Source organism: Thermobia domestica, chromosome 4 (assembly GCF_964235325.1).
Source record: "Thermobia domestica chromosome 4, izTheDome1.hap1.1, whole genome shotgun sequence".
NCBI classification, from domain to species: domain Eukaryota; kingdom Metazoa; phylum Arthropoda; class Insecta; order Zygentoma; family Lepismatidae; genus Thermobia; species Thermobia domestica.
The window spans coordinates 259,300,478-259,372,566 of NC_137457.1; the positions used below are offsets into that span (position 1 = coordinate 259,300,478).

At 35.6% G+C, this 72,089-nt stretch overlaps 1 protein-coding gene across 1 annotated transcript; it reads right to left on the reverse strand.

The window, feature by feature from the left end:
• Positions 1 to 8,613: 8,613 nt before the first annotated feature.
• LOC145684023 (sialate O-acetylesterase-like) lies at positions 8,614 to 60,379 on the reverse strand. The gene is made up of 13 exons (XM_081755839.1): positions 60,298 to 60,379; positions 58,893 to 58,959; positions 56,230 to 56,373; positions 50,604 to 50,671; positions 48,464 to 48,556; positions 45,560 to 45,698; positions 42,496 to 42,685; positions 39,873 to 39,967; positions 35,030 to 35,157; positions 19,668 to 19,825; positions 13,863 to 13,959; positions 10,611 to 10,694; positions 8,614 to 9,004 (listed from the first exon to the last, which is right to left on the reverse strand). The coding sequence occupies exons 2-13, from the start codon at positions 58,957 to 58,959 to the stop codon at positions 8,804 to 8,806; spliced, it is 1,464 nt and encodes a 487-aa protein (XP_081611965.1). The 5' UTR covers positions 60,298 to 60,379; the 3' UTR covers positions 8,614 to 8,803.
• Positions 60,380 to 72,089: the final 11,710 nt, after the last annotated feature.

Genomic DNA, 72,089 nt, shown 5'->3' on the forward strand with positions numbered 1-72,089 from the left:
GGCCCCCAATATTTAAAGGTGGAGTCCTCATCGCCCCCAATACAATCTCGTTGAGGAAGAATTAGCAAAGAGGAGCAGGAATTTCTGCCGTAAATTTCGTCTTGCCTTTAATTCAATATTAGGAACAGCCTTCTTATTCGCTAGAAAGAGGTTTTCAAAACGGTATTTAATAGAGCACTGAAGCTTCAACCAACACTATGGCAACACTGATATGACAACTGAAGATCAATGTGGTGCAGCAAAATTCCCAGAATTTGAACTTGAATTTCTTTTAATGCCTTTAGACAAAGGGGGCCTTTATCCGAGATCGGAGGAAAGGGGGCCTTTATCAAGCAGTTGATAGAAAACGGCAGAATATGATTATATATTTACTCATTGTTTGCCCCCCCCCAATATTTTCTTCAAGTCGGCGCCTATGACTCTTTGTAAGCAATTACCATTGAGACAGAAAAAGGAAACAAAATCCCAAAAATCCGCTCACCGCTCCTTACTCAGTAATGAATGTTAGTACATAACAATGATACAAGTTACAATTAAATTTTACAAATTAAGGTTTGTGAATAACTTTTTCCATTCATTGCTCAATAGTTCCTGGACTCCCATTCCAATTCATGACTTCACCTTGTTCTTTTTTCAATAAATTTGTCCTTCTTTCATTTTCTTATTAACGTCCTTTGTTCATGGCCTAACATATTGAGTTTATACCAGTTAATGTCATGACCCGTGTCCCTTACGTGTTGTAAAATGGCATATTTTTCTGTTTTTTTAATTTCTATAATGATTGCGTGCAGGGATCCAATCAGCGTTCAGAGCTATCGTAAAGTTTTTGTATATAATGGCATGAAAATCTCTCTTGTAATATAATGTGTCTGATCAAGCCGAAGGCTTAGTTGGTTGACAAAAAAAAGTCATTCCTCAGTGACACCCCATTCTCAATAATGAACATATATTGGGTTGAGGCATAATTCCGTAGCGTTCCGATTTGACCTGGTAACACTGCATTGCTGTTCTTTTGTTTACCATTTTTACAGTCACTGTTTACTTTCGAGTGTTGTCTTGTCGAATACGAATTGTCAGCGAGATTCTTACAAATGATTGCTATTTCTTCGCTGTTGAAGATGGAGTGTCAGGTCGAGGAACAAGGACATTTCCTTCATGTTCTGTTGTACGAGCTTAACCGAGGTTTAAGCGCAGCAAATGCGGCTAGAAACATCTGTGGAGCGTACTTAACTAATGTCTTTCGTGAAAACACAACAAGGAAATGGCTTTCTCGTTTTAAAGCAAGTCAGTTTGACTTGCATGATGGAAGAAGCACAGGAAGACCATCCGATTTTGCTTAGGAACGTTTAAACAGTTTGATCAGCGAAAATCCATGCCAGATAACCAGAGAATTGGATAGTATGATGGAATGTGACCAAGGAACCATCGTTCGACATTTATATTCCATGGGAAAGATCCAGAAGATGGGCTCATGGACACGACGCGTATCTAAGGGAACGAAACAAAAATGACCCTTTGACAATTTGTGCTTCTTTGGTGTCTCGTCATCAAGTTTCCATTGTACAACATCAATGGTTCCCCTCACACATTGTTACTGATGATGGTAAATAGTGTCTATATGTGAATATCCGTAAGAGGAAGGAATGGATTAGTCTCAAGAAAAAAAGCAAAATATGCTGTTCATCCTAAGAAGATTATGTTATGCATATGGTGGGACACAAAAGGAGTACTGTACCATGAATTCCTTCCTAGAAATGAAACCATCACATTAGAAGTTTATTGCCAACAATTGAGACGACTTGCGGCCGCAATTGAGGGAAAACGGCCTGGACAACGATACATTCTTCTGCATCATGATAATGCACACTCTCGTGTTGTTAACATGACAAAAGCAGTTATCCAGGAGTTCGGATGGGAGATTGTCCCCCATTTCTTCTATTCACCGGACCTTGCCCATTCAGAATTTCACCTTTTTCGTTCCATTTCCAATCAAATTCAAGGACACAATTTCGAAGATGAAACTGCTCTCCAAACTTGATTGAAGACTTCCTTAAACTCAAACCCAACCCTTTCTACAGACAGGGGATCCAAAAACTACCCCAACTTTCGGAGGAAGTTATTGACAACGACGGAGATTACAATGTTGGATAACTGTTTGTTTGGGTTGGTCGAGCTTTTAACTGAATTTTAACTGAATTTTACTGAATTTAACTGAATTTCATAAATAAACCACTAAACAAACTTAACAAACCTATATTTAAAATGTTACAGAATTATGCATCAATCTAATAGTACAAATGAAAGAATACTTTGAGATATATAAAACATTTCACATAAACTTTTCTAAGGGCAATTGCAACTACGGGTTGTTTGTAAAATATCAACATTTGAGTGAACACTAGAAAAACAATCGTTTACCATAATGGGACAGAAATAGTGCTAGTAACAAAAGCAGTAATATTCTTTACCGTTGACATTAAATAAAATATAATTTTACCTGTATTAGTCCGATAGTTTCTAGCATTTGAATTTTAACTTTACCTTATATATTGACTCATAAAATACAGGCTATTAGTTTAATTATTTTTGTTGTAGATATATGCAGATTTTTATAAATTTAATGGGAAATACCCGAAGTTGGAAGCACGTCAGATGTATGGGTTGACAACAGTCAAGCGACGGCCGTCGCTCCAAGTTCTTGGTAGTGCTGTATTAGAGCAAATTCCAAACTACGTGAGGAGTAGTAGAACGGCATTGTACGTTGAGCTGAGAAGACAATAATAGTGTACACTGGGCGGGACTATCTCATTTCTGGAGAGGACAAATTGTTCGCGCTTGATTATGTGCTGTGAGCCTGACGAAAGTGGCAAGTGTTGTGGGTGTTTTCCTGAGAGCACAGTGTCCAAGGTGATAAAGTCCTACAAATCTCATGGGGAAAAAACATCAACGAAGAAAATACAGTGGTAGGCAGATAACCCTCAGTTACGGGTTCCGCCGTACATTAAAGCCGATTGTGACTCAAAACCATCGTGCGATTCCGGTTCAACTGACGGAGAAACTTAACCAGCCCTTCCTACGCCATGTGTCGACAATCACAGTCCGCTACGAGTTCGTCACATGGATATACGAGATCGATTTAGGATTTAGATTTTTGGGCTTTCGGCATCTAAGGCCATTTAGCCGGTTACGTTTTGAGGGATGACCTCCCTCGGCGAGCACACAATCCGAGGAAAGAGAAGGAAGAAAGGATTGGGGAAGGAAGGAAGCGGCCTGGGGTCTATAAGTTAGGTACCACCTCGGCTTTTTCCTGGTGTGAATGAGGAAAACCTCATTCAGGGTGGCTGGCCTGAAAAAGCGTTTTACACTTTTTCGACCGAGTGCCCCCACCGAGAATCGAACTCGTTACATATACGAGATCGAGTTGCCCGAACGAAGCGTTATGGAGACCATAACGTATTAGCACGATATCAGTACTGCCGTGAACAGCACTGTGTGGTATAACAGGATGAGTCATAATTTACATTTGAAACCACGGGCCGTGTTTATGTGTTACAAACACTAAAGGAAGAGTTTGATCCATAGTGTCTCCGCCCAACCATGAAAGATGGCGGCTTCTTTATGACGTTGTGGCGCCTTCTTTATGTCGTTGTTTATAGTTGCTCCTGTGCGTTGCTGCTCTTGTCACCTCCTGTGATTATGTTACAATTTTAGGAGACCACGTGAATTCTATAGTCTAGATGTTATTTCTAGGCATTGACGCTATTCCAGGATAATAATGCACCCATTCACACAACTGCATTTATTGCGGCTTGGTTTGAGTAACATCAGAATGAAGCTGAATACCTTCTCTGACCTGTCTAATCAGAGGACCTGAGCGTAATTGCATATCTTATGTCCTTTTTCGAGACACGATTCCGCTGGAGATTTCCAGCCCCATCTCTCACGGAACTGCGTAGTGTTTTGCACGCGGAACGGTGTTATGTTCTACTTGCTACCATTTGTAGTGTATTTTACTTGCACTAAAAATACGTATTTTCTCATTCTTGTGTTCAGTTGGTTAAATGTTGTATTATTGGTTTTCTGTTCTGGTACCATTGAATAGTATATGACGTCATATCTTGCTCCGTAATTTGAATTTTCTCTCCGTTTGTTAGATTGACTTCAAATCTGATGCGTGTTAGACGGAGTTTCTTTTATCTTCTGTAATATTGTGCTTTAAAAAAATCAGTGGGCAACAAGGAAATTGATTGATGACGGAGAAGTTCAGTCCGTTCAGTGATTTAATTGTGCTTATATTATTTATTTATTTTCTTTCTTCGAGTCTTTCCTTTTTGAAATATATCCTATTTTGTTCTTTAGAAATCTTCCTGTCAGCTCTCGCTCGCAAGTTGACCAATTGATGGCATTTCTTCTACACGTAAAAGTAGAGTAAATATATCAGAAAATTCAATTACATTGCTAATTTGATATATGATTATGTCAATACTATTACATATTTAGAGTTTTTTTTGAGAAATCTCAATAACGTATTTAATACAATCTGAAGGTTTTACATATTACAGTAAAATTACTCTCTAAAATACTGCTTTCAAAGTCAATCAATAGTACAATCAGAAAATTCGTCGTGTAGGTGCACAGCTGTTTGGGATATCTTAAAATAGCTTGAAGTTATTCCCACATGGAGAAAACGCTTGACAGAAAACGGTATTATAAAGCAGCTTATCCACCATTTTAACACAAACAGTTGTTTCACTCATCCGGCAGATCATTTCATCAGTTTTTACCAGTATATAATCCAATTGAACAGCGGTCTGAACTAAACTGTCTGTAACGTATTGGTTATGGAGAACATAATTATCAAATATTATACATTATTGTGATAAACTTTGCAACAATACTTTCAAACTTTCGCCTAATTTAGACTAATTGGTTCATGAGGATAGAAATTTACAATTAACGATTGATCTTGTTCCGTTTAAACTTTACTCATATATCTCTTTATATATTTTTGTTTATTTGATAAAACATATCTATTTAATAAAATGTTCGTTGTTTTATTTTTTTAAGAAAAGGATAATATTTTGATTTGTACAGGCTCTAGTTCATACAATATTTGCCTAAGGGAGGTATCCAATCAATTAACGTATCTTTTGTGTATGTATCGTACATGCTGCTGTTATAATGAGGAGAAGTATTGCTGGATGTTAATTGCCTTTATTAGTAAGACCGTCTCTTCCTTGACTTTTCGGTGGGCGTTTATGATACACTATACATAGATATTCAAGACCTTATGATTCCATTACAAGTCATATATCAGAGATGTTTTGAGAGCGAAAAGTGGTTTAATACCATATTAATCTGATAAATTGTTTCCATTAAATTGATACGTATCTGTAAATGTTACTCTTTGTTTATTATTTAGGTATTTAATACAGTACGTATGTAGGCATTTAAATATAGAATGAAATATCTAACGAAAAATACACTGTGTACTCACCTTTGCCAGAAGGTAATAGTCTCGTCAATTGGACAATGTCACGTTTTTATAGCCTTCTATCGCACATACACACACAAAGGAGAACTTTGAGATTTTAAAAAATACGTATTTCTTTTACTTAAAAATGGTGTTATTTGATAAGTATAGCAGATAAAAAAAAACAGACCTTTCCACGAAAGGCACTATAATAATGAACCACAAACTTATTTCTCGATTATACACTATCCTTCCTGTCTTTTTAGTATTACCCTTTATGCCTATATTTCGTTTCAATCACAAGTGACATCAGATGGGGACTAAGTAGTATTTTTCATGACAACTCCTTTCAACATTATCGATTTGGAATAATTATTACTCTGTCGCAGCTGACGACAGATATGTTATTGCTCTGTTGAAGAAAAAACACGAAACTGTGTCATTTTAGGTAATTATGACGACATTGACATCCCGTGACATTTATAAATAGTTACAGTAAACTATTTGTAAATTGAGTACTTCTGTTCCGTCAGAAAATTGTCATCTTATGCAACGGCTATCATACGGAACAATTGAAACTAACATAGCGAGCTTCTTTCATTCTACTCAGCTGGCATTTGTCTGCCTGTTCGTCCGTCTGTGGGACAACCAGTGGCGCATTCACAATTTTGTTTCGGGGGGGGGCTTTGCCTGAAAATGTGAAAATTCTGTAAGATATTTCATATACTTTACTATAGTAAGTAAAATTTCGGGGAGGGCTTAAGCCCGGAATCCCCCCTAAATACGCCAGTGGCGCACAACTATTTTTTTCTCTCTGATCTCATTTAAATAAAAATTAGTAGTTAGTTCTCTGAAAATTTGGATATAACCCTATTGTTTGGGATTGAAATTCATCAACAATAAATTAGCAAAAAGGTGCAAGAATCCATTCCACTACACAAGTTTGCATATGCACGAGGAACTTTGAAGTCATAACCAGAATTTCTTTCTTTCCGTTACATAAAGAAGACAATATGTGAACCAATTACTGTTCTTTTTCAATGTACTACTCATATACACGAACACACTTATCCCATCAGTGTAGGAGTACCCGTATTTCCGTTGCATAAAATTCTTAGGGACGATTTTTCAGCCATTTCAGCACATACGTACGTTTTGATTTCGTCATTGATGTCGAATTTTTGTCATTCCAAGTACTCCTTGAGGGAACCAAAAAGATGGAAGTCACAAGGCGATAGATCAGGGCTATACGGGGGATGGTCTAGGATCTCCCAACTAAGTTTGGTGATAACAGTGACCGTTGTCGTGGCAGTATGAGAACGGGAGTTGTCATGCAGGATGATGACGCGATCCTTCACTGTCTGTGGGCGTTACTTTCTCAAAGCCTTTTTGACTTTAGTCCGAAGGAAGATTCTGTAGTACGCCGCATTGATTGTGGCACCGCATACCAGGAAATCTGTATGTATCACCCTGTCTTTGTCCAAGAACACCATCAGCATCACTTTGCCAGTGGACTCTCCTACCTTGAATTTTCTTTTAGCGGCCGCGAATCTGGATACCTCCACTCCATGCTGGAGTGCTTTAACTCCGGAGTGTAATGATGTTCATCGCAAGTGAGTTTCTTTCCAAGGAAGCTCTCATCTCTGAAATCGCTGCAGATACTGAGACAAGACGTTTTTCTAGACTGCTTCAGATAGACAGGGTAAATATATAAAGGAGTTTCGGTTGGTAAATCAGACAGACAGGGAAAATATATAAAGGGGTTTTGGTTGGTAAACCAGACAGACGGGGTAAATATATAAAGGTGTATTGTTTGGTAAACCTAACTCTTTAAAAAGGAAATTCATAATCATAGTCATTCACATTTTCCTGTGAGTTAGAGGTTGAGATGTGACGTTAATTGCAGGCAAACTACCTCTTCCTACTCATATCTGTTCGCCTCTGAAGGTTATCAAAAAACGAAGACGAACTCACTCACGACTGACTTCAAAATAGCCAGAAATCTCGGAACAGTAACTTGAGAATGGGTTTGATGGTACTTCGTTTTAATTTTCTGAAAGAGTAAGAACGCGTACGTTGGAATAATCCACCTCTCTTTAAGAAAGAGAATGAATACGATATATTGTCCTTTCCTAAGAATGATGAACATTTGGTTAGTGTAATCCTGTATGGGACAGAAGTGTTTTTCCAATAATAATAATAATAATAATAATAATAATAATAATAATAATAATAATAATAATAATAATAATAATAATAATAATAATAGTAGTAGTAGTAGTAGTAAAGAATTATTCTTGGGCAATATCGCGCGTAACTTATATCAAAAAGTTATTTGAGCAGTAATGACTTATTCTCTTAGACATTTCATTACAAATTACCTATAAGAATGTTTTCTTTCTCCAGATCGATGTAGATAACCTCATGCGTCTGTTAACATTTAACCCGTGTTCTCTTGTGCATTGCACCTCATTCCATCCTTCATCTCCATCATCAACTAACTACAGAATCGTATCTTAAAATACATATCGTTTCTATATTTCCTTATTTCATAATAAGCTTCTTTTCATAATGCTATATTTCCTTCTTATTATGTATGCTATTTCCATCACTTTGTCAGTATTGAAACCCTTACTTTTCCGTTTCATTATTATTATTATTATTGTTATTTTGTAATTGCTAACAACTAACGAATGTATGTCTTTCATTCATGGAATGTCTTCCTCAGTGTAACAATATATGTGAACTGTAAACGTTCCTTCTCCAAGCCAAATGTTAAGGAACTCAATGTTCCTTAAGTCCAGCAATTCAACGAATAAAGATGTAATAAATCACTTAGACCACCTTCCGACCTTTAAACCTCAGTCTCCTCACAGCACTTCCCTAAAACAGGGCGTAACCCTGTAAAAAGTAGCTAGCTTTGGCTAGTATTGTAAAAAAAAAAAAAAAGAAAAAGATCGATGTGATATATTGACATATAAATGTATGTCTCATCTGTAGGTCATTCTTTTTCCGTAAAATGCTGAATGATATTATAATATGTTTAAGGAATGCATAAAGTCACTTCTTTACTAACTCATAGAATGGAGTATTAATTAGAAATGAAAGAGGAAAATTTTATTTGATACCTGTACTTTTTATTAGCAGGTAGAGGGATCCTTTATTAACAAGTACAAAGTAGCAACACTCTGAAAACAAAAATAAACATCTCAACATGTAAGTGGTTATTCACCATCATTTGCATAAGTGAAAGTAGAGAGAGTACATGACTGAATTGCGGTTTGTAACATTCACTTAGTGACGAACAGAGTTATCTACGTATTCAGAGCTCTAGAAATTCCAAACCCAAGTCGGTGCTGGCAGGTTGTACTGATCAGTAGAATAAATGGCGCATTGTTTATAGTCACAGGGTGTCTCTCTCCATTCGTAGAATAGTCTATTGGCGGTGGGACAGGAAGAGATGTCTACAGTGACAGAGTTCGTTGTCGAGTATAATATAGGTACCTCGACATATTGGTAGTTACAGTATACCTAAAAATCAAAGAAAGTACAATCAAGATATAATTATACACGACAAATGATCCAAATTTGATGATTATATATTAATTAATTAATATATATTAATTAATATAAATATATTAATTTAACGAAAGAAATTTATAGCATAAAAACGCAGCGAAGTGAGGGTTCAATCAGTACAAATTTTTGAAACAGTCAAGGAAAGAAAAAAGTATATGTATTTATGTACTTGTTGAAAATTTAACAAAATGCTGCTCACTTCTAATATCTAATAAACTCTATGGGGTAAGTACAAGCTAAGAGAGCGATACATACATTGATACATCGGACAAGGAGATGAGATAGCACGAATTGTGGGGTGCATGGTGGGTCAGTAATTGCCGATCTGGTGCAGTCGAGTGGTCTGAAGTGTTAGATGGATGATCGTAAGGTGAAACCTATTTGGGGTTTGAATCCCTCTGAGGAGTATTGTTTTTTTTAAACTATCCTCAATGTTTCTTTGTTCATATTGCTGTCCAGTCTGGTAGTCATGAAGAATAGCAGAAAGATAAAATAAGAATTTGAACAGAAGTACTAGAGCGTTTACCACTGGTATGAGAGATCCTCGGTTCGATCCTAAGCCATATGAGTTTATAGTAGACAACATTAATTTCTCCATGCTCTCATTCCATCAATTCTTCCATTATGATTTACGTTCATTACTCATTCGTCTAAGAACATAAGCATGAGGTATTAAACATTTCAATTCATTTATTCCTTGTGGTTGGTACATACACGTAAAGAGATAATATTGAGTGTATCAAATCTAGACTGCAAGGGAGAAACAGTATTTAAAAAAACACAGGTTTTCAGGTGGCATTTTTTTATTTTACCAAGCGTAATTATGAATTATTTATACTAACAGTACCAAGACGCGATTATTCAACTCACGTTTAGAATTGAGACTTACACCAAGTTAACTGGAGGTAGAGCATGATACAAAGATCTCCAATTTTGACTTATTTCATTTTAGCCAATTTCTGACATATTGTTTCTCACACTCAGTCTAGATATACTAATAATGAAAGTAATCTTACAGGAAATTTCTTTAAGAGTAGATTAGTAATGGACTTAAGTTAATGGGTTTCCGGGAGTCATCATTTTCATGGAGATCAGATAATTTTTCGCAAATGCAATGTAGCTTACTTTCTGTTCTCTTGTACTTCTAAACGGTTTGCTTCTGTCCGGTTAGCATTTTGACTGGCTAGTGGTATTTTAATTCCACGCTTTCAGACAAAGAAGTAAGCGTTTGCATATATATACTTTTTGTTGTTGTCAAATCTGAGTTGGTAGAAGACACACACCAGAGGTATTGGAAGTACCTTGCATATCACTATTAGGCAACAGTAAAACAAGTAATCATCATATATTTCTCTTGCTGTTCTTTGCCAGAAGATCGAAGAACTAATCTGATTATACTTTTTAGGTAACCTTGCAACGATTCTTGCAATCTATATCTTTATACATGCATATTGTTCCATATGAATAATCAACAATCAATCATGAACAATCAATAATCAACAGTCAATACTTTTACGATGTTAAATTAAAATATATATATAAGACCAACGCCACTTACCATAAATCCATTATGGTTCAGAACTTTGATGTTGGAGTCGTAAGTTAATACCACAGAATTACCATTTCTTTGAACGCTTATTGTCTGAAAAAAGAAAAAATCAATATAATTTCCAATTCTATTCAAGAAATAAAGCCAAATAATGATTAGACTAGCATAGAAAGAAACGAGCCTCAAATTTTATTGTAATAATTTTTCTTACTATCGTTGAAGTTGCAATCTGCTTGCCTGAGATTTAACTCGAAACAGAGATGAAACTCATAAAAAGCGGCAACATATTGTTTATAAATATTAGGATAAAAAGTAAGCATTCTATGTTGAGCACAAATAGATGTTTCTAATGTTATGATTTTTCAACCTAAGTCAACCATACAATAATTTAGCAGTATTTAGTAATTCAATGTTTATTCCTCAAAAAACAGAATCGTGTTCTAGGAAGTTGTACTAGGTTTTGAGGCTAAAGTTTACAGGTTCTCAGATATTTTCTTCCATTCTGACTACATAACATGCCCACCTGAGCCTCCTAGATTTGATGATCCTAACAAAGTTTGGTAAATGATATAAATTACGTAGTTCTTCTTTATGAAGTTTCCACCATTCCCCACTCCCGTTCCTCTTGGGTCCGAATATTCGTCTCAGGATATTATTATCAAATATTTTCGACCAGTTATCATTTTCCATATAATATTTTGTAATTTTTTAATATATTCTACCCAAGTCCTTTGTCATATGGACTTTGTAAGCATTATTCCCTTGCTGCGTGTCAGATTCAGTCAAATTCTTGCATGATTCAAACACATAATTATAGCTTATGTTTCTCTTATCTGAAGCTTAAATTTAGATCGCTTTAGTTTGTATGCAAATAGGTTAATCATCAACTTGTCTAGCTCTTGATAATAATTCAAGGACTCACTTTACAGTTAAAATCGAAATGAAGACTTAATGTGCATATAGAATGGAAATGACAATTTTTTATAAATGAAAATTACAGTATCACCGTAATACCAATATATGTACCAAGCCAGACAACATAAATGAAGTGCAGTATCCTGAGATGTTTATTGTCTTATTATGTCTTCATTGATAATAAAATATGTATCTGTTAAGTGTCTCAATGTGTATTATGATGTAAGAGACCCAAGCATTAAAGTGAGCATTTGATGAGTTGGAGGCTGGAGTTGTAAGGAATTTATCTTTCATAAAGTTTTATAGTATGTTGGTGTTCTTCTTATGTGTATTACAGTCTAGAACAATTTAAGTAAACGATGCTAGCGTAAGTTGCTGACTTATAATCTTTCTTTTAAAAAAATCATTAATGAATTAAAACGATGCAACTTAGGTACAAAGACCAATTTCTGGAGGAGGAAAACAGAATGGAATGTAGTATTTGTCAGGTTTGAAAAATTATTTCTATTAGTACAAAATGTTTAAGCAACTGCAGTAATTTCTAGAGACTAATGAGGATAGGTTATGTTGTTCGTGGCGTACCTTGCTTCAGTTGGTTTGTTCGAGCAAGTAAACCATTTATGAGCAATATTATGTAGACACTTGGTTCAAGAATAGGATTGGAATTTTGAAGTGAAAGGAAAAAGAATGTTCACAGTGATATGTGCATGTGGACTTAAAGTTATAATTGAAAACGGAAAATCGAAGAACCTTTGGTGTAAACTCCATAATACTTTTAAGAAAGAACGTACGTGAATTTAACAAGATGATGAACATTTATGAATACAACTCAGTTGGAAATCTCAGTTGGACTGGAAATTACTACTACCAAGATGGAGTTCAAACATGGAAAAAACATGGATTACACCCAACTTTGCATTCTTTGCAATGCGTTCCACAAAACGAACTACAAAGGAGATAAGACAAATGAGCTAACTTACAAATCAAGAACTGCAAATTTTGTAGTTAATGTCACAACGATAATGTTGCATATTGTTTATTTCGATTGTGATCAGGTACAGCTGTGCTCAAGCCCTATCTATAGAAGAAGAAGAAGAAGTCATTTAGTAGGTTGATACCAAGGATCTTATTAAATAGAGGATCTGCAATTACAACAAAATCTTGATGCCATACGTCACAGTTTCGTCACCCCTACTCAGCCCACTCCGCCCAATAGGATCGCAATGTTTTGAGCCAACAATCATGGCGGAAACGAAGCCAATCAGACGATGGCAGAAACGAGAGTAACCAATCAGACTTGCCGATGCTCGGTTGCGTTTTGGCTTCACCGATTTAATAGAATGAAGATACATATGTGCAGATCCTCTATTTATAACATCCTTGGTTGATATAGATATTTTGTTTGTGCGTTGCTGTGATGGTGATGTTAGTGGCTGTCAAGTAGATGTTTACAAAATATAATTGTGAGTGTCGTCATACTGTATTTGTTAGACGCATAATTTTGAACGGTGCAATATTTACGTTATTATCGTAAGATACAAAGTTTTGTGCATTCTAAACTGGTTTATGTTTATTGAAGTTATCTTTAATTTACATAATAACTAAAAAAATATATACGAACTGTGGGCAATATATAAGTAAGGTAACGATATAGTGTCCGCATGAATTCTGTAACAAATTTCAGTTCTTATTACTGAGTAATCAATCCTGTTTGTTACTTTTAAAATGATCGAAACAGTTAATCACCCTACAACTTACGTGAACATATAGAAACCTTGTATATCGTACTATACTTGTATACTTGTAGCTGGCGTTGATAACTTTTTTGTTGCAATACATCTGGCACTCCAGCGAATACATTGAAAACATTACACATTTTAAGTTAAATTTGTTGAGTTGGCGTTTTCAATATAAAAACATGTCATTGAATTTGATATAAAAGGAACAAAAATATTCATATTTTAAAGAATTTACGCTGTCTTCGTCAATAGTTTAGAAATAACCCATTTATCTTTATTTTCTTGAAGTCATCAAATATTTTCTTCTTGTATTGCTAATTTTAGTGTGCCTTAACCTAGTCTACATTTAGATATTCGCTTAACTCAAGCCACAATTTCAAAAATATATACAGTAAAAACTATATAAGTTCAATTTATGTTATTCCTCCTCAGTGTTTTTGTTAGGATAGTTCACTGCTATGTAGCTGCGAAATCAAATTAATATAAATGCATCTTTCAGGTATCGATATTATATTTTTTAATGTGACAGCGAAAATTCGATAGACATATTTACCTAGGTACATCCTTCTACACAATAGATTTTCCTGTAATTTCTAGGAAAACTTACCTGCGGGCCATGCGTAGGATAGTTTTGTCCATATACTACTTTCAAAGCAGCCCAACTGAGTCGATCAGCAATGGTTTGCTTATCACGTGGGTGAAGTCTATGAATAAAAATTTAAAAAAAGTATTAAACACACTTCCGAATGCTGCAAATAAAATTGACAATTTTGAGAGGGACTCTTGGTATTAACAGCTATGTACAGAGTTTGTATAAAGAAGGTAATGAGACTAAATTCGAGGAAAATAATGTATTGAAGATATCGTTATGAATCATTAAAGTTTTTTTTTCAAAATAGAACCCTTAGCATGAACAGACTTCTTTCAACAAATTTTATACGCGTGAAAGGCTCCCTAGAAGTTCTTTCCCAAAATGTCCTTTAAGTTGTGCGTCGAAGCCGCTTTGACATTTGCTACGGTCCTTTGGTGGTGTCCTCTGAATGTTGTCTTCCTTTGGGATGACAGAAAATATTACACTGGGGCCAGATCGAGGCCGTAAGGACTGGGAAACTTTGCGATGTTGTTTAAGGCCAGATAGTCACTAACCACGAAGCAGATGTGGATTGTGCATTGTCATGATGCAGCTTCTAATTGGCGGCAATGTCTGAGCTCACTCGGTTGACTCTTATTTTCAAATTTTTCAGCACTTCCACCCAGAAGGTACCCATGACGGTCACTCCCTCAGGTACAAATTCCTGGTGGATCATACCCTTAGGGCCAAAGAAGACAATGTACATCGTTTTGGCCTTCGACCTGCTCGTTCGATACATTTTTTTGAAGAAGGGTTGCTGCTATGTATCATTCGGCACTTTAGCATTTTGCCTCTGAGTCGTACTCAAATATCCACGTTTCGTAATCAAACACCCAGCTATCACATTGTTAAAAGAACTCAGGGTCTGTTTCAACGTGCTGCAAAAAAATCTTTGCAAATACGCCGACGGTTTAGACTGATCATTTGTGAAAACTTTCCGGTCGAGCCTGGCACAGATTTTTCTCATTTATAAATCGTCGGTAATGATTGTGTATACAGTATCACTTCCTATTCGGTCTGCGATCATTCGAAAACTGAACTGCCGGGATGAGTCAACACATTACGCACACATTGTGCATTGTCCTCGGTTCTGCTCATGGACGGGAGTCCTGCATGGGGTTAACGTTCCTCACTCTCTCGACCAGGGGTGCCCATCCCCCCAAAGCTGATGGCGCACTCCCCCCAATAATATCTTCCCTCCTCAAAACTCAAGTCCTCTAAAAACAATTGCCCAGTGTAGCAGTAGTTTTTATAGTACTAGTAATTGTTATTTTTGATGTTTTTATTTCCTGTAGTAGTATTATAGAATGCTTGTAGTAGTAGTAGGGGCAGTAGTAACTATAAAAATGGCATTACTTTTATTAGTAGTCTTGGTAGTGTACAATACTAAATATGTTCTATAAGGATATTGAAGGGTATAAAAACTTCTACACACTGTGTATGGAACAGGTATTCTTTTTTTACAATTAGTAGTATTATTTTTTTCTTTACAAAATATTGACATAATTCCCTTGTACGTGAAAAGTAAGACGCAAGTTTCAAGTTATTGAGTTTGATACCAAAAGAAAATATTATCCTCGAAATTAGCCTACAAAAAGAAGTGATATCCAACAAAAACATTCCTGTAAAAGAGCCAAGTACGACTGGCTTTAAAAAGAATTGAAATCACAAAAATAGGCGTCAAGTTCTGGTGGACAACAGTTACAAATATTCACTGGCTCACTTCAAACTTACATTTGAAACTTGGCTGTTGTCTGTATGGTTACCACTAGCTCACAATTATGTCAAACTACTTTATAGTTTTCAACAGACAACATAGGCAAGTTTCAAATCTAAATTTGAAAGTGATTCCTTGAGTGTTTGTAACTGTTGTTCACCAGAACTTGGCGCTCATTTTTGTGATTTCTCTTCTTTTTAATTAAGTGGAAAATGCAATCGTACAAACAGAAAACTATACAAAATATTATCATTAATTCATTTATTATACATCATGTAGCAATTGAACAGCATTACTTATTAAGTGTCGTACATAGTATAAATAAGAAATAAATAAATGCTCCCAGCAGAAAATGGGTAAATTACCTACAGAAAGCGATAAACCGACCAGCCCATCCTTTCATATAGCAACTTGCGCGGTACTTCATTCATAGAGTTTCTAAGCAGGGGGTAGGGGGATTCATTCTCGAGATTTAAAAAAAAATCGCATCGTGTTCCAATGTTATTCTGACGACAGCAAAATTACTTATTCGACATTAGAGTAAAATTCTTCCCCATTTTTTTTTATTCCCCCCAATTTTTTTCTCGATGGCATAACTTTCGCCACTCATCCTTCCTGTGGGCGGCCCTGCTCTCTTAAAACAAACCAATCTTTCCTTTCATACGGCTACTTGCGCGGTACTTCTACGCGCAGGGGGTACGGGGGTCCACCCCGGAAAATTTTTGAAAATTAGCTTCAAGATCGTGTTTTAATGCTATTCCGACAGTAAAATTGCTAGTTCGAAAGTAGAGTAAAATCCCCCCCAAAATTTTTCTCAATGGCGCAGCTTGCGCCATACATCCCCCCTGTGGGCGGCCCTGCTCTCGACCATCTATGAAGAGTGCACTATCTCAAACCAACACCTTTAATACTTTCAGACACTTTCTTAATCATGGCCAACGTCTCCATAGTTGACTTTACGAGTACAACACAGAATTTAACTGTGTAGCGCTGTTCGATAGAATGTTTAATATTTAAACTTCGACCGAGCCTATAGACAGGAGTTCATTTAAGCCACGACACGAACCACACGGAAGGTCGTAGGCGACTGACGCTAGATGCGTTTTGAAACTTACTTCCCCTTCTTCTAATAAGCCTGGAGCTAGCGCGCTGCAACGCACAGTCGTGCTCAGAAAACAATTGGTCTCATTACTTTTTGTACATCCCCTGTATTTGTACGTGTTGTAAATAAACATCCAATTTTTGTAAAGAGTTAACTGAGAGTTGTGGATTTTTGGAAAGAGACACTAGCACATTATGAGTACTTCATTTGAAACTTAAGTTCTGACAGCATTGGTTAACATAGTAAAGGAATGATGTTGAATGATTTTCGTTCCATTTACTCGCTATAATGATGTTTCTACTATTGTTAAACTTTCGAAATTGTAGAAAAGTAAATCTGTGAAATCGAATAAACATATGTTATTGTGAGAGAAGCTCTGGATAAGCTTAAATTTCAAAGTTCAGTTTCCAAGCAGCTTTTCCACTTTCTACCGCTAAGAGTCAGCAGCAAACAGTTAAGGAAAATGGTGCTGACTGGAGGATCGACCTCTCTTTAGTTGGCCAACTCGTTTCCTCCAACTTGACCCTTCATGTGATTTCGTCATATGGGGTTTTGTAAAAACAATCAGGCTTACGTTCTACCACTTCCAACAACATTGGATGACTTGCGTGCCCGCATCACAGCAGCCATTTTGCTGATATTTGACTACAACATGGTACAAAAGGTTCGCCAGGAAGATAGACAATTGACTGATGTGTACTTTGTTACGCAAGGTGCTCATATAGAACACTTATAATATATTTCAAGAAAAACTTTAAAGGCCTTATGCAGAGTCGTTCTGACGCGAGATTAGTGCCATACTAAAGAGTTCGACTAACATTTGTTTCCTGCAGTAGTCAGGCCTTCAGTATGACGCTAATCATTCGTCAAAACGACTCTGCATAAGGCCCTAAGACTTTACCTTTCTTAGCATATGTCTCACAATAACATTATGTTTATTAAATTTCACAGAATGCACTTCTCAAATAGGACCCATCATTTGACTTGCTCTGTATAATTTGATATACACATATCTTATCTTTGGAGAAGATTAGAGATAAATAAATAAATAAAGTAAGGAGAATTAATGTTAGTTTTGGGTGGTAGCTACCTTATTAACCATATTGAGTACTATCATTTTTCTGGTGTAACGATGAAAAGCTTAATAAACTGAAGGGTATAACTATTTCTTTATAAGTTTCAAGGGAGAAACGATGGCTCAATGGTAGAACGCTTACCTCTAACGTGGGGTTCCTGGTCCGATTCCCTGCCAAGTTAGTTTGTAGTGGACAATATACTATTCGTAGGATTTCCCAAAGTAATCCCGTTTCCTCCAACATTCTCATTCCACTAACTCATCATCATTTACTTTCTTTAATCATTGTTTCCCTTAGCCTAAAGTGCATAATCGTGTGACGTTAAACTGAAAGATTTTCATTTCAGTATTCATTTCAGCTTACAAAGGGGCGTACTTATTGCATAGCATCAATTTTTAGATTTAAAAGAAACCCATCAGGAAGTTGCGTTCGGAAAGAGGGATTGCCGCCGTCGGCACCCGTCCGCAGCGGCACGACGATCTACTTGTTCAAAGTTGCCGACTTTTTGCCGAGGCGGCAAGCGGTCAAAAATCGTAAAATAAAATGCCCTTTGCCGACTGTTGCCGACCGTCATAGTCGGCAAAACAGTCGGAAAGGCCTGTTTCCGACACTCTGCCGACACCTTATGCGGGCCTCTTTTCGACGGTGGCGCCGGCGCATTTAATGCTCATTTCCGGCTGTTTGCCGACTGCTCGGCAAGGCAACTTTTCGTCGCGGTCGAAAATCGCGCGGTGTCCGTCGCCGGCAATCCGACCGCGGCATCTGGTTGGCATGAACAAATTGTCCGACTGTAGGCGGCAGGATTCTGATGGGGAAAAAATTTTATACGTTTTTCCCTCGAAAATTTCGAAACGAAGAAAATACACTTAACCATATCATTATGTCCAACCCAAGATCCGACATTTATCGGATAATATATGTTCAATTTTTGGATATCTTTTCTCTTACTAACTATGAATTCATAAATAATTATTAATTTCAAATTGGAATATATTGTAATATTTTCCATTTTATAGGCTTTGCTTTCAGGAGACATAAATTTGATTTAAACAACTCATTGAGCAAAACAGTACGTTTATTGTGAAAATTCGTATTCACATTAAGAGTCTTTATCCCGGCGAAATTAAAATACCGCTAATTTTACAGTAATTATGTGATATCTTCAAATAGATAAAAGATAATTGAAATGTGGAACAAAAGCGCCCTAGACAATATTATTTTGCATGAGGTACCGTTATCACGACTCACTTTCGATTTCGAGCCATTTTGAAAATCGGCATTTATTTTCGCGTTTCTAAATAGCTGAAAACGGAAAGCCACTAGGTGACTTGTGATAACGGTACCTCACGCAAAATAATATTATCTAGGGCGCTCTTGTTCTATATTTCAATTATCTTTTATCTATTTGAAGATATCACATGATTACTGTAAAATTAGCGGTATTTTAATTTCGCAGGGATGAAGACTTAATAATTTCATGTGAATATTAACGTGTACACGTTAATAATTTCTACAATAAAGTTATTGTTTTGCTCTCTAGTACTTTAAATAAGATTTGAATTATCTTATTATTTTTTAGCTCCTAACAAATTCTTATTGATTCAAAGATTTCACTGAATACAGTAATCTTCATATTGAACAATAAAACATAAATTTTATCGCTAATTTTAATAGTTTAAGGAAAGGAAGCTCTGTATATTCTCAGAAAATTGTATATAAGAAAAATTAGTATATTAGGTAAGCATCTTCCATTAGCTTGCAGGTAAAAGAAAGATGTGACTTCCCTCAAAAACCACCACCGATTACACTCAAGTTCGTGAACTTCCCAATCACTGAAGTACTGATGCCAAATGAACATATGAAAACATAACTAAAAATAAACTTACGGTGTGTTCGGAGAGGTTTCGTCAGGCAAATCAAATGCGGCAGCCATAAAGGCTTCTGGCATCTTTGCATTGGGAGCATATCCATAATCTGCTGTTTGGTGCCACCGCTGGTAGGGCCAACCATCCCAGCTTGCTGGATTATGTTGATATGGCGCTAGCTGTAAATAATAATAATTTACAAATAACCAAACTTCAATCACTTTTTTCTAAAAAAAATATCAGAGTTATTCGGAAGAATATTTCACACTTTTTGTTAAAATTCCAAATGGTGCCTTTACACTATTCCTACAAATTTGAATTGTGTAACAAATGCAAGTGGGCATGTGGACAGAAATGCATAGTTTCGGAACTAGGGTTGTTCAAAGGCGTGAGAACACTGGAGTGGGCGGTCCCTAACACTTCCAACATTCTGCAGGCGCACTTCCGTGTTCACTGCTGCGTCAAGGCTTACTTTTTTCACCTGCTTTGCATCCACCTTTAATTTCAAGTATATTTGAGAATTCTATTGGGATCACAGCTGGCAATTATGGTCTGTGGAAATGCTCTTGTATACTCAATTACCGATTGCTGAAATATGCATTTTTGGATAGCATATGTGACTTCTTTTATATTTATATGGCCTGCTCCTCCAGGTTTCCTCGTGTATGAAATAACACGTGTTGCAATTTATCTTTTCCACGTTTATGCATTTCCCAACAGCTCCATACAAAACATTTCTTCATATTTTGATGTGAGAAATCATCTTTTACAGTTTGTGAGTATAAATGTTAGCACCTCATTGTATATAATATAAAGATTGCGGAAAAATAACACTACTAAACTCCAGAAAGTGAAATTTAAAAAAAAATGCTCTAATAAACATGCGTCAAGAAACGTCTCCTTTCAGAATTATTAACTGCTAAAACTATGAAAAATATAGTGCGCATTTCGATCATGTAAGTGAACAGCTAAGGGTACACCGTAGTCTAATGATAAAAGCGTTGGATTCATGTCCGCGTGGTCCCGAATTCGATTTCCTGCCGGTGCTTCCCCAATTTTCGGCATTCACCCAGTGTCGTGAAGCAAACTGGGAAGTCACGTGAATAAATGACATGACGGCTACTAGGTCTAGAAAGCTCCCGATACGCTGGTTAGCTATAGTTAGGATTAGCTATAGGGCGACGCTGAACAAGTGACTGGACGTAGTTCCACCAGTCGCTAACAGATGGCTTGCAGCGGCTCAGAAGACCCACAGATCGGGCCGTAAATCCGAGGGGTTTGGTTTTTAAGTGAACAGCTACATGAATACGTTTGGAAGTTGTTATCTTATGCTCCCTACAATCCGGATATGAGTCCACCAGACTTCGACCTATCCCTAGGTTGCATAGGCGGCGCCAGGATTTTGGTAATGTGGGTGCAGGCTAGGATGGGAAAACACATCCTAACATAGTTGCCAGAACGCTCTGCACTATTGAGCCTTAAGATCGCAAAAATAATCCCTAAGTTTTACTTTTAAAAAAAGTATGATAGCAAGTAACTTATGAGAGACTTCAGGAGTCCCTCAAATATATCCAAACATAGGAAACAAGAAATATACAAAATAGAAAGGATTATTGTAGGAAATCTGAAAATCGAAGTTAATGTGGGTGCAGCTGAACCCACTGTGGCGCCACCTATGGGAAACAACCTATGCGTGAACGTCGTATTCCATCTCTAGAAGAGCTTTCTGCAGCCGTTACTTAAACCATTCGATAGCTAAACAAGAACGACAACTTAAATGGAATATTGAAGCTTCTTGGACTTCGAGACTCGGTCAATGAGAAGCAGGCAAACTGCATTGAAAGCCTTAAAAAAAAAAAAAAAAAAAAAAAAAACTAAGTACATAAACCTTTAAGAAAACAAAACTTATTGTGCATTATTTCTGGAATGATCCTCGTAAATAACTTTCTCATTTTAAGAAACATACTGAAACTCTATCTGGGGTGAGAGGAGTACAGTTTACATTGTATAAATTGTATTCTTTTTCTGAATTGAATGAGGAATAAAATAATATTTAAACCATGGTGGTAACAGGCTCAACCAAGCCTAAAAGAATTCCTCGTTGGTTACACAGTTCTTAACCGGAAGATCACTACAAATTAAAATACAGGACGCTTTATTATTTTCATCCAGTGATCCAAATGTCGAGCTGCTGAACATAAACTTACTTTCTTAGATAACTGCAAGAAGTCAGTTATAATTCTTTCATCATTTGTCAGATGAAAATCCTGTACGAGTCTGGTTTTTGCTTTCTATGAGAAGGACTTCAACACGAGCGTTTTTTCTTGTCATATTGTGGCATGAATTGGGAGTCCAGACAGCAACAAACATTCATTTCATTCCCAGTTTCTAGTAAATTCACGAACCCAATTCTGGACAACGTTGTCAGTGAGTGCACAGTGCTCACCAAAATTCTTCAATGTAACGACTAATTTTAACAGTTTTTCATCACACGCAGACAAATATTTTATATCATGGCAATTTTGTTCCTCCACAATCAAATTCATCATACGAGGATCGTTCAATAAGTTCTTAGAAAATTTGAAAGATGACACTCCTAGTACGTACCGAGAAAGGCTTGCTTTTTGTAAGCGTCATTCCTCACTAGACTCTTGTTGAAGTTTCAGCTTTATCCGTCACGTGGTTTCATTGTCATAGTCGATTGAAGCTACAAATCGTGTTTATTTAGAAAAATAGAGAGAAATGTGTTTCGTGCTGTTAATAAATACTTATATTTAAAAGGTTTATTTAACACATTAAGAGACCAAAGCCGAGTTGGATAAGTTCATGACCCATCTGCTCCATTGTTTGCGACTGTTTACAGTTTGGTAAATGAGTTTAAACGTGGTCGTACATCCACAAATGATGAGTATCATTTGGGACGTCCAGTAGAAGTGACTTCCTTCGAAATGATTGACGACCCAAATGTACGACAAATTGGGTTTGAAAAAATCGGCAATATGGATGCTGCCTTTGCTCTCAGTGAAGAACAAACGCAATCGTGTGATCGATTCGAAAGCTGGTTTGGCACTTTCTCATCGCAATCCCGACTAGTTTCTGCGTCGATACATAGCAGTGGACTAGACATGGATACACTGCTACACTCAAGAAACAAAGTAACAATCGAAACAATGGGATTTTAAAGCCGATGTAGCTCTAAAGAAGGCGAAGACGATGAAATCGGCCGATAAGGTGATGGCTATATTTCTTTTTCTACTTACGTGGAATCATCTACATCGATTACTAGGAAAAAGAAACAAACGATAAATAGAGAGTATTATGCATCGTTATTGCACCGGTTGAAAGAAGAAATCAAGAAACACGTCCTCATGTGGCAAACAAAAAGTATCTCTTCCATCAAGACAAGTTTCGATGGCGAAAATTATGGCATTAAAATTGGTATCCATCATATTCACCAAATTCCGTCTCCTGTGACTTTGTTTTATTCCTAAACTTGAGAAAATGGCTCGGCGGAAAACGATTAACGTTGAACGAAGCATATTTTTTTTCCTAGAACCTTCCGAAATCCTACTTTTTGAATAACTTAAAAGAGTTGGAGAAACGTTGGGAAAAATGGTCGAGCTAAAAGAAGATTATGTTAAGAAAATTAAAAAATCTATCCAAAACGATTCGTTTTTTTAAAAAATCTAAGAACTTATTGAGCAACCCTCGTATTAGGTCAAAAGTCAAAAGAGGTTTACTTTTCAGTTAAACACATAGTTATTAACTTCAAATTTGAACCATTTATACGTTAGTGTCTAAAGTTAATTTATAATAATTATATGTAGTTACACTCATGTTCAAACTAGAGCAAAATGACACCTGAATTTGGTATGCACTTTTATACAAGACATTTACGATTATTTTCTTCAAATCCAACATGATATGTCTAAACTATTTTTTAACCATTTTGTTTATACTCATACAATATAACATGTTATTAAACATTTGAAGCAGTTAGAGGACAAAGATGGTATGTAACAAATTGTACATTTCGGGAAAATTGACGTTCATAACTTTGTCCCTTAACATACTCTCTTCATCGTTTCTAAATCTCTGTATTCAGACGAGGACTGACTAAATAATGTGATACGTAGTATGACTAACATCTAACACATGCATGAACTGCGAGAATGCAACGTTTCAAAAAATGTAACGTAACACCTTTATCCTATAAGTGTTTCATTTTTACGGACGTTCTATTTAACTTGCGACATTATACGCTGTCTTTTAACATCGATATGACTATTATTGTTTCATTCAAATTGTCGATCAACTTTGGGTTTTCCATTATATATTTTTCTTATTAGCAGTATTTAAAAAATTCTTTTTCAGGGATTGAAACTGCAAAGAACACATGGCTGATATTTCTTCCTATGTTTAGCATTATTCATACTGGCCAGTATTTAGAACATCGGGCGAATGGTTATCAAAATCACAGAAACAATGTTTAAGTCTTGCAAATATATCAGGCCCTACATACAAACTCTGTCAAAAAATGTACACACAATTTAATAGACATATCTACGTATTATTTGCGAAGTTCAATTGCATTATCATTACTATATATAATGGTATTTCTACAATAGATGCCGTTATTCTCATAACTGTGATATATGAGATATAACATATGATAGAGAAATAAAATGACCGATGCAGACTGGACAACTGAGGAGCGGAAGTCCAATTTAAGGTGATATTTCAAGCAACGTCAGTGGAGGGATGAGTTTGAAGCAGAACCTCCTAAATTCTTGACAATTGCACGACTTTGTCACGAGTTTGAGACGCATGCGTCTACCATTTTTAGTGTACACAAGGTAAGATCCTAAACATTGTGTAGGACATGGAGTGAACTGCCCTAAACATTAAAATGGGTAAGGTGGAGGGAAAGATTATGTTAATTTTAATAATTAAAGTTAGTTAATATGCAATAATCTAAATGAATCTGGTAATGTCGGTAGAGCATAAATAACAAATTATTATTTAATTAAAGAAAAATGGGAACATTTAAATTTTGAAAGAAGGATACTCCGAATTAACTGGTGATAAATCTCATTATTCTAAACAAAATGAAGTGCTTTTCTCAGGGTGTTTCCTTGGTTTTAACTTCATTGAAGCAAATACCAATAATGTCACATATAACTATCATAGGCTGACAGACAGAAGCTATAATTCGCTGATTATCTGCTCCTCTGGCAATGCTGTAAAGAAAAGAACATAAAACAAATAATCCAACACATACCTGTGATGTCTCCCAAGGTGTAGGTAGAAGAGAAATTCCATATGTTTTCAGATGACAAACTTTTAATAATAATAATAAAAAAATCACAATCACCAATGAACACTGAATGAGTAGATAATACGTATCCGAGTAATATTAATTAGATTTGTGATAATTATCAGTTTGTGCACACGCGTTAATGTTCCTTCCAATTCGGCGCTGATCCCGTTCTTCCGTTTACGGGACTGTCTTGTTACTCCATCACCGATGGTATCGCCTCTTCCGTTCCGGCAATACTTGCTGGAGCTCTTCTTATGTCCATGTGGATGATCCCAAAACACCTTAGTATGTCATCCCTACTATGTACAAGTCCTTCTCGTAGAGAATGACTAGGTGTACTTCGAGAAATTTGAATCGTGTCTCGATTTCACTGTATTTACAACTATCTGAACGATGTATAAGTATTTCAGTTGCACCGTCTGTAGCTCATGTCTACCACGATCTGATTAGATTTTTAGCATAAAATTAACTTCATGCACACGAATCTAACACTGTTTATATACATGCAATCTGACACGACGCATTATTTACAATGGAAGTCTTTCACGTAGCACAGTTCTGAAAGAATATGATGGACCTTCACTAGCTTCAAGGAAGTCTGTTGATATATATAATTTGTATAAAACTATATAGCCAGTATCAGCATTTTTCAACTATCAGTTGAAACAAAAAAAAAAAATCACTCGAGTAACTATTACGAGTACAATTCAAAACAAGTTCATCTCCGATCCGGAGAATCACTTTTACTATATACTGGAATATTCTATCTACTCTCTTGTAAAGAGAGTCAACTTTCACGAACTGAACTCTAAACGAAATTTCATCCGCACGGTCAACGAACTAAACACCAACTAACTCTCTTCCGCCCTTTTCGTATATATAAAACTATCCATTTCTTTATTTCCCTGAGACTCGCTTCTAAGTACCCTTCTTTCTTATGAAGGGGATGGTGCGGAAGGGTGAAAGCATCTTGGTGCCATCAAGTCTAGTGACTACACCTTGTCCTATTCTTTTGCAAATAAATAATTTACTTTTGATTAATGTTCTGTTTTAACATTGTAATCTAATATGGTAAACTTGTACCCTCAAATTGATGCCTATCATACTGAGTTTCCTTACTTCGATCTATGTTAAATTTTAATTTGAACATGCTAACTATTTACAGGGGTAACTTTTAGCAGACATGTTTACAGGGCGCATAGTGGTCTGAGAGTCACTGACCTCTGGTGGCGGAACATCCAAACCACTCTCAAAACACTACTCAGCCTGTGTCCGTGCAGCTGTGAAATTTTTACAAATAACAACACAAATAATTAGATTTAGAACTGATATCACTTAAAATACATCTTTCTTATTGATTTGAAGCATATATATGTGATTGTCATTGCATGTCATATCAATATTTATACAAAAAACACTCTTTTCTTGTTTTCTACTGCTTGAGAGGAATCACCTGGCTGCTGCTGTTACATACCATGTTCCCCCCTTCACAACATCACGTGAGGATACAAATAAAACCAAAATAAGCTTTGTATTTATGTTTTTTAAATAAACTGAGACACGGAAAGGCAAGGCTAAGGAATACTAGAATATTCTACTCATTCAAGAATGCATAATAACTTAAGAAGAAGATGACTGTTTTCTTTAGTTTATTTACAAGGGGTGAAGGTCGGTGGAGGGAATGTCCTTAGCTCCAGCATTTTGAAAATACAAGGAAGTTGAATGAAAAATTATAGGCTCGTTTTTACTTGAGATGTCTTGGACGCGCTATCAGCAGATATCATAAAATCTGACCAGAAACTTCGTGGTTCACACCTATTGTTACTGATATTTTTGCACGGAGGTATGAAAAATTATATTGCTTTTGCCACAAAGAAACTCTAGTCTGGGTGTCGTCAGTAGAGACTCAGATGACATCGTTGTCAACTTGAAAATTTATTCTTATTTTCATTTTCTTCGTTGTTTCTCATGAAGAAATAAGAAAAAGCTTTCCTTTTCCACCAGATGCCAATGTCTTTCGGGTGGCAATACTGCTGCACAAACATCTGCGCTCACTCGACTTGAGTGCAGAAAGCTTTTTTTTTTTTTTTTTTTTTTAACTAGATTCTGCTTCTTCTGCGTTGTAGATATTTCCTCTGTATTTCATTATTTCGATGCAAGAATATTATTGAATCTAAACAAACAAATATATTCGCATATCTAATTACAATACTACATAATTTTGAACAGTCATCTCCTTATGTTAATAAAAAAATAGGATATAAATTGAAAAATAAATCGAAAAACTTAATACACCACTAATCCTTTGATATGCAAAACATATAATATGATATACTAATTTAAATATTGATATGCAAATAACCTAGCTATGTGTGCCTTACACATATTTCCCCCTCCTTGGTGTGTTCAATGTAATCGGGAGGTACATTGAACATTCCAAGCATTACATAATTATAACAAGAACACTGAAATTTACATTTATATAAAATAATCAAAGTATAGATAAACTAAATAATATCCTGCCACAGCATAACTAATCGAATAAACTAAATATACAGAATAAACAAACAAACCACAAGCAGGTATGTTCCTGTTGCTGTACACGGCCTAGTGAGTTACCACCAGGAGCCTGTGATTTCGTTTTTTTTTTCTTTTCGTGAACTGCCGCTGTGAGGGCTCCCTTTCCACATATTTTTTTCAGCAGGTAGCAGTTTCCCTTTATTTTAAATTCTCTAGTAACGGGATCACCCAGAGTCTACGTTCTTTTGTACGTGAACAGGTAGAAAAGGTATCTTTGAATATTCTGAGCCTGATGTAGTATCGATTGCTCTGATAGGCTCTTATACGAAAAATCTCAAAATAATTTTGGTTGTGTTCATATGCTCAAAAAAAAAAATATTCAATAAAGTCGATGGTGGTACAGTTGCCTACGGATACATGCTCTCTTTTCTTGGTGTTTTTTTTTTCGGTCAATTCTACACTGTGCTCATGATTCCGTCTAAGTCCTGGCTTTAAATCAAACGCTCCTCTATGATGATTAGGAACGGCTGTTAAATTCTCTTTTTCATCCTTACTTAAATCCGTATACCTTCCTACGTGTTCTTCAATTTGTGGTGTAGCTTTAGTCCGAACCTTCATCCATTCTTGAGGAGAGTATATAACATTGGCGAGTTCAGTGGTCGTCGGATACAATCCGTCATCCAGACGCATACGAGGAGTAGTCATCTCCTTACTATGACATTCTCTCTCTACTAAGTAATCCAACTGAACTGTAGTTGTGGGTCCCGCACTAGACACACACATATCATTCATTACACTACTATTTTTACCCCTCCTACAACTGATATCGTCCTCAAACTGCCACGACAGCTGTCTTAATATTAATTCATTTTCAGAAATTTTAATATCTCGGAAGGAAACTTCAATCTTGTAAGGAGAATTTAGTTGTAACACGCTCTGATTATAATCCAACACTGCTCTACTTTCAGCGAAAAACTGTGAGCCTAGGATTAACGGTCGATTTAGTCCTTTTACTATGATTGCAACAGTATAGAATGGTTTTCCATTGAAAATTAGCACTAACATGCATTGTCCGATAACGGTGGCAACCGATTTACCAAAAGCAGAGCTTATTTTTATGTTATTAACTTTAAGGAAAGCAGGAGCAGGTCTATAATCTTTGAATTCCTCCCACGAATCATAGCTTAAGGCGCGATTAGAGGCTCTGCTATCAAGTAGCCCATATACGCACTTATCAAACAAAACTACCTCTACTTCAGGAAGTACAATGATGTTATTGCTGGGCATTGTATCAGCACTTCTGTCTAACACATCTGTAAATATCGCGTTCGTCAGGTCAAATTTTTTTCTTTATCTAATTTAATCTCTTTCCCATTCCTTAACAACAAACTAATTTCTCTAGGACGAACGTCTGTACTGTTATTTATAGACAAATTCTCCTTTTCCATTATTTGTTTACACTTTAAACATTCCTGTGATTCTCCGTTAATTTCTCTAATTTCAAATTCCTTTATATTTGTTTCACAACTACTATTGTGTTCAGAGCAATCTTTTGTTTAAAAATTACGCACACTTTCCGGGTTTAGATTCGCAAACTCAGACAGAATATTCAAAGTACACCCCCTCTTAAAGTCTTCCCGTCTATGTGGGAGATATTTTCACTGTCTTGTATTGTGATTTGAATTCTCGGGACGTGGGTTGTTTTGTCTCATTCTTGTGGGTTGCTCTCTCGGCAAGAGTGAATTGTTTTGGTCATAAGCTTCCAGCACGTTGACCTGCTGATTGTAACTGTAACCCTCATGCTGGCTACCTCGATTGTTTCTTCCTCTACGAGCCCCCCTCTGTCCTCCAAAGTGTCCGCGAGAATCCACGCTCTCTCTTCCCGGATTATTCTCAGAACTGTTCTCCCTATTTCCATGGTTGTCAAATCTACCATTATTCTGGTTTCTGTTTCTTAGTTGATATGGGGCTCTGTTTCGTTGACCCCGTTTCCTATACTTCCTAGGGCTATACGGCCTATCTCTTTGAGATGACGTGGACGGTTGAGGAGTCTCGTTCTCATTTTCCAATGACATCATATTTATCCCCCTTCTGACATTATTGCTACTATTCCCACTATTGGCAGAATTTTGATATGTAAGCTGCAGTTCATTAACGAGAGACAAAAACTCATCAATAGTACGTGGTCTTGCACTAATTACTGATCTGTAAATCCATGCCGGTAATTGTCTCGGAAGTATACGAAGCAGTACCTGATTTTCTAACGGTGGTGTTAAAATACTATTCTTATGTAAGAGATCTAAAAGATACTCCATGGGCTGTTTGTTCGAACGTGCTTCGAATCTTGATGTTAAGATACTTGCGCGCAGATTTGCAAGTTTCTCCTCACTTAAATACGTGGCTCTAAAATGCGACACAAACTCTGAGTACGTTCTACATTTCCTAGCCGTAACTTGATACCAATTTAATGATGCATTTCTAAAGCATTTTCCTACAAACGCTAACCTCCTTTCCATTGGGACACCTGTCAGTTCAAAGAAATTTTCAAGTTCAACAAGAAAATTGTGCGTCTCAACTTCATTCTGAAGCCCAGTAAAGGTCGGCAATGTGAGATCACGCGGTATGAAACCAAATGTTGTAGTAAGCTGGCATGGTTGCATGGAACTATGAGATTGAGAACGAGAATGAAGATCATTCTCGTCTCGTGGTGGGGAATTTGAGACTTGACGGGAATTATCGGGATGAACATCCGGAGAACATACATTGCGTTCAGAGACCTGTACTGGTATGCTCACCTCAGCTGATCGGTCTCTTACTGTGTCTCGCAATGTTGCCAACTCCTTTTCTAGCTTGGAGCATACAGTATTTACGTTGTCTTGCATCTCCAAGATACTATCCCTACATTCGCTTCTAACCTCTTCTATTTGAGTCTCTTGTCCTATCTCCCCTCTAACTCTAATTAATTGTTCTTTCCATACTACTTCTGCCTGTCTCAGGTTTTGTTCCAGATTAACCATACTAGTTTCTACATGATCGAGACGAGACGCGACCTCGGTAACGCTACCTTTCACATTCTCAACATGCTCGCTTACATCGGTTAGGTTATTGCTTACTTCTGCCACACACGATCTTAAATTTGTAACATCCTGATCCACTTTCTGAATTTCAGCACCCAGACTATCTGTGATTACATCCAACTTATTTTTAGTACTATTCTCTAATTGCTGCACTCTCTCGTCCGCTTCTCTAAGAGATGCCTGTAATTCCTGACACGCGATATTGATTCTTTCATTTAATATTTCAGAAGTTGAATCCAGCCTAGTGCCTAATTCTATAATGCTGGCATTCAGCTCTTGTCGTACACTATTTGCTATCTCTCGCTCTGCTACTTCTAGCCTATTAACTAATTCTCTATGAGCTTTCTCTTGTCTATCTGCAATCTCTTTCTGAACAGTATTCTGCTTTTCTAATAGTTCCCTCTTAAATTCATCCTGTTTCCTGTCCTGTTCCTGTTGCTTCTCCAATAATTCTCGCATCATCGCTAATAATGGATTCATACTCGCATCAATTACGGTAGTAGTGGTACCCGAAGAAGTACTGGGAGTTACTACTAAACTATTATCTGTCTTGTTTTGTTCATTACTATTTCGTGAAGTTTCTACGCGTTCTACACCATCCCTAACTACTTCTTCATAATTAGCGTTATCTGAAATACCTCCGACCTGATTTTCAACTTCCTCTTCAATATCTTCTAACTGATTCATTTTGAAATGTAAAAACTCTTCCTCCATTTTCTTCCTACTTCGACCTCTCGTTAATACCATCAAATAAGCTATGAATTCTAAGTATATATCTATCAATACAATAGGCAAATTTAATTCTCCCCCTCAATCTTTAAATACTCTAGGCACACAAATTATAGCCAGACTTTAAATAAACATAAGAAATGCACACACTAAATACTAAACACATAATTAAATCCTTCCTTGAATGATTTGCAAAGAGAGAAAGAAAAAAAATCAGACACACGACCCGCAACAAAGCTTATTTCAGTTCGCAGAACACAACTTCTGTATGTGACATATTGGTATTGAATCTTGTGGGGTCACAATGAGAATATACTATGCCCTGAGCTTTTAATTAACTTAAGTAATAAACAAAAACGTGCCCCACAACCAAGCAGCAAAATTTTGAGGGAATCAAACTTTATAAATATGAAGTGATCAAGCCCCACGCTGGGCGCCAAGTTTTGTGTAGGACATGGAGTGAACTGCCCTAAACATTAAAATGGGTAAGGTGGAGGGAAAGATTATGTTAATTTTAATAATTAAAGTTAGTTAATATGCAATAATCTAAATGAATCTGGTAATGTCGGTAGAGCATAAATAACAAATTATTATTTAATTAAAGAAAAATGGGAACATTTAAATTTTGAAAGAAGGATACTCCGAATTAACTGGTGATAAATCTCATTATTCTAAACAAAATGAAGTGCTTTTCTCAGGGTGTTTCCTTGGTTTTAACTTCATTGAAGCAAATACCAATAATGTCACATATAACTATCATAGGCTGACAGACAGAAGCTATAATTCGCTGATTATCTGCTCCTCTGGCAATGCTGTAAAGAAAAGAACATAAAACAAATAATCCAACACATACCTGTGATGTCTCCCAAGGTGTAGGTAGAAGAGAAATTCCATATGTTTTCAGATGACAAACTTTTAATAATAATAATAAAAAAATCACAATCACCAATGAACACTGAATGAGTAGATAATACGTATCCGAGTAATATTAATTAGATTTGTGATAATTATCAGTTTGTGCACACGCGTTAATGTTCCTTCCAATTCGGCGCTGATCCCGTTCTTCCGTTTACGGGACTGTCTTGTTACTCCATCACCGATGGTATCGCCTCTTCCGTTCCGGCAATACTTGCTGGAGCTCTTCTTATGTCCATGTGGATGATCCCAAAACACCTTAGTATGTCATCCCTACTATGTACAAGTCCTTCTCGTAGAGAATGACTAGGTGTACTTCGAGAAATTTGAATCGTGTCTCGATTTCACTGTATTTACAACTATCTGAACGATGTATAAGTATTTCAGTTGCACCGTCTGTAGATCATGTCTACCACGATCTGATTAGATTTTTAGCATAAAATTAACTTCATGCACACGAATCTAACACTGTTTATATACATGCAATCTGACACGACGCATTATTTACAATGGAAGTCTTTCACGTAGCACAGTTCTGAAAGAATATGATGGACCTTCACTAGCTTCAAGGAAGTCTGTTGATATATATAATTTGTATAAAACTATATAGCCAGTATCAGCATTTTTCAACTATCAGTTGAAACAAAAAAAAAAATCACTCGAGTAACTATTACGAGTACAATTCAAAACAAGTTCATCTCCGATCCGGAGAATCACTTTTACTATATACTGGAATATTCTATCTACTCTCTTGTAAAGAGAGTCAACTTTCACGAACTGAACTCTAAACGAAATTTCATCCGCACGGTCAACGAACTAAACACCAACTAACTCTCTTCCGCCCTTTTCGTATATATAAAACTATCCATTTCTTTATTTCCCTGAGACTCGCTTCTAAGTACCCTTCTTTCTTATGAAGGGGATGGTGCGGAAGGGTGAAAGCATCTTGGTGCCATCAAGTCTAGTGACTACACCTTGTCCTATTCTTTTGCAAATAAATAATTTACTTTTGATTAATGTTCTGTTTTAACATTGTAATCTAATATGGTAAACTTGTACCCTCAAATTGATGCCTATCATACTGAGTTTCCTTACTTCGATCTATGTTAAATTTTAATTTGAACATGCTAACTATTTACAGGGGTAACTTTTAGCAGACATGTTTACAGGGCGCATAGTGGTCTGAGAGTCACTGACCTCTGGTGGCGGAACATCCAAACCACTCTCAAAACACTACTCAGCCTGTGTCCGTGCAGCTGTGAAATTTTTACAAATAACAACACAAATAATTAGATTTAGAACTGATATCACTTAAAATACATCTTTCTTATTGATTTGAAGCATATATATGTGATTGTCATTGCATGTCATATCAATATTTATACAAAAAACACTCTTTTCTTGTTTTCTACTGCTTGAGAGGAATCACCTGGCTGCTGCTGTTACATACCATGTTCCCCCCTTCACAACATCACGTGAGGATACAAATAAAACCAAAATAAGCTTTGTATTTATGTTTTATAAATAAACTGAGACACGGAAAGGCAAGGCTAAGGAATACTAGAATATTCTACTCATTCAAGAATGCATAATAACTTAAGAAGAAGATGACTGTTTTCTTTAGTTTATTTACAAGGGGTGAAGGTCGGTGGAGGGAATGTCCTTAGCTCCAGCATTTTGAAAATACAAGGAAGTTGAATGAAAAATTATAGGCTCGTTTTTACTTGAGATGTCTTGGACGCGCTATCAGCAGATATCATAAAATCTGACCAGAAACTTCGTGGTTCACACCTATTGTTACTGATATTTTTGCACGGAGGTATGAAAAATTATATTGCTTTTGCCACAAAGAAACTCTAGTCTGGGTGTCGTCAGTAGAGACTCAGATGACATCGTTGTCAACTTGAAAATTTATTCTTATTTTCATTTTCTTCGTTGTTTCTCATGAAGAAATAAGAAAAAGCTTTCCTTTTCCACCAGATGCCAATGTCTTTCGGGTGGCAATACTGCTGCACAAACATCTGCGCTCACTCGACTTGAGTGCAGAAAGCTTTTTTTTTTTTTTTTTTTTTTTTTTTAACTAGATTCTGCTTCTTCTGCGTTGTAGATATTTCCTCTGTATTTCATTATTTCGATGCAAGAATATTATTGAATCTAAACAAACAAATATATTCGCATATCTAATTACAATACTACATAATTTTGAACAGTCATCTCCTTATGTTAATAAAAAAATAGGATATAAATTGAAAAATAAATCGAAAAACTTAATACACCACTAATCCTTTGATATGCAAAACATATAATATGATATACTAATTTAAATATTGATATGCAAATAACCTAGCTATGTGTGCCTTACACAACATACAATACAGCTTCAAGTCAAGCTTCTTCAGCTATGATTTTAGGAAAGTTTAGGACGTCGCCATAGAAGTTTGCTACACAAGATGTACGAGACACTTGTATTGTGCTTCGATGTACTGTAGAATTAAGTTTAGCATTAAAACAGAGTAAAAAGGTTTCATTTACCTCTCATCATAATGTGAACACTTTTGTTCGACGGACTCTGCAAACGTTGGATGTAATAATTTTAGTTCTATTTCTTCATTTGCTCTTAACATTTTGTTTGTATTTCATTTTAATTACTGTATGAGTATGTATGCATTGATTTTTTTTAGAAATAAAATACTGTCAAAAATACTGTATTGCCTTTGTTCAACTGCCTTTGATATTAAAAAAAATGTTCTGTTACTGTTGAAGATTCTTATCATAAAAATATCTGTAATAGGCTCTGTAGTAAAAGCTACTGATGAACTTACCTGTACAAAACCGAATGGAAAGGTAGGGCTAGTTCCTTGGGTGCCAGCATGGAATGAATTCTTCCAAGAGTTTATCATCGCAGGAAACATGCAGGCGTAACTATGGGTTTGGCCGATATTAGATTCACCTGAGGAAAAACCCAACAATTAGCTTTCAGATATGTTGTCTTTTGAAAAAATCTATCATTGTTTAAATCCAGTTTGTCAGAATATAAAATTGGACTTAGTGAATGCGTATATATTAGTAACATTTTAACTAGACTCCTTTCCATAGTTACAAGTTTATCAAGTTTTACGGAGCAATAATGTTAAACTAATATCAGTACAATGAACATTAGTTTTCGTCCTTTATTTGACTGAAAATCAATCACAGGAATAGTAATGTAGTATATGCAACCAATGACACCTATCTGATCGTCACCAAATGTGGAATAATTGTATACCTTGACAAGTTGGCATATGATATATTATGGTGCACAAAGTTTAGTTATCGAGCTAATTGGCATCAAATTTGAGGTAAGTTGCGAAGACCAAACTTCAACATCAATGGTCGATAAACTAAAGATGCAAACAGTCCTTCCCGTTGGTCTAATGGCTAGTAAACGGTCCTTTAGTACATGAAGACCCTAGGGGGAAGCATTGAAATTTTAGTACATTGCGGTTGTTCGGATTACACCTTAAATTGTAGATTCATGTCTTACATACCCTCTATGCTGTAAAAGAATGCTAAAGTTCAAAAAGAGAAGAACAAGAAAAACCAAGCATGAAACACTTTAACGCAATAACTAGCTGAACCTGCGCTCCCTACACAGCGCATCATTCACATATGAGCATGAATCACCTTGTCATTCCTCACAACATCTGTACATGTCAATTTACAGACACAAGGGGAGATTTTTCGATTAGTTTTTCAATATCTCGTACCGTTTGCAAGATTTGAGCGTACTTCCGGTTGGAGTTTCTAATTCATGTATGATAAGTGTTTTCTTTCTTCTTGCGTGCAATATGTAATAAACAAGTACATTAGACACACAATTAATTATAATGTAAGTGATATATTGTGTTCATTGGACAGAACACTACAAATAATCATTTTGCCATGAAACAAACATTTGAGAGATATACTAACTCCGTATACAAATATGTGGTATTGGAATGTACAGGGTGCGGCACGTAAAACCGACCCGTCGTAATATTCTGATATATTGTGTTTTTGGCAACACTTAAATAATCTACCTTCCTACTAAGAGATGGCGTGTCGAGGTCGGGTCGACTTACGTGACCTGCAGCAGTCACGTGCAGCCGCAGCCAGTGAAACTTGTCGAAACCAGTTGAGAAAAAGGCCTCGTTGTGTTAAGCCGGGTGAGTGTCAGTGTGTGATAATGCCGCATTCGATACCCGAGCGTGTTGCCATTGTTGAAGGGTTCATTCTCACTGGATCTTTTGTGAAAACAAAGAATTTGTTTCGGGAGAAATTTCCAGGACGTTCTGTGCCAGCAAAAAGCACCATTTAGGAATTGATTGAAAAATGGCGGCGTACAGGATCGGTTCAAAATGCTCCCAGGAACAGACGACCATCTGTCTGCACACCTGAATTAAAGATGCAGGTGGAGGAGATAATGACAAGAAGTCCTCGAAAGTCAACCAGGAGATTGAGTCAACAGGTTCATGCGAGTGAGAGAAGTTGCACACGTGTTTTAAGGGGACTGAAGTTAAAACCGTACTGGATAAGTGCTGTGCAAGAACTGAAGGAGCCTGACCTGCAGAAGAGGGTGCATTTCTGTTCATGGCTGTTGAGCAATGTTGCCAGTGGTTTCTTGGATCCACTAATGCTCATTACGAGTGACGAGGCGTGGTTCCACCTGTCTGGGAAAGTAAATTCCCAAAACAACCGGTATTGGTCGACAGAAAATCCACACGCAATCCACCAGGTACCCTTGCATGATGAGAAGATTGGTGTTTGCTGTGCCATTTCCGCCACACGCGTTATTGGGCCCATATTCTTTGAGACGGCAGTGAACAGTGACGTGTATATGGGAATCCTGGAGGAGTTTTATACACACTTGACCGAAGAGGAGCGTCAGTTATGTTACTTTCAGCAGGACGGTGCAACATGCCATACATCAGCTGCATCATTGTCCCTTGTGCATGAGATGTTTACACCAGAGAGGACAATCAGCAAAGGCTTGTGGCCTCCTCGGTCACCAGACTTGTCCACGTGTGACTTTTACTTATGGGGACTGTTAAAGGGAAGAGTATACGAAACAAATCCACACACAATTGAAGAACTCAAGACCAGGACCCAGGATGTCACCAATAGCATTACAACACAAGAACTGACAAGGGTATATATGAATCTCCTCAATCGTGCTCGCATGTGTGTTGAAGTGGGCGGAGTACACTTTCAGCACCTGCTGTGAAGGTGAATAGTCATATTCAATACATTACATTTCATTTATGTGTTGTAGTTAATCATATTCAATACATTACATTTCATTTTATGTGTTCACTTTACGGGCCGGTTTTACGTGCCGCACCCTGTATAACTCGTAGGATATGATGCTTTTTAAAAATGTCATTTCTACCAGTGTAATCTTAAAATGTAATAAAGAAATAACGGCTATTTTTAAATATTCAATTAAGACTGAACAATCTACACAAAAATTTGCAATCGATCAGTGAAAATAGCATCTTTCCAGAGCCTATGCTTCTCGAGAACTCACTGTTAAAAGGACTGGGCACAAACATTTAAACTTTTCTAGCATTTTAGTATATAGATATTTGAATACGCTTACTAACTTTATCAATGTCTACAATCAAACCAAATATTGTCAAGTAAAGATATTTTTTATTCTGGTTGGGAATTAGGTTTAATAAACTTATTAAACGCGAAGTAAATAAAGTATGTACTTATAACAAAGATTTGCTCTAAAAATTAATAAAGTGTGATTTTTTCCCCGCTATAGAAAACCCTACCAGAACAAGAATCAATTCAAAAGTACAAACTCATAAACTTGAGTGATGTTTACTTTGATATGTTCATTTAAAACCCGAATGTTTTACAAATAGTATACGTGTAACGGTTAGGAAAGTATAAACAACAATCTGGTAATTAAAATCGTATTTTTACCATATATCCAGTACAAACTAAATAATGATTTCTTGCACCAAATAAAAAAGTATTAATTGCTATTAGCAACGAAAGGCATAATTACGTTTTAAAGAAACAACAAAGATTAGTATGGTAAGTTGTTGATTGAACGATTCTATAATCCTTGGTTATTTAATACAATGAATGTAATTGTATATTTCAAAGATTCCAGGACTAATTTAGTCAACTGATTATATTTTTTGTTTTATTTTCTATTGATCTCGTTATGCAAATATATTGTATAGCCTTCCGTATATCTGCAACTATTATGACTCACTGGGTTTCTTTTATTTAAGTTATCATCATCATAAGTATGCTACCATTATTGGCAGGTGTAACTGAGAAGCTTCCATGCTCCACGGGCTCTCGCTAACCTCTTCAACTTCACGTACGATTTTTTCTGTTTTGATATCATCCATTAGTTGTAGTCTTCTTCGTCCCTGTCTCTTTTTCCTGTCACCATACTCTCTAGCACGTCCCTCATGATACAGTTCCCTCTTAGCCAATGTCCCAACCAGTTTCTCTTCCTCTTCTTAATAATAATTAAAATTGTTCCTTTCCCCCCCAATCATTTCTAACAACCTCTCCAATTAATTCTCTCCATTCTTCTCGGCATCCACATTTCGAAAGCTTCTAGTCGTTTTCCATTATTTTTGCGTAATGCCCATGTTTCTGACCCATACAGCACAATACTCCTTACGAAGCACTCTATAAATCTTTTTCTCAACTCTTTATTAAAGGTCCCACAAAATAGCATTTTCTTTCTCCTAAAGGCTTCTTTCGCCACTCCTATCTTTTCTTTTATTTTATGTTCACACTTCATATCATTACTAACAATACTATCCAGGTATCGAAAACTAGTCAGCTATTCTATTTTCTACCCTCCCACTTTTGTATTTGACACCGAGCCCTTCGTCCCAATCACCATAGCTTTTGTCTTTCTAACATCTATTTTCATCCCATATTCCTCACAGCTCTTCCTCAAGTTTTGTTTAGATAATAAAGATAATTATATGATATCATAAAGTGTTAAGTGATCCCTCTTGTTACAGGCTGCAGTGAGAGTTAAGTAGCCAAATATTTATACTCAGATATATCATCAGAAAAAAAAAAACCTTGTCCAAGAATCCAAGGAACGGTATTTTAAAAGGCACAGACGAAAATTACTTAATGATGTGGTGAGGTATATGAAATAATCAAATTAAGGATCTTTTCGTTTTTGATCAGAATATGGCTGATCAAGTGAAGAGGTCTGTACACGGATTGACTACTTGAAATTTTCAGATATATCGACAAGGGCCAGTTGAGTGAGGTTTTAGAAGTTCAGATTTGACACATTTTAATTTTTTATCTATTGGACCACGTGGTGTAATTCCAAATCGTGCCTCTTGTTAAGGAATGTATCAATTCATGCTGTGCCCAAATCATCCTTGATATCTTTCGTCATTTGATAAGACCCGGCAAAGACCACTTTCCGCTTTACCTAACTGTTATTAACTGTAATATTGAACACTCTCTAGAAACTATTTTCCCTATTAGTTTTATTCTGATAGCAAATGTTTGCCTTGTATGTATAGCTTTCGAACTATATGAGGAATTGATTTGATCTTTATTCCTTGCCCCTGGAAAATAAAATATTACCGTATATAACATGTAGTACATATTTATACAAATAAGGTAAACCATTATTACCTTGATACCAAATGGCGCCACGGATAGACATCTTTAGGAGTGGATGAATCATGGCGTTCCACAGTACTGTTGGGCTATTTTGATCACGAGTAGATCTGCAAGTAAAGAATAATCAAAATATTAGACATACAATTGTGCTTGTGTTCAATGTGGCTGGTTATAGCTGTTTTATTTCCACTTCAATGTAATATCAAGAACATTAAGGTTTACATTTACACACTTACTGGCTTTCTGTGTGTAAGATTCAGTTTTATTTTTAATACTAATGTTAGGAATTTTAAGATGATTCTAGAAGTTAAACATAATTCATTTAGAACTCCACATTTCTAAAAATATTTAAGAGCTCTTTTTCTATGCATGTGGTCTACGTTCATGATCTCGTGTTCAATTCGTGGTCGGAGTACTTGGAACCGATCTGAAATCTGAGTGTTGTGGTTCGAATCCCACTTTAAGCAATATGCCTCGAGATCTTCTTAGGTTATATAACCTTAGTATCGGAAAAACACGTTACACTCTAGTATACTAAATCAGATCTATGCAAATGATTAAGAAAATAGAATAATAATAAGAGTTTTGAGAATAAATTTATTAGGTTTGATATTTGAAGTAAATGCATTTTATTATCAAATTGTGGAGAATATAGTGCACTTTTGAAATAATTAAATAAGAATAGCATAAAATAATAGACGTACTTTTTAATGAAGAAAATTAGAAAATATGATTAATATACGATTATACATTAATGTTTTTACTTATAGATAGATTAAACTTGCTTAACTTCAAACGTTAGTATTTTATTGCTTGTGGTAAATGAATAGGGTGTGTAATTTTTTTAATATCCATATTTGTTTCTTCAATTGGTATAAATACCTGATAGAAAATTATGTACTACTGTATTTATTTATTAGTTATTCTAAATTATTTTGCCAAAAATATATCATCCGTTTTCGTAGCAGTTAAATAGCAGTTAAGTTATTGAAAGAGAAATATTAGCTCCGTTTAAACCATTATCTGAGAACTTATACATTTTGTTCTCGGATGATGCTAAATAGACATATTCCTGAATACTAACTATTTCCATATATGAATAGATCCTCTTTCTTCAACAGTTCACAATTACATCATTATCAATCAATTATCACACAATTATCACGCGACAAATTTAGCATAAACATCGTAAGATGTTAATTTTTCATATATCAAGTGACCAATTGTCTTGATATTCCATGGAAAACTTTGCTATGCCAACTTCAACAAAAAAATATACCTTGAAACTTGCATTTAAAACGACATTCGATTTTGCAAAATGTGTAATTTCAATAACATTTAAACAATGTTTGCTGACTGGACTTTGTGTAACAACTCATTAATTTGTTTAATACATAAACACATTAGTTATAAACCAAGAATAAATATATTATTAATGGCATACTGTCATTTGTAGATTGCTCACAGCAATTAGGAAAGTTTTATGTAATACCACGTTTAAAAGATTTTCATTTCAATATTAGCCATAAATTGTAATATTATCTTCCAATTTTCTTCTATTACGCTGCTCTTAACATATAATACCTTCTGAATATAATGCCTCAGAATACAATATACTCTTGATGGAATCTCGTCCTAGACAATACCTCTCGAGTTGAACACTTTCTCAAAAATAATATCTTCAAAGCATTGTCTCAAAATGCAAATTCCTCCCGAACTAAATGTCTCAGAATGTAGTGTCTTTTAAAATAATATGCCATTTATTTCTGGATATGATGTCTCAGGACCCAAATTCTTCTCGAATACAATGTCTCAGAATGTATAGATTCCCGAAAACTGTCTCACAAAAGGATGTAATCTTAAATACGATATCTCAGAACATGCTGATCTTCCGAATAAAATCTCTCACAATTTAATGTGTTCTCAAAGACGTTTCAGTATACAGTTTTTTAGAACATAATATGCCATATTGAAATTTCATTTTGAATTCAAGGTCTCAGAATACATCTGGATTGAGATACATCGTAATCAGGAGTTTATACAAATATAAATGATGTTCACACTGACAAGAAAACACAGTCTGAGCTTCCTCGTGGCTAAGCGGTTAGCGTACTTGCATTTGGCGTGGGAGACCCGCGTTCGATTCCCGGTGAAAGCTCATGTGGTTCGGATTCCACGTTAATCAGTAGGTCCACGTCTCATATAGCCTCACTGCTGAAAGGGACTCTTAACTAAAATCAACTCAACTCAAGGAAACACAGTCATAATAAATACAGTTATGTGAAGCTTTCGATATCGTAAGAATATCTATATCAGAACAGAAAACGTTATTAGAAAAGCGCTTTGTTTCTGCCTTCGGTATAGTACCGAAACTTTCACATAGCTGTAGTTTTCATGAGAGTAGTCGATTGTACCGTATTTACATTTTTAGACAGCAGCGGTGTCATATAGGGCAACACTTACAGTTTCAAGTCTGATCTAAACCTTTATAATTGTATTTGTAGCTCTGCCACCGAGAATCGAACTCGGGATATCCTATTCTTAAAATATTCCCTCTAGCCAGTAGATTAACGAGAAAGCTCTTATTTTATATAAGAGTATGTATTCCTTTAGATTATATACGAATTTTTCTTACGAGTTTCCTACTTTCTCCTCTGATAATAGATCTTTGCCAGCATTGCAGGATTGTAGTGTCTGTCGTGACATCCATGCTTCAATTGGTGTGCCGTACCAATTACTTTCTATCAATCCAATAGGCCTCCTCAGTTTGTCATACAACCGACGACCGTACAAGAAACACAGACCAGAGAAACCCGGTAAGGAAGCTGTAACAGAAAGGAGAACTTTGTTTTAATTTTGTTTATCTTTGTTAGATTTTTGTTTTAAGTAGACAATACAAAACAACTCAATCTAATATAATCGAGGAGTTTGATGTAATAAGGGCTTTTACGCCCTTTTTGCATCAAACGCTTAGCCTCCTGGTAACATTTCAATTCAATATCGGAATAAAATGCTGCATATTACATTGTTTTATGTAAGAACAAAACACTACTTAAATTTTCAACATCGTTTTTCTCCAACTGCATGTTTCAGACTTACGCCCTTATTGCATCAAACTCCTCAATTTTTAATATGAACACATGTAATTATTAAGAAGTAGGGTTAGAGTCTCTAGTGTCAGCATTCGTAGCTAAAAGGAAAGGAAACAGTTCCTAAAATAAGACAAAAAGACTACATAAAATGTACTATTTCCCTTAATTGATTAGACAGCTGCTCTTTCATTTAATTAAGAACAAATTAATAGAGGGTGGCACCGAGCCGACTGACACATTTCAAACTTGAATATTGCGCAGGCGTAATAACTTATATTGGTTGAAAGAGTGGGAACCGAAAGAGGAAAGAACGAAACGTTATATGGTCAGTCACAATGAAGCATTGGAGCACAGTACATCGTGTTACCTAAGTTCGTAGTTATTACGCAACTAAGTGCAACGTCTTTTTTAGACGCTCTCCACGTTCTCAGGAGTTCGCGCTGTTCTTGGAGCAACATGTTTCAGGTTCAACACACTAATTGTCTCTTCAAACTTCTTCGCTCAAGCCAATATAGTATGAGACGGAACCTTACTATGTCGACCAATATTACAATTTCATCTAAAAAGCCCTTGCATTTTTGACACAGACTCAGTCTCGTAATAACTACGAACTGAGGTGACACAATGTTCTATGCTTCAATGCATCATTGCAACTGACCACATAACGTGGCGTTCTTTCCTCTTTTGATTCCCACTCCGCCAACCAATATAAGTTATTATGCTTGCGCAATATTCAAGTTTGAAGTGTGTCAGTTGGATCGGCGCCACCCTGTATAAACTATGTAACCTATAATATGCACTCAGCATTAAACATCTGTAACTTGTTAAGTGTAAGCGCTTTTCTATCGTATTTGGAGATGAAAGCCCTGTTGATGTTACGTACTCGATAATATTCAGGTTATTCGAAAGATTAACCTCAAGCTGTGGCAAAATCATTTAACTGTTGCCTTACGAAAGTAAATAAGCCCACTGTCCTCTTTCTAATTGTTATGTATAATCTAATCGTATATATATATATATATATATATATATATATATATATATATATATATATATATAATACACCGTATGAACCTCATCGTTTGATCCAAAAGAAAGCACAAACTACTTCTATTTTGTCTAAATTCTCGCACAAGACCAGCTCACTCTATCCACGATAACAGGGCAGTTTTGGTAAGAGAAAATGAGACTGCGTTATATTAGCGGAATAAAAAACTAACTTGGTAGGGATCGAACCAGGGACCCCACGCTCCAGAGGTAAGTTTTTATACGTACTTAATTTTTTATACGTACTTAATTTCTTTCATGTATAAGGATCTCGCTAAATTGATATATATTTGGTAGTCCGTTACTTCATACGATAAGTTTTGGATGAAAGCGATTTTTTGAATTTTGTTCTTGTAATAGATAAATAAAACTATTATACCTGCAAAGTTCATTAATAGAATCAATCTGCTAAAAATCTTCAAGGATAACAGTCACTTTAATGGTAGCTACAAAAATAAAAATATATCGTTTGAAAGTTATGGGGATCATTCCGCACAGTCTTCGCTAAATATTCCAGATCGCAACGCAACTGAAGAACTAGAACAAAGAATTGTAAATCCTATACCGATTATCGGAAACCAAAACGAATATTTTGCGTTGCGTTGACGCAAACTCATACAGAATGAGACCCACCGTGTGGATAACGGGCGTAAGCATGTACTAAAGTGGAATCATAAAATAGTATAACGCACAGAAGAGTGAACCTAATAAGCAGTGAGCTCCCTGGTGGGTAAGCGGTTAGCATACGTAGATTTGGCGTGGGAAACCCGGGTGGGTTTTATACGCGGCGGAAGCTAATGTGGTTAGATCCCACCTTAAGCTGTAGGTCAAAGTCCCATATAGCCTCGCGGCTGACAGAGACGCTAAATTTTAAATCAAATCAAATCAAATGCTATTGAGAAGTGCTGTTTTCTCTTTCCTCGTGGACATGACACATTTCCAAAGAACATATAAAGGAATGTAACACTTTTTCATTATTCTTACTGCTACCATTTTAGAAACAAAATGAGTGACCCCTGGGTAAATGAAATACAGCAAAGAGCCATGTTGCATGTTGATTATTTCGAGATTAAAGAAATTTCATGAGTGAAGGATTGTTATTGTTAGAGGTTATACATCTGAACGAAAACATGTAATACCCCACGTAACTTCTTTTAAAAAAAATATTTATCTATTAAAATATAACTCTCCACAGAATAGACATTTAACATTAAAATCTTGATTAATAGAATTGGTTTCTCTTTCGATAATTTAAGAATATTGGTTTGTCAAAAAGCGTAAAAGTAGCATGAATGTGTCTAGCCCAAGCAGAGCTTTCCGCAGCCTCCGAAGTTTGGGCAGTTCATGCATAGATGTTGATCTAAGTACCCCTATCCCCAAAATTTGCATGAGTACTCCAGGATTTGGGTATCTTTGCTCGGAACTTTGTTTGGTCTGTGAGAACGAAATACACAAACATGAACGCCCTCAATCCAAAATTTAACAGAAATAGACACTGCTGCTGCCACCTATCAATGACTGAAGTAAAACGAGTTTAGAACAGATTTCAGTTTAACATACCGTAAGTTGGCGTTGTCCAGTGTTCTTGGATGCCTAGCAGATCCTCCTGTTCTGTGTCTGCGTACTTCAGTTGAACGTAGAAAAGACGGATTTGGTTGTATGTTGTTCCTTGTGCGATTTCTTGGCTTGAATTGAATATCTGTGAATACAAAATATTATTTCATATGTTAGTATTGTCCTAATGGTATTGAATGCCTGCAACATATTTCTAACACTGTTTTTTTTTTTTTTGTATCTTGTTTCCTTTGAAATAAACCGGAATCATAATAATTGGATTTTACTATATTCTTCAACTTTAATCAAGTGTTTCTTTCTACGTGAAAATACTTTTTGATAGTTATATACTTATAATAGTTATTAATCACACTTAATACAATTAGGGAAAAGTTAAATGAAACGGGGAGATGCACCGTTTCAGTAAAACTAGTACAGTAGTAACATCTGACGAAAATTACCGGTACATAAATGTTTTCTACGTGTAAGAGAAAGTGTTTGTAATTGGCGTAAAATCAAGGCATGTGAGGTGTCGTTTGCAGAAGGCGTATGCTGCGAAGTAAAAATTGTCAAGAATTATTGATTTGTGGATGGTGTTTAGTGTTTAATTCTACCTTGTGTAAACTTTAAGTGAAAAGCGGTATATGTTGGCGAGTGATACTATCATTTAGCTGTAAGATGACATAAATTATAAAGGAGTTTAGTGGTAAGGTCTCATCACGACTCTAAAATTTTCAAGATGATGTAGTTCGATAAAAGGGGAATGTCTATAGATAGGATGAAACGGGGATCCCCATTTTGTCCAACTGAAATTTTTAAACTGATACAGTCATTTTACACGCTCAAAAACTTATATTCTCGCTTCAAAAATATATTTTCTCTCTCTCTATCAGCTCTTGGAAATGCTATAGGATAAAAAGTATTGTTGTTTTACGAAAAGGAAAAGCAGTAAAGTGTTGGTATTATTCATTTATAACCAATTGAGAATGCTCAAGAGCATTGCCAGGACGAACTTAAAAAGAACTCTTTGTCTCTTATAACTAGAGGAAGAATAATTGCATATGGGAAGCTCAAATGCCTAAAAAGCAAGTTGCTCGAGCCGTGAGTCTCGACATTAAGACAGTAAGATATTGAATTGAACGATTCGAAGCAGAAGGGGAACAGGGATTACAAACTAAAGCGAAACTGAGTAGATCACAAGTGACAATGGAAGACGAAAATATTTGGGTTTGAAGCTAACGTAGGAAACCTATTCGCTGCTGCAACAAACCTGGAAACAACTTTTGGTCTAGAATGCAGTTCAGACACATGTAACTGTACTCGTATTATTTGTTCTACTTCGCAGGTCAAACTAACAGATGCACATATACATCCTCGTTTAGAGTTCGTAAAGACGCACGTCAACAAGCCACAAGACTCCTGGAACCGTGTAATCGGGAGTGATGAGAAAGTGTTTAGTGTATACGAAGAAGGAAACTATTAAAACGTTATACTATATCTTGTTTTACGAAGAAACATACTCAAAGTGGAGGGCTCAAAATTGAAAAAAAATTTGCAAAATATAATCTTTCTATGACTTACGGTTCCCGAGATAAGGCTCCTTAAATCTTCCAAGATCCGAACTTAATTGGTCCATATCTGGGGAACGGTTGCCTTTTGGGCAAGTGATCACCGGTTACTATTTAGTATCAAAATGTTCACCATCCTTTTAGATATTGATCAATATCAATATGAACTCTCTATGACTTACGGTTCCTAAAGATATCGCTCCTTAAATCTCCCGAAATCGGAACTCTTTTTTGAAACCAATATCTCGGGAACTGTATGAGTGACGCGAAAAATTCCAGATAGTTTTTGCAGCTTTATCGAATCGAAGGTTCAAAATTGAAAAAAATCCAAATAACACACACACACACACACACACACCCACCCACACACACACACACACACACACACACAGGCATAGAGAATTCAGTAACTAACTCTTTAAGTTCGTTGAAAAGAAATTCAAAAGTATCATTGAGGACACTAGAAGCCACAACACTGCCAGGAACTATTGGTTTCACCAGAGTTATGTAGCAACATTCTTTGAGCTGTTATCCCAATTGTTATCAAGACCAGAAGTTCACAGCTGATAAAATTTGAAATGTTGATGAGACTTTAGTCTCCATAGTTCCCAGAAAGTTTAAAGTTTAAGTGGATTTAGACTATTCTGCATACAAATTTCATTAAATACGTACTGGACGTCTGATAGGCTATTCTTTTCTGAATACTTTATTATTTATTTATTTATTTTTATTTGTTTCATGAGCCTAGGATTTACAAATTCTGAGTAATATAAATTAAAGCAAACCCCCAACAATCGCAAAAAATCAGTGCGTGCTGTCAAACGAAATTGGCTGCCATTGTAATTGGCAAAACATAATAAAATATTTTCCGACCGTGTAATCATGTAGAAATCCACAAACAAAACATCATTTCACTATAAAATGGTAAAAAAAAAAAAAAAAAAAAAAAAACAATTATGCTTTCCTTTCTGGTACATTTTTTGTGTACGGACCAGTTCGATGTACGTACTGCAGTTAAGCGGAGTTTGAATAAATAATGTGGGGAGGAGTTTCTGCCTAATATACCTAAAAGAACCAAGGGATTTCCTTTTACCGCATAATGGTAAGTAAGAGAAAAATGAATAAAATTACTGCTGGTTATTGCGTTTTATTTGAAGAATAATACGTATATCTGTAAAGGCGACAAGTATATTGTAAAATGTAACAGGATTTGTTGTTAATAACTGAAGATTTCCGTGAGCGATCCAAAATGTCTGCTTCATGCTTCTCATGAGTAAGCATTTTTGGTGTTCCTAGTGTTGAACAAGATATAATATAAAGAGGAAATTTATCTGATACTTACATTGGTCATTTCCAGTTGCATATTACTTTGACCACTGCACAGCCAAACGTCACCAAAATATACATCTTGTATTTGAATAGTCTGTTGCCCATCCTTGATTAGAAAGAGAAAATTTCTATAAATGTAGGAATCGCTATATTACTTAAACACACTTAATTATTGATAATAAGTACATAGAAAACGTGAAGAAGAAAATTTAGAAGTAGCTATATTTATAAATTTGATTTAAAACGTATTTGAAAGTACACCTCCGTGTAGATAGTCAACCCAATGTGTTACATAACTCTAGACAGTATATATTGGGTTATATAGACATAACATTTAGCCAGGCCCATATCTACGGGGAGCATGGGGGCTAGACTCCCTAAATTTTACTAGCCCTTACTAAAATTTTCACGGTATGCTTGCAAATGAACTATAATATGGTGATGAATATAATATAATATGGTCGAATCGGGCACCCACTAACTTCTACCGGGCCTCCCCTGGATTTTTTGTCAGGCTACGGGTTTTTATAGAACCCCAGCAAATATTTACACAGGCGACGCATAAGACGTAAGACGTTATGCACTCGTTACTTTCCATTTCTCTCTGATTGTTTTGCTAGTGACAGACGTGCTGATGTATATTTTGTCTCACATTATTTGGAACCAAAAAATGAAGTGTTTGTACAGGCAATTATCAGAGAATGATATGCGGCCGATATTGTATTATATATGTTGTTGTTCTTATAAATTAAAAAGAAATGTTAAAAATAAAAGTTGTAAATGATATACGATTGGGGACCAAAAATAGACCTAACCCGTATTATTTCTTGATATAATCATGGACTCTTTAAAAATACAATTTTTGTCAAATATAGTTTTAGCCACCTTCAGAGTACTCTCCATTTAATGCATTTGCCCACACGTTCATTACATTGTTGGAAGCACGTTGCCAATTCGGCCTTTTCGTGACATTGTGTTGACTTCATCGACATCGGCAAAACGCTTGCTTTTCAAGTCTCTTTTCATCCGATGGAACAGGAAGAAGTCCACTGGAGTCAAATCTGCATAATCGCATGTTCGCGAGACTGCCAGAGAAACCACACTCGTTGTTGTCAGTTCACACCACTTGGCAGTGTTGCCACAGTCCTAGCTCTGAAGTGGGCTGAAAAATAGTACCAAATTGAAACAAAAAGGGCTGAACTCATTATTTTATACCAGTGTAATACATGGATCTATAACACGAAACTAAAAGAACATTCTCTCGCTCTTCCAACATCCAAATCAATAAAGTATCCTTTTTAAAATATCCAAATAGACGGACCCCAAACAACCGTGGAAGTAGATGAAACTTTTCTCGCGCGTAGGAAGTATAACAGAGGGTGCAAATTGAAAGGGAAAACAGTTATCATCTTTGGTATGTATTGTAAGGAAACCAAACCTTGTGTGTATTGTAAGGAAACTTGTCACCAAATGTGACAAGTTTTTGTTAAATCAGTGGTGCCCATCCCCCTCATGTCCATGACGCACCCCCCCCTCAATTGTCTATCCATAGGTGTTCTTCCATGAAAAAAACTTTTCGATTAATTTTTACACCCCCTTAAACATATTTATATAGATTTTTAACCCCCCAAATATTTCAATGACGCAGTTTGCGTCATACCTCCCCCTTGTGGGCACCCCTGGTTAAATGGTGCTGAATTGGGTAAAATTGTACCAACTTTTTCACAAAAGGGGCTGAAAATGCCTGCGTGGTACCAACGGGCCGATGAATGACAAAAAGGGCTGAATTTGGTACAATTGTACCAAGTGTGGCAACACTGCCACTTGACATACTGACTTAGGAGAGGTCTTTCCACAGCGCCCTAGCTGCATAACCTCGAACTCTAAGTACACGATACGCAGGAGTACGATTCTGTTTAGTCTCTCCCCATCGTAAATGTAACAAATGTGATGAACATAAACTAATATCAGTTCAAAAACTATTTGAAATCATAGAAATGGGAAGTGGCAGGAGTTTCCAAACCCTACGTATACTGTATTATTTCTTTGACGTCACGTACGCTATAGTATACTGCCAATAGTTAAGTAATTATCACTTTGAAAATTGAAATTTTAGTATAATAATATAAATAACATTGTACCTAGGCCCTTACCTGTACCATTATTGTATGTGGTCCACCCTGAGCATGAGGTTGTAACTCCACACTCCATTGACCATTACCTAAAATAAAAGAAAATTAGATACAATTTAATCAGTAGTAGGGCACTATTGGATAAAAGCTCTAGTTTTGTAATCAGTAGCGGCTTTTGAAGAAAGTCATACCGATCAAGATATACATTTTATATCTACAAGCTAAGGAAAGTAAGGTTTTCTAATGTAGTAATTCAGCTTTAAGAATTACTATATTACGTAAGCTTCCTCCTTAGCTTCTAGGAATAAAAGGTAAATGGTTATTATGAAAAATCCCTTAAGAATCACAAGTGCTTACAATGTTAGTGTAGAATTGATGAAAATAAAATCTTATAATTGTATACATTAAATAATTTTGCTAAATTCGAGCCAAATGCACCAATATTTACGAGCTACTTTTACTCTGATGCTGGTGATCGTTTTATAATATTTTATTTTTGTAGGAAGCACTTGTAGAACTTGCGGTTTTAACAAATTGCCGTTATTATTATTATAGTGTTTCTGATTTATAATATTTTAAGACTTGAAAAAGCACGTGTAGACGTTGAATTGGCACATAAACTTCACAATTATTATTATTATGTTTCTGTTTCATAGTATTTTAACGACATGAAAAGACATGTTCTACAGCTATGACAAAGTGTACCGTACTATAGGAAGATCTATTACTTCAGCAGCAAAGACTCTTCTTGTTTTCTCTAGTTCTTTCACTAAAAGCGTTTCACCCCTGGACCTTGCAGATGTCTTCTCAGATTCTAGTTCGTTTTGTTCCTCCAGACAGTGAATTCAATGAAGATGGTTGGAGCAAAGCTCCTATTTACTCGAATTAGGCGCTCGGTTACTCGGATACCTTTCCAAAATATCTGAACCGTTCTTAACCAAATTTGACATGATGATTGGAGAGCGCGCTAAATGTAATTAGGGGCGCATATTCCAATTGGATATATGATTGAGGAATAATCACCGAAAACGGGAATAATCAATAAAGGCCGACCACTTCACTCCAAACTTGCAATTATTGTATACTTAGTTTTCAGATAGGCATTTTCGTGGTAATGGAATTGTTTAGTCACAAAACCAACATAAAATACAGGTAATGTTGCATTTGTCAGTTAGGCGTTCCTAAAACAAAGATGATAAAAGTGATAGCTCTATAGATTTTTTTGCAGGATCTAGTTTGAAATACACAGTTGTTAATAAAAAGTGGAAAATTTCATTGAATGAAATTAGAAAATCTCTCCTTTGCAAATTGAAATGCATGGCTTACACAGAATGGTGTATACTTTTTTGAAGGGAATTGTTGAGCCTTCGTCGTTGGAGACCCAAGTCCAATTTCAAGTGTAAGTTCATGAGGTACGGATCTACCCACGTCTCATATAGCCTTGCTACTGAATGGAACACGTAACTCCTAATCAACATTTAAACAAATTCTTATGTGTGTAAAATATCGTGTGTAAAAAAGTAACACAAAATCTGTAATTAGTAATCTTATTGCATTGTATGGAAATTTCACTTGAGTGACACATTAATTGACGATTTAACATAGTCTCTTTTTGTTAATATTCAGAAGGGGTGTATAGATGCATTTCTATATCCGCTAAGGATTACATTCAACCTCGCTTTAAAAACATGCGTTTTCCCGGATAAATGGAAATCATCTATAGCTTGCCCAATACTAAAAACCAATAATAAACAGGAAATAAGTAACTACCGGCCTATATCAATTTTTTCCTACCTTTGCAAAGATGTTTGAGCAAATCCTATACCGACAGACAATTGACCACATTCAACCCGTAATCTCACCATATCAACATGGCTTTATTCCACACAAATCAACGACGACAAACCTTGCACTTGTCACAGACTTTATAACAAATTCGTTAGATGTAGGATGTTGATGTAATACATATAGATTTTGAAAAGCCGTTTGACAGAGTCAATCACAAAGTACTATTGCATAAGCTAGGTGAATATAAGTTTTCTTCTCCCTTGGTCAAGTTCTTTTCATCATATTTAAATAATCGTAAACAAACTGTTATCTACAAAGTATATAAATCAACTGATTATATTGCCTATTCTGGAATTCCTCAGGGTTCTAATATAGGTCCGTTAATGTTCCTTTTATTCATTAACGATCTTCCTGATCATATATTATTAAGCAACAAATTGCTTTTTGCTGATTACCTCAAAATATACGATACGATAAACACCATCCATGACTGTCTCAATTTACAACGTGACATGGAAAATATTGCTAATTGGTGTTCTCCTAACAAACTTAATGTAAACATCAACAAATGTAACAGTTTATCGTTTACCAGAAACAAGTCAAATAAAGTTTAATTTCTCAATGAATCAGATCTTGCTAAATAGATCAAATTCAGTCAAAGATCTCAGAGTTACATTTGATAAGAAACTGACATTTAATAACCATATAGAGAACATAATTAATGAATCTCTCAAGATGTTAGGGTTCATAATTAGAACTGGAAAGGAATTTAACAATATCACCACACTAATAAAAATGTATTAGTCCTATGTCCGATTGAAACTGGAATATGCTGCTGTGATTTGGAACCCATCACAACAGCAATACCAACAGCAACTGGAAAAGGTCCAATCTAAATTTATCAAATACTTGACATACAAGCAAACTGGAATCTATCCATATTATGAAGATTATCTAACATTAATAGACAACTTCTGTATTCCTACACTTGAACAAAGGCGAAATGTGATAGATAAGATTTTTCTCCATAAAATAGTACAAAATGAGTTTAATTATACTGATCTCATACCAACACTAGATTTTCATGTCCCGACACTTAAAACTCGTGCTAATAACTCTGGTCTGTTCTATTGCAAAAAAGCAAGGACCAACGTATTATTGCAATTGCGAATCTTGAGAATATGCTCTTCTTATAACAAAATATGTATCGAACACAAAGAAATTGACATATGTAATATGATCTCTATGATTAGGAAAACTATTGTAAATGCATTATATAATACACCAACACTATAATTGGGCTTATGCCTGTTGTGTTGATGGCAAATAAATAAAATAAAATAAAATAAATAATACTAAACTGATAAATTGATCAAATTTAAGATGCTAAAATTGGTTCGAATAAATTAACCAAAATTTCGAAAGAGTTGAGCTTAAGTTAATTTCCTTTCTTCTCTTTGTTTAAATAATACTTGTACGATTCTTTAATTTTTTCATATCTCTTCTATTGAAGGCTAAATTTACTGAGAAGTGGATAAAGTTTGTTTTGATTTGAAGAGTTCACCTTTCCATATAGCTTTACCTAAAGTTTTACAAACATAACTATCTAGGGCTAAAAGTGGATATGAAAAGGTAAGTGGATGCATGATGCCACGCCCCCTTGCCTATCTTTCCTCATTGCAATTTTTAGGAAGTGGCGGGGACGCCATATCTATTTTTGGAAGTGAGGGAACGACGTTCCCTCTCACCTTTACCCCTGTATCAAATTACAGTGTTAAAGTAAAACTCTCCCACTCTTGAAAATGTTAATTTTCAAACACTCAGGTAAGTACGTTTGTATTAAATACATTAAACTTGTGAGGTTTTTACAAAAGCCACAATTGGAACTTTTTCAAATTACGAAATAGTAGAAAGTTAGCATACAATCTTGTTTTTAGTATAAAATATTTGATAGATCAGATATGTGTAAATATGCACAGAATTCGGCGATTGAAGAATTACATATTGGGTTTCAATGTCCGTGTAAGTCATACCCGGACTTCTCTTAATTTGGACGAAACTAAGTATAAATTCAAAGCTGATATTCTGAAGATAGAAGAATACAATTGTAGAGTTGGGTGTGGTAGCGGTCTAATCAAAATCCACATCTCTAGGTCCAGAACATAAATAAAGCACAAATCAAACAATAAATATCAACTTCTAGTGCAAATCAACAGTGAGAGTTTCATTGAACTAGTTGTCAAATATAAGCTTTAAGAAATAAATTTCAGAAGCCTGTGTTTATTATTTTAAATTTATAGTTGGTTAGACATTATTACATGCACGAGGGTAACTCAGAAAATAAAGACCATTTAGCTATAAACAAATGAAAAATAGAATATTTAATTGAAAAACAATTCTGTCATTACCTGAAGCTTCATTCATTCCTCCACATAATCACCACCATCATTTAAATGTTTGTCGTATCTGTTCACGAACTTCAGCATTGCAATGTTATACACTTCTGCAGCTAGTTCATTGAGCCAAATGCTCACTGCATTCAAACAAAACACCGCTCGCGTATTTCCGCCGCGCAGCTTATTCCTCTTTCTCACATCAACCCAGAGAGCAAACATCAATTACTTGAGTGGCATCATCCCTCATCACCCAAACAGCTAAGAAAATTCAAACAGAATCTCTCAACACGTAAGGTCATGGCAACCGGAAGGTGTTTTTTTAGTGGATTTCATGCCAAAAGACAATACAATCAACGCAAATCGTTATTGTGAGACTTGTAAGAAACCTACGGTGATCCATCCAAAACAGGAGGCGAAGAATGGCTTTTGGAGAAATTGCGCTTCTTGATGACAATATTTGCTCTCACACTGCTTCTGCAACTTAAGAATTGTTGGAACAATTCAGGTGGGGAATTTTTGATCATTTACCCTATAATCCAGACCTTGCTCCTAGAGATTTCCACCTTTTCCCTATGATAAAAGAGTTTCTGACCTTGCTCCTAGAGATGTCCACCTTTTCCCTATGATAAAAGAGTTTCTGACCAGTAAATTTTTTGAAAGTCATGAAGAGTTGGAGAATGTAGTGACCACCTGGTTTAATGAAATGGTGGCAGAAGAGTATAACATGGGAATTCTGAACATCGTGACCAGATACGACAAATGTTTAAATGTAGGAGGTCATTATGTAGAGAAGTGAAGGAAGCTTTAGGAAAGTAACAGAACTGTCTTTTTCAATAAATTATGTATTTTCATTTTGTATTACTAAACGGCCTTTATTTTCTGGATGATCCTCGTATTACCATTTTCATTTTATGGTGATGAACACTGAAGCCAGAATTTTTTTTACCGCTTCCAAATTGAATAGAAAGTCAATAGAGAAGATAGAAGCTATTCCTGCGATATCAGAAAACAGTTATCTACGAGTACTATAGTTTTTTTTCTTTTCGCTATCTATTATACGTTAGATTTTCTTCTATAGCTATCAGTGTTGGAATGGAAAATCGGAGATTTCTACCACTTCGGTAGAGATGAAGATAAAATGTATACTTGATACATTAAATATATATAAAGAAAAATCTCTTACTATGTTTTACCGTTTTTGATCTATTAAAACCAGTACCAAATCAGTATTGAAATCAGTGATTCAGTATAATTCTATTCTTCAGTTTCTATTCAAATATTTATGTTGAGAAATGTCATTCAAAAATTGAAGATGGTTATATACCTTCTCAGGATTTATGTTCTGAACGCTGTCGACTCACAGTGAAGGAACAGCTGACTGCAGTTTTGGAAGCTTGCATCAAATGACCTCTGGAAATGATTATGTTGAACATAATGACGTGTTTGTTATTACTCTAACTTACCGTTCACTTGACTCTGGTATTGTCTGCCGTCAATGGTGAGTGTGATATAGGATCCTGGATTTCCGTAGCCCCAAATATTTGCAGATTTTGGCTCCATCTGCAGCACCATGCCATTTTCGTAGTACGAGGCAAACCTTAGAGTTGCTAGAAAGGGGAAAATAGTTCAAATTACTGCAGCCTAATAACACTTAAAGTTTGTATTCGTATTAGTTACATTTATACATGGGATATATTTCCGTTATAGGACAACCTGCCTGAATACATGCTTATTTTTGTATACTATGGAAACAGATAAATCAATAACCTAACACAACTTTACCTTACTTTACCTAACCTAGAGAGATATTCGGTAAATATACGTGAAGACAATTCTAATTAGATTGTTTTCATTATTTTCAAGACAAATATCACCAGCGTTACCTACTGTTTAGAAAATGTTTATTACAACCATACCGTCCTATAAGACTTCTTGAATTTTTTAACTTTATGAGATGGTGTCCTGACTTACTTTGCATTATCAAATACAGCTAAAAGCGACCAGGAATTACAATTTGTGTAAGAAGAAAATTGTTACTAAAATTGTAACAGCTGTCAAGGGAAGTTCGGGAGAAAGCACTCGCCTGCAGAAAAAACTAAGCATGCCATTGGAAGGACCAATTCATGCTGATTACAACAAGCTAATAAAATTCCTGTATAGTTGAGAACTGTTTGAGAGATTCAACTTGGAAGTTTATATGAAAAAATGAGTATATGTGCATTTAAATGCCTTAAGTACAGCACTATTGACACACGAATTGAAATCTAGCAGAGGTAACAGAAAAAAAACTGTTTTGCAATAACTAACAGATTTGTTAGTTAAAATTAGTCATTATACTGTTCACAATAATGATAGGTTAGCGATTAAAATTGATCACTGTTGTTCTCTGCTCTATGAAGAAATGACGCAAGCAAAGGACTTGTTTGCACTATGAACATTTTATATGTGCAATTGCTTTGCATTTGTCAAGGGAACAGTTCTCATAACCAACAAGAAAAGCAAATTCGACAGGTGATTCAAAAGGTATATAATTTGTTCGAGAACCTTCCTCGTAGAACGCAAACTGAAACAATCCAATGTATCGCAGTGATTAAAACTGATTCATTAGCATGGGCACGAACTTTATTTGATTGTTTCGTTGGTACATCATAACGTCCGGATGAAGAAGTTTCGTACTATGTACAAATCTCCTGCCATAATCTTTGGTTGATCGGAATTCAAACATATCAAATGGTTGTACAAATCGTGCGTTTAATATTGAATTTCACGAAAAGTCCTCAACCATACAGGAATGTGATTAGCTTATTGTAGTCAGCATGAATTGATCTTTTAAAGGGCATGTATAGTTTCTGTGTAGGCGAGTGTTTTCTCCTGAACTTTCCATGTGAGTGTTGAACAAAGGTTACCAATTTCTTTTACACAATAAAATTTTCTTTGATATTTACTCTTTACAATTTAAGACTTATACTGAATCTTGAGCAATTCTTGAGATTCCTACAATCAACAAACTTCCTGAACTTAGTACAGCATTTAATAGAGTTAACTATAGTATAGTTACTGAGTTATTTCCGGTTCAGGAGCAATTGTGCGAACAATAGTTATATAACCATGAAGAAGTACCACACTTTTTTTGTGCCGACGAAGCCACGAGTTCAAAACACATGTTTTCCTTTATTTTCTTCTTCATTGTCTGACTTGTATTTTGTTTCCCAGATTTTCATGAATTTTGCTTTTACTTGTCACGCTAGATTTACACTACTGGTAAACATGTCTTATGTCCACTCAAATAAACTAACAATATTTTCTTAATCACAGAACCTTAGAAGAGGGAGACAAAAGCTATTGCTTCTCGAATTGTAGACCGAAGTCATTCTCTAGTTATTACCATTCGCTAGGAAAACCCGTCCAATGTTTTTTGGACGAGCGCACCACACTCAGACATATTGATGAACATATAGAACGTAATAGAATTTTAGGCCTCCATGAAATGAAATCTTTAAGTTTAACATCCCACGGTTATGCCGGTTAGGCTAAAGGAGACGGTGATAATGAGAAATGAAGAATGAATGGAGAATGAAGAATGAGTGGAATGAAGAAAGTGGGAGGAAACGAGAAAACCCGGAGGAAACAAACGAGCACGGTGTTTGTCCACCACAAAGTCCGCACGGCGCGAGCTGGGATCGAACCAGGGACCCCAAGCACCGGAGGTGAACGCTCTACCACTGAGCCACCACACTCCCCCTATTTTAGGCCTCCAGCTGTATAATTTTATTTTTCCTAGCCTACAGTAAGATACTTTTTAAATTATATTTTCGTATTTAACAATTTTTATTTCTCCTTTCATCTTACTTATTCCAAATTATTCTGTACGATTCGTCATTTTAAAGGTATGCATATTATGTTCTAAATTTAAATATTTGACGTTTGTTCTTTTACAATGGCGACAAATGTGACAGTAATAAACATCTTTAAGCCGTATTTCTAGTACGCTTTCTCTTAAGTGTAATATGTTGTTATTTCTTTTTCAATTAGTTTCTCAAATGACAGTGCCTTTTACCACTGTACTCTAGGATAGGTGCTAATAGTAAAAATATTAAAACATTTCCGAATACTCAGCAATACTAACCTTTTTCTCCAGGACTGGCTGAGGCCAGAGCCAGAACTGATACTAGGATTAAAACTATAGGTGCCATCTGGAAGAAAATAAAATAACCATATTTATAGGTAATATGTTTGATGGTTAACGTACTTTTTTTCACATTAAAATTACATCCATAGACTACACATTTGACTTAAAATCGGAAAGATTTCAACACTCTGTAAAATACTTCAGAACCTACATGTTTGAATTCCAAGTTTAATTTTTAACGCCACTAGATATGCACGAAACATAAGCTATGTAGACTTAACTGTCCTTTTTTTCCCAATAAGTGTGTTTATTATAGTTTCTTAGAGAATGCATTAGCAAAATAGGTTAGTAGCTAATAACTTTTTAAAATGCTGGTGAAACATTGTGATAAATAAGGTAAATGTAAGCGAATAATGAAAATCAATATAAAGTTTTGGCTACTTTCAATATTGCATAATGCGAAAAAGAACACTAAAATTGGAAGCACAGACACATTCTCTATTGCTAAGCTGTTGCAGATGCCATAGAATGACCTATACCATTAGTTCCCTCGTGCAAAAAAGGGTCTTAACTTATATATAAGAAACAGCAAGTCCACTTGAAAAGTTCTCTAAATGATTCATTGATGGCATCACTAGTTCCATAAGAAGGCTATTATTATGAACCGTCTTCCGCTGTGGCAACTTTATATCTCATTATCTAGATGAGCAAACAAGGACGGCTCTCCTTCGAACAGTGTAATCGGTGCGGTCCTTATGAGGAACAGCAGACTTTGATCTATCTACCCACCTGCTACGGTATATGGCGAAGTAAACAGGATCAATTCTTTAACATGGATTCATATGATGTAAATCTTAATCAATTTTACTTGACCTTAGATAGAAATCCAACATCTAAATCCTGGTTCTAACTCGGTCCAGGGTTTTGGGTCGCGCATACCTATCCTGTAATTGACCCAATTTCCACCAACCTGATTAACAGCAAAAGTGCATCTAGGTTTCTTGCCTTCGACATTCAGCCTTCAACTAGGCTCAACAGTTTTCTCAATTGCTAAAATCTAGTTGTGGGGTGGATTTCCCAGCATGATGTGCCTTATCCATCTACACCTGCTAACTTTATTTCCGTTATTAAATAGTTATTTTCAAGTTGCACCATAAAGGACAAGGCGCACTAAGAAATTGTCTAGTTGCCCCGCGAACTTGTCCAGCATTGGTTGTCACGAAAAAGAGAAGCGTGCCAGTGCTCGGATGTGGAATGTAACCCGGACTGAAGAGACCAAAATCTGAACCCAATATTGTAAATAAGGATTAATGCAAAACAAAAAGTAATTATTTGTTATAGTACCGAAGTAATACACGCTTCTTATGTTACTAAAGAAGCATCTGCAAAATAATCCACTCACCTTTTCCCAGATAATTGTTCTGCAACTGGTAAACGAATACAATCTTTTCACGTTTTTATAAAGTTATCGTAAATCAATGAAAACGTCCTTGGCCGACAGATAATGGTTTAGCTACATAATTGTTTTGATAAATATAGCAAATACAATATATGAAAATAATACAGTGAATCAAACAAATCGTATAATTATATTAAAAAGTACTTTTGTATTTCTTGTTTACAATATTCCCTTATCTGGTCTTCACTGTACTCATCATGTCATATTATATCAACAATTTTCAACTTTATCTGTCGATAACGATCACTTGCTGGTCAAAAGTAGGCGTACGTTAGTAGTGTGTCACGCTCAAAACAATGAGACGAAAATAGGTTAATGCAAAATCGATAATAAACTTATAATAAATTCATCAAGTACTCAAACTATGACGTTACCTTCAAGAATCTAAAGGGTAGTGAGTGATATGTAGTGTTGCAAACCGGTGCCTTCATAAGATAACTAAATGACATACAGAATGTAACTAAAGCTCTCTAGAGTCTTCTAAAATTGCTGATAAATTTATGACAAACAAAATATAATAATAAAGTAAAGTATAACACTTCATAATTTTCCTATATTCCACTAAAGTATACTGCAGTGGCGTGTGATACTATTGCCGATCGGAGAATAGGTCATGCACAGTAATACACCTTTCGACATTGCCAGACACAAAAGTAATATTATACTAGTATGCGTTTAACATGGGAAACTTATGTTCTTAGGATTTGTCGAGATTCTCCCGTTTCCTTCCATAACATCATTCCACGAATTCTTTCACAATCATCTTTAGCCTAATGACATAATTGTGGGACGTTAAGGAAATCATTTAACTTTTACACATACTCGGCAAATATATTGTGGCTGATCAATTTCCAGTAACATCTGTAAATCATAAAAATCACTTTTCCATCTATGATAGTTTTCAAAGTTGCTACGGCTGTAATTTTGTGAAGTAATATTGCAGCAAAGGGAGAACTGAAAATTTCATGCTTTAATTTCTATAAGCATTTCCTCTGCTACAGAGCTGCTTACGCCATTTTGAATTCTATTCGAAGCACTAGCAAACGTAGTCGAGTTCAATTAATTGTATAGTTGTGTTTGCAATTTTTTAACGTATCTTACAATCAAAAACAACAGTTCAATGTAACTGCTCTTGTTATAACTTCTCTATATTTTCTATGTTCGAATCCCTGCCTTGCTAAAGAAACCCTCTGGCACTAACCAGACATCTTTTTACATTTTCACTATATTTTACTATCTCATAGTAATGTTAATAATCTACTTGATCGTCAATCACTGTGTAATCGAATGTCTTTAAGCAGTAATTGGATGGAGACATTTTGGAACTAATCACGACACGTATTATTTACACAAAAAATGGTCACCAAATTCTGAGATATTTCAAACGCATTTTTAGTAACAAACAAAATAAGCATGTTTAATATGATAATTTATCACTTGAACCTCCAGTTAACCGTTTTGAAGAATTATGTTGACAACCTAGTAAATGCCCAGTGTAAGATTTTATTATCGTTTTAAATTCTGTAAGGTGAGGAATGGGCCTGTTATCATAAAATCCAATGAATCAAAAGGACTTGATTTATTATATAGTGAATGGTTCATTTGTGTGCAAAACAAAATTTTCTAATTCGTGAATTTGGAACAGGTACTACTCACCTGTTCCATTGTCGTCTTATTTGGACAAGTAGTTTAACGAACAGTACGCAAATCTAAACCTTCCCAGTTATATATATATATAGATATATATAGATATATATAGATATAGATAGATAGATAGATATAGATAGATAGATAGATATAGATATAAAATGTAATACAATATCACAATCAACGTTATGCAAAAGGATGAACAAATTCATTTATTCTTTAGCAAATTTAAATTATACGTGGTATAAACAAACTTAACTGTATGGTGCACTAAATTCGACTGTGTCCAATATACTGGTAGAAAAAGGATAAGCGTACAGCTTCCTCTGCTCCGTCAATATGTTCGTGTCTCTTCGGTTTCATCCAGAAGAAAACATCCCTCTCACCAACGACACCAGAAGAGCAGATATGAAGCTTGCTTGCAGTAAGGCATCGATTTGAATATTTCCCCACAAAACTGCAGATATTATAATAATTGAATTCTTACTTAGAGAGGTACAAAAGGGAAGACTGTTCCCTTGTACCATGGAGAGATCTCCGCTATTATATTGTAACGTTCTTTTTGACTTTCTGAATCAAACACTTTCATACTTAATTGATAATTAAAATATTTACAAGTACGCTTTGCTTACTTCTTTGACGAGAGACTCTAAACACCCCTTGAGTTCTATCCTTATTTCCCAATGTCTGTCTACATCTTATCTACATATCTTTGTAGCATTGGTCTAGCATTCCAATAAAAGCCCTAGCCAAAAATGATCTCGAAAAACACTTGGCATGAAATAAAGAGGTAAGGAGTATCAAGCGCCATTAGAAACTATACCACGCTCTACGTCTGCATCTCGCATACTAGCGACACCTTGTGAGCATTGTATAAACCACTTACAGATGCAATACTTATTTCTTCTATTAGCAGATGGCAGCACAGTAAATATATCTGATTTTGATAGATTTATATTTTATTTCCAAGCAAAAGAAAAGCAATTTACAAAGAAAATGAATAACTGGCCTTTACTACCTATAGCTTTTTTCCTCTTGCACAAGAACAGAAATTTAAATATTATGACTTGGAAAAAATAGAAAGAAAAAGCTTCATGTAGAGTACGAAATTAGATAGAAAGATATAATGATTAAAGTATGATGCTTTTCTCTTATTGAGTACTAGACGCCACTAAAACGTGTTTTGGCACCTCATGTAATCAATCAAATTATGTTGTGTGAATTGTGATTTCATCCATTTTAATGCACATTAGCACTTGTGACTTATGCTATCCTACATTATAATTGAAATTGGAAGAAGAAAGTGGAAAACCACGGTTTGTCGTTAGACATGTCACGTGAGAATGATATGCGTTAGATAATTGTGGAGTGACAAAGTAACCACTGTTTCAAGCAGAAGGTTTTGTTTTCTAAAATAGCAGGTCACACTTCATTTCATATTTAGTGATGCTTTGAAACAAGGCTTGTTCGATTTTTTTGAAACTCTCTCTAAAAACAAACAAACAAACTGTATGGCTTATGGAACCCTGAGGTTCAATACCGCATTCAGAGAAGCTCTCCAAACTTCTATCCTAAGCCAATTGGATCCAATTCCTGCTTTGTATTACTATTTCTGCGAGATCCATCTCAACATTATCCTCCCATCTACGCCTAGGTCTTCCTAATGGTCGTTTTCCGATTGGAATTCCAGTTCAGACTTTGAAAGCTCTCCTACTTCCTTCCATTCTGACTACATGACCTGCCCACCTGAGCCTCCTAGACGTAATGACCCTAACTATGTTTTGTAAACCGTATAAATTATGTAGTTCCTCGTTGTGAAGTTACGCCATTCCCCATTCCCGTTCCTCTTGGGTCCGAATATTCGTCTCAGAATCTTGTTCTCAAATACTTTCAGTCTATGTTCTTCCCTTAGCGTAAGCGACCATGTTTCACAACCATGCAAAATAACAGGCATGATTATCATTTTATATATTTTAAGCTTCAAATTCCTCGACAGAATTCGCAACGAAAATTTTGAACTAAATAACAACAAGAATTCCCTGCTTTTAGTCGATATTTAATTTCTTCGTGAAAAATATGGTTTTCGTCTGTTAATATTGATCCTAGATATTTGAAAGTATCCACTTTATCAAAAGTATTATTCGATATTTTAACGCATCCATAATTTGCTGTATTACGATCCGACGAACTTCCATGCATTTATTTGTCTATGCATTTACTTCTAAACCCATGTCCCTGCAAACGTTTAATAAGACTTCTGCATTTCTTTCTAGCTAATAACTAATCTTAATTTGGACCTGCTAATTGGCATGTGAAAATGGTTATGTTTAGCCATAAAATGGCTAGACTGGCAACACTTTATATAGGATAGATGACAACCTCTACAGATAATTGTGCATGTGCTATAGTTGTGCTTTACCGGAAAAGAAATCTAGATAAATTTTAATATTTAAAAATAAAATAATAATTAAAGGAAATAGTAACCATTGTTTTAAAATAAAAACAAATGATTACTTTAAATTATTTACTATCAAACAACTATCATACAACAACTAATCATGAAGTGGTGTATAAATGGTTACAGTTGCGCCTTTAGTTTGATAAGCCAATGAGAGTGAAGTACAAAATGTACTTTTTGTGACGTTCGACAAACATATGCACGTGCACTGCATTACTGAGTCTCTAAGCAACGTCATGAACTACATCTTAAGCTGGGGGGAGCGGTGGCTCAGTGGTAGAGCGTTCACCTCCGGTGCTTGGGGTCCCTGGTTCGATCCCAGCACACGCCGTGTGGACTTTGTGGTGGACAAGCACTGTAGGTTTTCTCGGGGTCCTCCCGTTTCCTCCCCCTTCATTCATTTCTCATAAACACCGTCTCCTTTAGCCTAACTGGCATAACCGTTGGACGTAAAACTGAAATATTTAATTTCATTTTTTACATCTTAAACTGAAGTAGTAACATAATTCCACCGAATAACAGATAAAGCAGCTGTATTAACGGTTAACGAAAACTCTGTTGCTCCTCTTAAAGTAGTCGCGAGATCAGTTTTCATTTTAATGTACAGAATCTCTATTACAGTTATGAAGACAAGTCTATTTCTGCAATTCCACACCGGGACGTTTAGTTAGGAAGTGATTCTTCCAAACTGAACAATTTAGCGAAATGTTTAATTTCATTCGTTCCATCGGTAAAAAAAAAAAGTGTCTAGCGAGGATAAAAGCTACATTTATTTTATTCCTGCTAGATGTACCTATCAGTAATGATGGTCAAGAACACGACATCAGATTCAATGATTACATGTGAAATGTATGCTGTGATTTGTACGCTCCACCAATATTCAAGCACACTATGAATTGAATTCAGCCCCCATATATATAATAGTTTAATACCAAAAATAATATTTTGAAATACTACTAGAATGAGTATAGGGTGAACACACACAAAAGGGCGAAAATATTGTCACGACAAAAACTAAGGTAAACACACACATACACATGAAAGGGTGAAAAGGTAGTCGCGACTAAAAGTTGGGACGAAATGTATGACTGGCTGGACACTAAGACAACAGCCATGAAATGGGTACAGTCCAGGTTAGAACAGGATTTATGATAACAATAATTATGTAAAGGTAACCAATACATTTCTGTCGCTTTTTCACACACCTCCCTCGAACATCGATATGTCACCCAAGACGTACCTGGAAGATGAAAAATAGTCCCGATCAGCATCGACCACCTTCTGCTAATTTTCTGGAAGGCCATGGATTCCATGGCGGTAGAACTTGGTGAGAAGAAGAGAAGAAGGTATCAAGTGCATTTTGCACCTTTACTAGGGATTTGAACTGACGTCCAAGGAATGGAATAGGTGATAATCCGGCGATGCAATGTCCGGGGAATATGGCGGATACAATAGTGGTTCCCATCCAAGACGTAGAATGGTATTCCGGGTCATCCTAACCACGTAGGGTTTAGCGTTATCCTGTATCAGGAGGACCCTTTGCGATTCAGAAGTGCTGGCTCCAGAGATTTGAGCATTTCTTGAACATGGCTCAACTGCTGGCAGTACACAGTTGCATTGCTATTCTGACCAGCTTGTAGCAGTTCTCGATGCACAATGCCGCGAGCAGTACACCAAACACAACAAGAGGATCTTCATCTCGTGCAGTGCTGATTTTGGGCAGTTTTGGAACCGGTCCATGGGATGCTAACCAATGATAACGGCGCCGTGGAGCTTCGTACAGGACCCACTTCTCATCACATGTGAACACCCTATCTAGAAATAGCTTCTTCCTCAGACGAGACAGTAAAGAAACACAGGTGTCTGCTCGCATTGCCTTCTGATTCAGAGTCAAATCATGTGCCTTCTGATTCAGAGTCAAACCATCGACCCAACTTGTAGTGCTTTCCAAATTGATGGAGGTACTGCCGAGTGATTTCTCCACTCACACTGAATTGTGGTCCCAGTACCACCCAGAAGGAAGGCCGTATTCAACTCTGAGCGACCAAAGTGATGATCACGTTTGTTTCGGGTCAGCATGGGGTGTTACTATTTCCTTTCCAGGCAAAGAGTACCACAATTACCAGGATATACTATGCCTCACTCCTGCGTGCGTTGCGGGATTCTGTAAAATCCCAGATTGTGACATGCTGACAAAAGGTGTCCTCCTCCTGGAAAACAACGCACCCGTTGATTGCTCGAATGTTGGCCAGAGAGATGCACGACCCTATTTGCCATAGTTCGTGTTTTCTCTTCACGGCACACCATCTTCATTCAACCTCTTACCAATCATGCAGTCATTTCCTAGGGAAAAGTACTTCTGCGACGCTGCCACACTGCTTTCTAAGGTGAAGTAATGGTTTTTGGACCACTACACCTTACTTCACGTTCAGGCCTGTAACACACCAACAGTGCAAACCTTCGAGCTTCACATTACCACATGATCTACATAGGTATGTAGAATTGTACATGTAAAATTTCGACGTTCTACGATATGTGGAAGTGGGTCAGGGTAAAACTTCTTCATGCACCTCTCGTTAGTTGACAAATTTCAAAGAAAGCAAACATGTGCACATTACTTAGGAATTATCGATTTGCGACCTCCGGTTCGTATAGGTGAAAATGTTCCAAAGTACTTTTACAATATCTCCTTGCAAGGAATGCATCGAATTACCAGTCACCCAGTATATATATATATATATATATATATATATATATATATATATATATATATATATATATATATTCCAATGAATCTTTCATTGTCATCACCTATTTCTCAGCTCCGTCTATTTAGCTTACGAAATGTAGACACAGAACATGAAACTTAACAAAATAAAAAATAACATTGTTTGCTAATTAGTCGACTTATCGACTTGAGAACCGTATACAAGTTCATAGTTAGGGCTGTATATAATATTTTGATATATCGAGTCATCGATGATTTCAAATATCGAACTTTGATATGAACAGTTGACTGATCGATATTTCAATATTTCTCTCTAATTTAATATTTGATATTTTTGGTATTTTCATATTCAATATTTCGACATTTTTCGATATTGCAATATACATCGAATAGGTTTCACTGTTTTATCGATATCCATTTTCGATATCTAAATCCAGATGTGACCTTGCGTTACTTACAAATCTAATTATTGCTACTGTACTTTCTTGCTAAAGAGATAGTAATGACCTTGGGAGCCACTATCAGCTCTCAGAGTACTATTTGACAGGTATGCTCTACACAAAACATCTGTTCAATTTTATGCGTAACTCCCAAAGCCTTCTGCCACCGTCTCATCTTTCATTTTATTTCTAAATTTGATGTTTGGTCTTCACGAAACATTAACTAACTTAAAAAATACTTGAAGAAATACAAGAATCCCTGGAATGTGCAGAATTAACAGTAGATAACTCGATTTTTAAATATAACCTGTACAGTTGATAATAAGTATGTGAGTCTCAGTTCATATCTACGAATTTGTCATTTTGATTAATTAAATACAGGATATGATGCGTTATCTGTCCTTGAAATAAACTCACATGAAATTATAATTAACACCTCAAGAAAAAGGAAAAAAAACATATTGCACAATTTAAACTACCTACAAATTTCATTTTAATTTAGGTATATTAGGTAAATTTATAGAGTATTAATAGAAGATATTACACCTTGCTTGGCATATGTCTCATCAAGAAAAATCTAAGTAAAATAACGATAATTGTTTACCGGTTGCTGTAAAAAAATATATTGAGTATTAGCACTATTAATAACAAACCAACACTTTCAATTATTATACGTATATTAAAAGTAAGAATCGTAGTGGTTTGTATTTGGTCAGCACAATATTCGGTTATACCAAGCAGGGACGCTCGCACGATTTTAGCCAATTGGAGCAGAAAAAGACTGATTTCAAGGAAGGGGCAAAATATATAAAACTAAATATGGCCGAGGTGGCTCAGTGGTAGTTCGTTCACCTCTGGTGCATGAGTGTAGGACAAAAGCCAAAATCCAAGCGGACAAAATCCAAGAGGACAAAATCCAAGCGGACAAAATCCAAGCTAAATTCTGGTAAGGCGGACAAAATCCAAGCGGATAAAATCCAAGGAGCAGTATCATGTGCGTAGCTGTTGTATTGCCTGTGAACACCCTAATTAAATTGTGTGTTTGTTTCTTTCTTCAATTGTAATTCATTCTAAAGTTATATCTGTAATTCTTCAATTTATTGAAATAATATTTCATTTACATTTAAAGAACTGAAAATCCAATAAAACATGTAAGATTGTCACAGTAAGAGTGCAGATGAGATTTAATTACTCATAAAATAGTCTGGTCACTGCTAGGACATGTCCAGGTGAATCCAATTTAGGGTAAACTGAAATATTTTGACTAAAAAGAGTATACTCACATAAATTAACCAGAAAATGAAAGCACTGGCTAATATCAGAGATAACAAATAACAGCAAAGCAGCCCAGTCTTAAAAAGAGTACACTACTTACTTAATTCTATTATATTTATTGAGAATTAAAGTAAAAATAAAATTAAAAAGATATAATTTGGATATAAAAAATACTTCTCTACCTTCAAAGTATCTACTTCGGTTACAATTGTCAAAATAACCAATAATATATACATTTTCATTTAGTTTGTCTAGACACATTTTCACATTTCGATTTTCTAGATAACACTTTTACATTATTTAATTCAGACATATTATTACATTATTAAAAATACACACTTCATATTTCATAATTATTTGTTTCGAAATATAAATAAAACACTACCAACAAACAAATCAAGACTTCTGTATGCCACCTCATAAGAATTGAATTAAAATACTCCAATGATTGGTCTCACAATAATATGCTGAGCTCTTAAATGTATTATACTGTATATATATTGAGAAGAAAATACATACTTTTATAATGTATTTGTACACACATAATATTTTTACATACTTTCATATGGATGGATAAGTAATTAAAGTTCATCTGCACTCTTACTGTGACAATCTTCCATGTTTTATTGGATTTTCAGTTCTTTAAAAGCAAATGAAATGTTATTTCAATAAATTGAAGAATTACAGATAAAACTTTAGAATACATGACAATTGAAGAAAGAAACAAACATACAATTTAATTAGGGTGTTCACAGGAACATATCACAGCTGTGAACATGATGCTGTTCCTTGGATTTTGTCCGCCTTGTCAGAATTTAGCTTGGATTTTGTCCTCTTGGATTTTGTGCGCTTGGATTTTGTCCTCTTGGATTTTATCCGCTTGGATTTTGTCCGCGCCCCCTGGTGCATGGGGACCTTGGTTCGACACCAGCTCGCACCAAGTGAGCTCTGCGGTGGACAAACACTGTGTGCGTGGTTTTTCTCGAGGGTCTTCCGTTTCCTGTCACTTTCTTCATTCCACCATATCATTCATTTCTCATTATCATCGTCTTTTTTTAACCTAGCCGGCATATTCGTGGGACGTAAAACTTACAGAATCTACAATTTTTGCAAGAACTAAACACCCTTCGAAAATTCAGGGGGGGCAATGATTCCAATACATCGAAGGCCAAAATAAGCTATCTATATAATTCTTTTCAGTATAAATCGTCTAGTTCACACCATCCTTTCCAGATCGTTCTATGAAATGTTCTAAATTTCCTCTTTTCCACACACACACACACACACACACACAAAAAAAAAAAAAAAAAAAAAAAAAAAAAAAAAACATGTGCATGATTGACAAACTATCGTTGTTGCAAACAGGAAATTTTACTGTAAATGTAATTGTAAATAATTTAGAATGAGCTTTTTTTTAGAATTTTTATCTTCGAATGTATGGCTTTGCAAGATGATAGAAACGATTGTTTCTGACAAGAACACATTTCGGATGCTGTCGTTTTGACCAGAGATGGAGTGGGTCGTGGGTCAAATGGATTAAGATTTGTGAGCAGATCAGTGGGTCGTGGATCAAGTGGGTCAAGATTTGTGAGTAGGTCAGTTGGTCGTGAGTCAACAGGACGTGAACCACAAACACACTTTGCTCAGTGCGTTGTACACAGCATCTGAAGTCTCTTTAATTTGTCTATGTTTTACTTTCAAGGTCTTCATTTTTCTTCGTTTTTCATTTGTTTCTATTTAGTTACTTGAGATGAGTATATATCTAAGTGAAAAGAGAACTTCAGGCACTTTTTGGTATTGATATTTGTAATTGTAATAACAATAGGACTTACTACTTGGCTTTCGAGACACAGTCGAATTTTAAACTGTTTTTATTCCTTTACGTTGACTTGCTTTACTTTAATTTGAGACTTTGAAAAGTATCTATAATTCAACATGGAAATTATTATATATAATAATTAAATTGATATTCATCGTAATATGGCTTATGACAAACATTTCTCTATTTTATATCGTAAAGGTCAGATCCCCTGGTATTGTAATAAAGCGGTGCTTGAGCGATTGACCGCAGAAATTCCAACTCCGATTACTGAAAATTTCACAGCCTTGTTTTTATTACAAGTGTAAACTCTTTAGTCAGTGGAAAGGAGGGCGTGGATTATGAGTAAGAGGTGATGACAGCGGGTTTTGGTTTGTGCTTGGTCATAGTGGGTCAGAGGGTTGTGAATCCACTAGGTTGTGGTCATGATGGATTTTGAGTCAGTAGTCATGGGTCAATCTTTCATTGCCCCACACCACTCTAGTTTAGACTGAGACAGTTTCAGTGGCGTATTTTGTGGGCTACCGGGCCTACCGGTGGTAGCCCTAGAATATCATAAAATAAAGGTGTTATAATAAAAAACTAATTTATATTGATAACTTTATACTTTAGTATCTTCTGTCGATTATAGAACTTTCTGAGAATTTTATGTATTTAGAAATATCCATGTACGCATTCTGTCTCGCTTCTTAAGACATCTTCGATTTGACAACGCAGCGGAAACCTACCTTCTTTAGTTACTTACTTCAGCAAGAATCGTGTAGTTATTAATGCATTCTCCTCGCTTCACCTCCAACCTTAGCTTATGAACGGGCTGCCAGGTAACACTAGTTGAATGTAGAATAATCGGGTTTTTGGGCATGAGTAATGACAGCCCTTTTTCTGGATCGCTGGGAATTGACTCGGACATCGTAAGCCTCGTTCCGTAGCGGTTTGCGTCAACACAAAACAAATTTTACAGTATTTTGCGATAGTGGGCATAGCCATTATAATTATCTGTTGCTTACGTACGTTACGTTGCGAATGCTCTTACAAACGGAGTCTCCTTCCTTGTTGAGTAGAATTACCATCTATCCAAAGCAAAATATAGGGACACTTCACGCAGCACATGAAGGTAGAAATGTAGGGTCCTTTTTCCATAATAACTAATAAGATAAAATAAGTCTTTCTAATGAGAAAATCATATTTATCTATTTTTAAAAGGAAAGTATGCTCTAAGGCTTTCTCTTACTTTGAAGACTATATAATAACGTGGAAACTAAACTCCAATAATAATAATAATAATAATAATAATAATAATAATAATAATAATAATAATAATAATAATAATAATAATAATAATAATAATAATAATACATTAATGTACAG

Excerpts from the sequence above, each read along its gene's own strand:
- LOC145684023 (XM_081755839.1), bottom strand. The coding sequence starts at position 58,959 with ATGGCACCTATAGTTTTAATCCTAGTATCAGTTCTGGCTCTGGCCTCA. Across the intron at positions 42,686-45,559 it reads CTGGACAACGCCAACTTACG|CTTCCTTACCGGGTTTCTCT; the intron begins GTATGTTAAACT and ends TTTCTGTTACAG. Across the intron at positions 19,826-35,029 it reads TTCCATTCGGTTTTGTACAG|CTAGCGCCATATCAACATAA; the intron begins GTAAGTTCATCA and ends TATTATTTACAG.